This window comes from Oryza sativa, chromosome 8, assembly GCF_034140825.1.
Source record: "Oryza sativa Japonica Group chromosome 8, ASM3414082v1".
Lineage (NCBI taxonomy): Eukaryota > Viridiplantae > Streptophyta > Magnoliopsida > Poales > Poaceae > Oryza > Oryza sativa.
The window spans coordinates 22,271,073-22,332,672 of NC_089042.1; the positions used below are offsets into that span (position 1 = coordinate 22,271,073).

Genomic DNA, 61,600 nt, shown 5'->3' on the forward strand with positions numbered 1-61,600 from the left:
ATCCATGCAGATGCAGGGCGGCGTCGCACTCTTGCATGGAATTCATGTGTTTCAGACATGACATTATACCTGTCAGGATTAAATTGGAGAGAGCACATTGGTTAATTTCATGTTGCTCACTTAATGCAGTAGTACCTAATTGATTTAGCACTTGCCAATTGGAGTATAATTAGCGAGGAATCATCAAAATCATAATGCTAATACTGTCGAACACAATCTTGCGCCACAAGGGCAGATATCTCCGAGCGATTCCCATGCTATCCTCGCTTCGTTCTGCATCAGCTACAGTACAAGCGAGAACGCATCCGGATCAAATCTCCTAGCTCCGGCGGATCAAACAGTGAACACTTACCAACAAAAAGAAGCGATTTGATTAATGGAAACCTAAGTAGCAGAGCATCATATATCTAGATGAATTAACAAGAGCAGGGGCGGAATTAGCCATGGATGGGGACCCTGTCCCAACTTCCAGGCACATGTCTGTCACTTTCAGCAATCTTAATTTCGTATTTGCTGATCTATCTATCTATCAGAAATGGAATATAGATTTATTATATATTTTTCTTGGAATTTTTTGGAGACCTGGCTGCTCTGTTTGTGTGTCTGGTACGCACACGATGCAATATAGAATTGACTAAAGACGTCCTGAATAGTTGATATTCACGTTTTTCGCTTTGGTAGTTTGATGTAGACTTTTGTCTGCATCTGCAGAAGCCACAATTCAACTTGAAAGTGTTGCGCCGCATGCAGCTATATTAAGTTTTTCATATATATTTTTTAATTATTGTCCTCAATGTGTCGTCGATCAGAACCACTCGTTAGAAACTACAAACACTGTTTATAGATTCTTTACGGTTTTTATTTTTTTCGTAGAGTGTAGTTTATTGATTGGAACTACTATTATTATATACTCCATTCAGTATTAAAAACATACTACTACTGTTTTAGATATTCACAATATTTTAAAACAAATTTAAACAGTAGTATATGCATATTGCAGCATATTTATAAAAGGTGTACTTCTACAATGCTCTCTACTCGTGGCATAAACGATTTAACACAACTATCTGTATATACCAACTGTGGAAATGATCTATGAGAAAAGGAAAATGAGAAGATTGAGAAGATACGCAAAAAAGATAATGGAAATGACAAGATTGAGAAGATACGTAAAAAAATGAGCCATTAGCGTATGATTAATTGACTATTAATTATTTAAAACTTGATAAATGAATTGATATGATTTTTTAAATGCAACTTTTCTATATAATATTTTTAAAGGAAAAAGTATGAATTATCCCCCCGAACTATCACGGTCGATCGAATTACCCCCCTGAACCACAAAACCAGACATCCTTCACCCGAACTATGCAAACTGGACAAATAACCCATCTAGCTCAATCCACGGTGGTTTTGGTACTACATGGTAGTCCAGTTAGCAATTTCTTTTTTAAAAAAATCAACAGGCCCCACATGTTAGTTTCACCCTCTACCTCTCTCTATCCTATATCTTTCCCCAATCCGCCCCCCTCTCTTCTCCCTCACCTCAACTGCATCACTCACCGGCGGCGGCGAGCCAAGGACAACAGCGACGAAGCTGGGTGCAGCAAAGGGGGGTCAAGGACCGCGGCAGGCGGGGGTGGAGGCCGCGCGGATCCGGAAGGACGTTGCGGGCGGTTGGCACAGATGACGTGCTCCACCTCCGCCTCCACCGCAACCACCCGACCTCACTTCGTCTCCGCCATCAGCTTGCCAAGCTCGCTCCACGTCCGCCTCCACCATTGGCCACTCGAGCTACCGTTCGTCGAGGTAAGCTCTGCATGGATCCAGCCACCTCGAGGTTAAGCACGGTGCCACGGTGGTTAGGGGCGGAAACGGCAAAAAGAAGGTTGGGGACGGGGATGGAACAAGGGAGATTGGGGGTGTGGATGGTTCAGTAGAGATTGGGGGCAGGTGCGGCAATTTCGCAGAGGACACCGATGGATCTGCGCAGACAACGCGCTCCGCCTCCGCCTCCACCGTTGGTCACACGAGCTCGCCACCTCCACCGCGACCACCCGAGCTCGCTCCGCTACCGTCGGTGGCCTCCCGAGCTCACTCCACCTCTAGCCACTCGAGCTCGCTCTGCCGCCGCCACCGCTCGCCCGAGCGAGGTCCACCTATGCCACCGGCAACCTAAGCGCGCGCTCGCGAGAGAGAGGGGGGGTGTTGAGGGATATGTATGACACGTGGGCCCATGGAATTTTTTTATTTTCTGTGCTGACTAGATTGCAACGTTGACGCTACGTGTACACATTCAAGTCTAAACCACTAAGAATAGTGCTTATGGCGGGGGGGGGGGGGGGTTATTTGTCCGGTATGAATACTTGAGGGTGTCAAATATATGTTTTTGTGGTGGGTGGGGGGGCGGGCTAATTCGATCGACTGTGATAGTTCAGAGGGGTAAATCGTATTTTATCCTTTAAAAAATAATGTTTAACAGTTCAGGAAGCATGTACTCATAAAAACGAGACAAATCTTCTCCCTTTAATTCCATCCTAAACAAACGTTATCATTGATTTATGATTTATGCGATGGGTAGAAAAACTATTTAAAAAAGTTCTATGGTTTGCCTTTGGCATGTGATCCATTACAAGAATCGTCATCTATTAATGTGGATTCAACGAAATGCCATCGAACACGTGCTTCTCTTCTCTTTCTTTTCCATCATTGTCTAGATTCATTAACATCAATATGGATGTGGAAAATGCTAAAATGACTTACATTGTGAAACGAAGGGAGTATATTTTACGAGACAATCATGGCTTACATACCCTTTCCATTCTAAAATATTTTAGCCTAGGACACGAATTAATCCTAGGATATGTTTCATTTGATCTTAAGTAGGACTTTCCTGATCCTCTACATATTCCCAAAACAGAGGAATGGAATTACCCCTACTTAAGCTTCCAAACAGGGCATTGACTGGTCCAGCAATTCCATGACGTTTCATTGTACCACCCCTCCATTTGGATGTAGGCACACAGCTAAGCTGCAAGCCTACATATAGCATGTCCAACTCAGTCATAATTTGTTGCGTTGCTATGACGACCGCGACGAACTTGCCTCGATCAGCTGTTCTGCTCATCTGCATTTCTGCATACAGGCACGCAGCCAGTTGTTTATTTGCAGAAATTCAGGTTTTTGGATTATTTCCAGTGCACGCATGGAAGTATAGCAATTAGGCCAAGCACCAGCCAAGATTTGCATGAGCCTGGCCAGTCTGTTGCACAGTTGCAGACTGCATGAGGATATGCACACCAGCTGTTCCTTGTTTTGGTGCACCAATTCTTACAGTCAAAACTCACCAAAATTTAAGCAGGGAGAAGTCTTCAGAAAGAAATACTGTACTACAACAAAGCTGTAAGCACACAAATTGGAACAGTTAGCAAGTACCACTCCCTCTGTTTTTAAACACCTGGTTATGCTATTACTTTATTATCATGCCGCACATTTCAGAAATTTATTAATTTTTCAACATTTACAAATTTATTAGCAGCTGAAATAATGCCAATGGTTGTCACTGCGTGACTTGTGAGACTAAGGGCATGTTTTGCACAACTTTAGCTCCAATTCTAGATTTCCTTAGCTGGAGCCTAACTAAATAATTTTAGCTCCACATAAAACATGAACAGAGTTGGGTGGAACGCTCCTACAAAATAAACTAGAGAGTTCACAGCTCCACTCTACCCAACTCCTGAAACTAAATTTATAAATTGGAGCTCTACAAGGACCTAAAATTAAGGGTGCCAACTATTAGAGAATGTTTTCGCGAACGCAACTAGTATTGAATGTAACAATCTCGACGATGTTTGGATGAACTAGCTGCTCTAAATTTAGAACTTGAAGCTCTACCAAGGCTCAAAATTACAACTGCTGTAGCCGTGCGACAACCAGGTCAGCCGAACTCCGCCCTCATTTCTCAAGCAGTACGGATCATACCTGAAATTTAAATATATAAAATAAATTCAAAAAACGGAGAATTCGCTACTTGACAGTTCACCCTTCGCTGTAACACCGTGAGTTTACTGCAACCATATTACCAGGAGCCAGCCTTGCAAACGCAAGAGAAAAGAGAGAGAGAAAAAAAAAACAAATTCAGCTCTATTCACCTCCGAACAAAACGCTACAGTTGCCTCTCCACTGTTGCTCGCTCAGCGCCAAACTAATCTCCCCGGTTATACCGCTCGCCGACATGTGGGCCCCACACCCCTCCCCCCCTTCTTCTCTTCTCCCTCCCCCCATATATAGCGAGCCAGCCTTCCTCTCCACCTTCCCAATCATAATCATCATCGCCTACTCCCTCTCTCTCTCTAAAACCTCGCTGTCTTTCTCTATCTAGCGGGTCGCGGTGAGTCGTCGTCGTCGTCGCCGGCGATGGGGAAGGGAGGCGGGCTGAGCAAGCTGAGGTGCATGATCAGGAGGTGGCACTCGTCGAGCCGCATCGCGCGGGCGCCGCCGTCGGCGGGGGAGCTGGAGGAGGGCTCTGCGGCGGCGGCGGGGAGGGCGGCGTCGTTCCACGGCGCGGACGAGGTGCCCAAGGGGCTCCACCCGGTGTACGTCGGCAAGTCGCGGCGGCGGTACCTCATCGCCGAGGAGCTCGTCGGCCACCCGCTGTTCCAGAACCTCGTCGACCGCACCGGCGGCGGCGGCGGCGGCGGCGCCGCGACCGTCGTCGGCTGCGAGGTCGTGCTGTTCGAGCACCTGCTCTGGATGCTGGAGAACGCCGACCCGCAGCCGGAGTCCCTCGACGAGCTCGTCGAGTACTACGCCTGCTGAGAAAGGCCGCCGCGCCGCGCCGCGCGGCTTACCTCCCCCCACCACCACCGGCCGTGACGGCGGCGGCGACGCGCCGGAGTTGGAAGCTTCCAGAAGCTGCGGTAAAATCTTTCGAAAAAAAAAATCTGTGTTTTGGTAGGGGTAGAAGTGAAATTTCGGACGCCGGGGTCGAAGTGAAGAGTACGAAGCGGCAGCTAGCGTTTTTTTTTTACTTAACCCCGGCGTCGGTGCTAATTGGGGAATTTACCATTTGTTACTGTGCTGTTAATTCTCTGATCGTTCATGTATTAGCTATTGGGTTTCTCATTATTTCTTTATTTTGCCCCAAAATAAGATCTATGGGCAAACATGCCCATCGGTCCAATGTACATTCCAGTGTAAAAAATTATCATGTAATTGCCGAGTTAATTTGTCACCTTCTGCTACATTGTGCTTAATAGAAGGCTTTCATTATAGGGTTGAGATTTTTTTTAGATAATGGAAACGGGTAATATCTCCGTCCTTTGCCCATATGCACATAGCCATAGGATTGAGAATGTTCTCTTTTTGTTCAATATAATCTGCCCTGTTTCGGTGCTGATATGCCATCACAAGGTGATAAGAGTTTACGATTTGTGGCATGTTGTCCTATACTACCTTCATGTAATTTCTCACTGAGTAGGAAATCTTAAAGTACTTGGATTTCACGTGGCAAATGATTAATATTAATTTTTTTTTGACCGTATTGCTTAACAAAAGAATTTCAAGGATATCAATCAAGGGCCTATTCACTTTGATATCATTTTCAACCTTACCAAATTTTGATAAAATTTTCAAAAAAAAAAGTGGCTATATTTAGTTTGCTACCAAATTTTAATAACTATATAAGAAATCCTGCTAAAATTTTGATAAGTTATCAAAATTTTGACAATATTTTTTTTAGCATCAAAGTGAACATGTCTCAAGTATTGGTCCATACATATCTTGTAAAGCAGGCATGTTATGTATTCTACTCTTTCCTTATTTCCCTTATAAAATCATATATAGAATTCCACTTCTACAGGTGTAGTTGAGAACTGACCTATACATTGCCGAGGTGATTTATCAGATATTACCTTATTTGTCGTCTTTTCACGTAACATAACTATTCATCTTATTTAAAATATTAGTATAAATATATAAAAATATAAGTTAGTATTGTAATTTCTTTGATGATAAAATAACTCATAAGAAAGTAAATAATATTTATATTTTCAAATAAAATGAATGATTAAATATTATTTAAAAAGTCCATATGGTCATACATGTTTATTGGAGGGACCATTTGGATGACGGCCACCTATACGAGTGTATGCCATTCTGTAGATTCATGATAGTAATCTTGTTTATTCTAACTTGATACTACTATCTTATATACCAGGATAAATCTCCTAAATAAAAAAAAGAGGTCCTTGTATGCTGCGTGCTGGTCATCGTAAGATTGGGTTGAATTGGAACAAAAATGCAAGTGACCTGATTTAGGACCTCTTTAAATCAAAGAATTTATGGAGAAATTTCCTATTTGTCCCTTTGAATCAAGGGTTAATTGGATCAATGCCACTACAAATATGTCAAATTAGAAAAATGTCACTGCTATTCACGATATTGGTTGGGTACCACTGCAATTTTAAGAAATTGGAGCGATGCCACTCCGTCGCGTTTTCTATCCACTCCCCGTTAATGTAGTCAATTAGTGTTATATTATAATCCTCTGATTTTTCCAATTCCTTAATTTTTATCGTTCTTATGATTCAAAGGGGCGTTAACCAAAGAGAGTGAAGACACTATACGCACTATATATCCAAGTGAGATCTAGCGCAGTTGTTATTGTGACTGCACAATAATAACTACTATTCGTTCCGCGGTTCAAGGTCATTGCTACAGTAACATCTGAACATCACTCAAGGTTACAGTGTTTTTGCTAGCTACAGTAGCCAAACGCGTCTTCACCCTTCGTGTCAGATCCTATGACGTGCTACTATACAGTAGCCAAACGCATCTGCGCCCTTCGTTTTAGATCCTATGATGCACGTTTGTCTGCTTAATTTGCAGTTACAGATACTACCAACGAATCACCAAGTTCACAGGAACTGGATCCGGCACTATCACGCTCTTGGTTTCTCCAATGACCACAATGGTACTTGTGCACGTAAGAATCTGATTGACTAAAGATACCATGAATCGCTGGTACATGACATTTTGATGTTGACCTGCGTCTACGAAGAAATTTGTCATTTTTTCCCTGCGTCTACAAAGAAATTTAAGTTTACTTTTTTGTGCTGTGTAAATATTAGGGATACGTCCATTTTACAACCATCCCATAATATAAGACACGCACGCTTTTAAGATTTAACTTTTAAAATATTTGATCAACAATTTATACAGTAGGAATTAAATTTTATTTGATACAAATAATATCATTGGATTGAAATTTAAATTTACTTTCATATGATTATTTTTTTCAACAAGCTTTATAGTATATGTGAAATTATAAGCTAAATAGTATTATTTCAAGAAAACCGTGCCTTATATGAGACAGAGAGAGTATAGGTGAAAATAATATCGGTAATTCAATAATATCGGTAATTCCTGACCGACAGACTATTACATAATATCTTTTACCATCTTTACCATCAAATCATGAAAAAATGGTTACTGACCAAAAAGAAATGAAAATTATCAGTGTTATGGATACCACATACCTGATAGTAGTTGACTAAATCTCGGCAGGACCCACTACATACCATGTCTTATACGGAAACAACCTTCAAATATAGAAGGAGTTCCGGATAAGGAAAGACAACTAGAGTTCTACATGGAAACGACAAGAACTACTCAAATTGTATCCATATTGATTTCCCTAGTTCTATTTAGACAAAGGGACATATATGGGTATAAATACAAGCCCCCCTAGGAGGAGAGGGGACAGGAAACAATAGATCAACATACAAGCCAACATACGCCAAGACAAGCTGCCGGATATCGACATCGGAGATAAGCCTAGTTAGTCCCCATACGGTTCCTACGACCACCGTCAGGAGGGATCTAGCGTTGTCTCTGATCTAACCGGACACGGATTCGAGGAGGAAGACTACTCTGTTGTCGACTACGGGATGGGTTTATGACCGCCAAGTCGACAACAGATAGATAGGTTACCCCAAATATTGTACTGGTGTGATTATGATGAATAAGAGCAACACCGGCTTCGGCCAACAGGATGTAGGGCTATTACCTGTAATAAGGGGCCCGAACCTGTATAAAAATCCTCATCCCCATCTCTTTTACCTCAATCTCGCATATATCCTAGTACCAACTGTCAGGGTTATGGATACCACATACCTAATAGTAGTTGACTAAATCTCGACAGGACCCACCACTTACCATGTCCTATACGAAAACAAACTGCAGATATAGGAGGAGTTCCAGATAAGGAAAGACAACAGAGTTCTACATGGAAACAACAAGTACTACTCGGATTGTATCCATATTGGTTTCCCTAGTTCTACTTGGACAAGGGGACACCTATGAGTATAAATACAAGGCCTTCTACGAGATAGGGGAGACAGACAATCAATACCCACCATAGAAGACACGAACAATAGATCAAGACAGAAGATCAACATACAAGCCAACATACGTCAAGACAAGATGCCAGATATTGACTTTAGAGATAGGCACGGCTAGTCCCCTACGGTGTCCCGGATACTATCAGGAGAGACGAAAGCGCTATCTCTGATCTCGCCGGGTACGAACTCGAGGAGGAAGACTACTCTGTTGTCGACTACGAGTCAGACCTTTAGACCGCCATGTCGACAACAGTTAGATAGGCTACCCCAAATATTGTACTGGTGTGATTATGGTGAATAAGAGCAATACCGGCTTCGGCCAACAGGATGTAGGGTTATTACCTAACAATTCAGGGGCCCGAACCTGTATAAAAATCCTCGTCTCTGTCTCTTTTACCTCAGTCTCGCGTATATCCTAGTACCAACGATCCCCATACTATGCAAATACCGGAATCGCGACATCAAACGTCGACACCAACGATCCCCATACTATGCAAATACCGTAGTCGTGACATCAAACGTCGACAAAAATGATAAAAAGATATGAAACAAAATGGAAATAATTTTGTTATTTTTACTGTCCATTTCCTTTGGTTTGCCGAGTTTTTAATTATTTTGGAAATTACTTTTTCACAGTGTGATAAATTGTCGTATTTATAAATACCCCTAGTAGGCTAGTACATGCGGCTCATGTCTCCATTTCTGATACTAATTTTTCCATCTTACTACTTTTATTATGTTTCAAAGAAAAAGTATGATCAAGGAAATGGTTCAGCTTGTTGTACATGTTCCGACCGATTCATCCCTAATACATTTACTCCTATATGTGAAAACACTCTCTTTTTTTCAAATGTTTTGGAAGACCTTTTTTTTTTTTGCAAATTTCAATGCGTTTTTTTAAATTATACAGTACAACACAAACACTCACAACGCACATACACTCACCCTCTATAAACGCACGTACGCAAACCCTACCCCTATGAGTACTCTTTGAAGATTGGACCGGCAAATCATGGGGATTAACGAAGTCACCACAGACGTCTCGCTGTCGATGGGTACGTTGTCTACCACCGAAAGAACAATACCGCTAAATCCTAAAAAATTAACTTTCATGGAGAGTCGAACCCAGAAATTAAGGTGCTACTGAGGCTATTATAACCACCAAATTACGTGTCCTTTCGTACGTACTATTTTTTAATATCGGGCAGCACGGTGGGACATGAGATTCTCTCCTACCTACGCCAACTTCTCGCCAAAATAAAACTGACGACACACACCAGCGTAGACAGTTGATTAGTTGACCCACATTAATTACTGTGCGAAGCTGGCGTCCGCACAAGAGTCCCACACTCCCATGCGCAGCCGACAAGAGGTACTCCCTCCGTCTCCGTTTCAGGTTAACGTTTTAACTTTGATCAAAGTTAAATTATTTTAAATTTAATTAAATTTATAGAAGAAATAGTAACATTTAATTATTAACTTGATGACACTAATTTAGTAAATATTACTATATTTATATATAAACTCAGTTAAATTTAAAATAGTTTGACTTTGATCAAAGTCAAAACGTCTTATAAGCTAAAAGGAGGAAGTAGTATATATTGGTATTGCTCTTCGCTTACTGCTATTTATGAAATTATCAGGTTTTAACGTTACCGAAATTTGGTAGAGGTAACTAACCAAACATAACTTTATCATTGCTATCGTATCAAATCAAACAAACATTGATAATTCCGAAAGTTCTCTAAAAAAAACTCTATTAAATTTTAGTAAGGCTTCAAACCAATCAAAACCAACGCTAACAAATTTTGGTAAGATTGATTTTAACAGTAAAGTGAACAAGCTCTACTAGTACTTTCTTCTCAATTCACCCCTCCAACAAATGCCTAATTATATGGGCACAGTCTGTTTCTTCCTCAATCTACTCCCCTAGCCGATTCCTAATTATATAGGTCTGGCCTGTCGTAAAACAGGGATACAAATATCTTACTAGCATGAGTAATAATGCAGTGCCCGTGCGTTAAGGATGTTCGTGCATGGCCGCCGACAGACGCTGAGGCAGAGGAGTGGAAAAACACACTGGCTGATGGACTCAAATGAGTGCTAGAGATGCAGGTGCTGCAACAGGGAAGCCGTAGAACAAGTGCAGCAGCCAAGAAAGTTCTCAGCCAGCTCTGCAGTTCATGATGGGGAAGGAGGGAGGCCCATCCATCGATCTAGCTTGTACTACTAAGGCCCTGTTTATATTTTAACTTTTTTTCTTCAGATTTTTAACTTTTCTATCACATTAAACTTTTCTAACACACACAAACTTCTCACTTTTCTGTCACATTATTCCAATTTCTTCAAACTTCTAATTTTGGCGCGGAACTAAACATAGCTTAACTCTGTGTATGTATGTTAGCTGAAACTGCAAAGTGTGTGCAAGCTCATTTCGAAGCTGCCTGCATGCTATCTTCTTTTCTTTATTTTTGTTAACTAAAGACTTATCTGCTTATAATCATCACCCATTGCAATGATAAATCAACCAAAGCAGCGAGCATGCACTCCAACTAATTAACAATTGCTTGACCGGTCCTATACTCCTATTCTCATATGGACCACGGCCAACCAATGACTAGCTCCATTGATCCTCATGTTAGGGGACACAAGATTAATATATCTATCTAAGCTAGCTAAGAACACATTTCATTTCAGTGAGTTCAATATTGACAACTTGGATTGCCTCTTAAAGGATGGCACGCACGATCGGAGACGGCTTTGCTCTGGCCATCATATCCCGGCGATTAAACAAATCAAGTTTTTTTTTATATGTTCAGAACTTTAAACAAATCAAGTGGTGCTATCTAGCTAAGCTAGGACAAACGAAGGCTCTCATGGTCTCATCCTGTTTCAGTGTAGTAGCTTGCTAACCGAAATGGAGGTTTTGAATTTGGTTAAATTAGGTTCGAAGTCGGTTGATTAAGTATGATTTTGGAGCATAATTTGACGGTGATGTTTGATCATCTTCCTGGAGGAGAATATTTTGATGATCGATTCGGTTTTACATTGGCTGCCGGCTGGCCGATCGAGTTAGCTGGCCGCTGCCTGGTGATAGTAGGTGGACTGTCTTAAGTACATGCATGATAGCTAACACATATCCAACCAATCCAAAATTTTGGTTTGAGATCTCTTAAGCTTAGGTGAACACAAACAATCGTCCATGCAATCTTATTTGGAATCTACTGTGCACTGAAGTCCTTTTCCATCAAAAATCAACGTCTAGATCTCAAAGGATTTTGTAGTACAGTGTATACAATACTGACCTGTACAATTGTACTACTATCCAGTGGCTCTGGACATGAACCAGCTTTAAGATTCGTGCGATGCAGAGTACGCTTGTACTAGTACATTCAAAGGAGGAAAACGATGTACATTGGCGGCTAATAACTGGCACTGGCCTAGTCAATATCGTATCTGTGCGTACGATTAACACCTGTAAGCAATTAGAGCAAGCTATAGTGAGTGCCCCTGTTTTGATTCTTTCGTCTTTTCAGCAAGCACAATATATCCTTTGCTGGAATGCAACAGGAGCATTAAATCGTAAGTGATTTAATTAATTTGATCGTGTACAAATCTTGGAATTAATAGGGATCCGTTTGGGGCCGTGACACACTCTAGCTGTACGGTTAATTACCATGTGTAGACTCAGCTTATAGCAAGGTCGATCGATAGTACACCTAGAGTATAGCCAAACCATTGAACCACACTACAGCTATAAAAATTTTCGGCAAAATTTACCACATGACACGCAAAAAACGTGTAATTGGCTAGAAGACACCGCAAAAACGTGACACGGCTGATGGACACTATAAAAAAACGTGTTAATTGGCCGTAGGACACCGGTCTTGTTATTTTATTATTTCTGGGTCAAAAGTGGTGATAAAATTTTCAAAATAGCGAGATTGCCCCTGGCGCCATCTTCCCCCACCTGAAATCACAAAAGTTTTGTTGTTGACGGCGAGGTAGCTGGCGTGGAGGTGGCAGACAGCACGGAGGTGGACGTGGTCGGGGAGGGATGGGAGGTGGAGCAGCACGATCCCTAGCAGTTGGAGGAGCATGAGATCCTGGCACGGTGGCGAAGGCTGCTGCGCTGTCGCCATCCTCCTCCTCATCGTTGGCGGCGGTGTGGAGCGGCAGACGGCGCGGATGCGGACGTGGTCAGGGAGGGATGAGAGGTGGAGGAGCACGAGCCCTCGCAGATCCGCCAAGAAATCCTGCCACGGCAGTGAAGGCTGTTGCGCCGCCGCCATCCTCCTCATTGTCGCCAGTGCCGGCGGCGGCGGCATGGAGCGGCAGATGGCGCGGATACAGACGTGGTCGGGGAGGGACGGGAGGTGGAGGAGCACAAGCCCTCGCAGATCCGCCGAGAGATCCTGCCACAGCGGCGAAGGCTACTGCGCCGCCGCCACCCTCCTCGTCGTCGTCGGTGCCGCCGGCGGCGGTGTGGAGTGCGAGGAGGAGGTGGCTGCCAATGTCGTCATCGTCGGTGCCGGCGGCGGTGGCGTGGAGTGCGAGGAGGAGGTGGCCGCCAGTGTCGTCATCGTCGGTGCCGGTGGCGGTGGTGTGGAGTGCGAGGAGGAGGTGGCCGCCAGTGTCGCCCCACCGTGCCTCCGAGGCCACCATGCTGTTCCCGGCGAAGTCAATGGGAAGGAGAAAAGAAGGAAAGAGAAGGAGAAAAAGAAGGAAAGAAGGGGCAATCCGGGTATTTAGAAAAATATATCATCTCTTTTGACTCGGAAATAATAAAATAATACGACTAGTGTCCTATGGTCAATTAAACGTTTTTTTGTAGTGTCCATTAGCCGTTTCACTTTTTGTGGTATCTCCCAGCAAATTACACTTTTTTGCGTACCCTATGGCAAATTTACCAAAATTTTCATATCATCTTTAGCCCATTTAATTGCTCACTTATATAATATTTAACTATAGATACATGCTATGTTATTAATACTTTAACTATCTCGTTCTCCCACAAAGTTAATTGGTTTTGAGGTTATGGTTCAACTGACCCGTTTCTCTTCTCTCTCCTCCTCGCCCAATTCTATTTTAGCATAAATTTATTGTGGCAAGTCCTGTAGCCTACTTACTTGCTTGTAGGCCACTCCCATTGAAGTGAGAGATACAACGAATTTCATCTAAACGAAAGTATGTCTACACCGTTTCTAATACAGTTTGTCTCTTGCATGTATAATGTATTCACTGCTAAATACAAGTTCTTCTTTTGGTTTGCATTTCAGCAACGCTGCTGGACTGTTGATCTTCTTCAGAAGCGGGGTATCGATAACCACTCTGCTTGCCTCTTTTGCGCTTAGGAGCTTGAGACGGCGAACCACATCCTTCTTGACTATGTGTTCACTCATCAGGTCTATCTCCGTGTGCTATCACCTCCTGGCTGAGATGCCCTCTCTTCCCCGTGACAGCTGGCTATAGAACTGGTGGCCATCCTCCAGGTCCTGTTTACTTGAACACTTCCGCATCGGCTTCGACTCCTTGGTACTCCTGGTCTCTTGGCTGTGGAAGGAACGAAACTCCAGGATTTTCGACTCCGCGCTTGCTTCGATCTCTGTGGTTATGGAGTCCATCCGCTCAGAGGGCCAGCTTTGGTCTTTAGCTAGCATTGCCGCTTTTAGGGATTTTCTGGGAGTGTAGCGTGGTTCTGCCCCTTCCCACACTTCGGAGTTGCATTTTTAGCCGTCGTAGTACTTTCCTAGCTTTGGTTTTTGTTTTGTTTTTTTTCTTCCCTTGGTATAGGCCGGTCTGTCCGATTACGTTGTGTAATAGAACTCTTTTCTTTCTACTATATTGACGTACGATCATTTTACGCGTTTGAAAAGAAAATATTACCTACTATGAAATAACAAAAATGAAACTATGCATTGCATGTGTTATTTCAATCATTAATTAATTAATTAAATGTTTTGTTGCTTATATGGTACCGTTGAAAACATAAAAATGACATCTACTGGGAATGGTATTACGCTCTTAATTTGGTTCAGATCTTGAACCGACCAGCTAAAATTAACCTAATTAGTTATTAGGGCATCGGACGCGCTTTTTTTTTTTTGTAATAATATGCTCACTGTTAGCTTGTACACTGTACCAGTACTACAACAAACCTATGATTGTAATAAGTCTATTTAAAGCACCACAAGACAAAAAAAATATTACTATTGCTAAGTTTTCGTACGACAAGGGGACGGAGAAGACAAGCTAATATGCCATTAGCTATGTAGCTTGAAGAGCTGTTGCAGTCTGCTAGGACATGCTTAATCGGAACACAAGAACTTGATCGGTACATCGTGTGCTAGTTGTGTTTGTAAAAGCAATGAAAACAACACGGGTTAAGCGGTTATTGATGGGTGCAAACCGGTAAAATATGACAGAATTTGTGAGATAAACGCAATAACCAGGAGGTTGTTGGTGATTAGTCGAGGATTGGTATATATTTGAAGCCTGATTGGTTTTGCTAATCCTAGCTGCTAGTATTATGCATAGTTGTTCTCTCTAAATATTTTAGGAAAAATTACGACTTACCTTGCTAAACTATTACGACATTATGAATTATCCCTTAACCATAAAACCGGACATTTAAATCCCTAAACTATCTATAATGGATGAATAACCCCCTCGACCTAATCCGGAGCTGTTTTGTCATAAGTGATGTACGCAACCAACAATTTTCTTTAAAAAAAATTGGTGAGACCCACTTGTCAGACTCTCTCTCCTCTCTCTCTATCCCCTCTTCCCCTCTCTCTCAAGGGCGTTGTCGGGAGTGTCAACCAAGTCGCCGACGATGGGCAGTCGTGAAGGTGCGCAGAGCAAACGGTGGAGGCGGCGGCCTAGAATGGCGGCGCAGGGAGCAGTGTGGTGGTGGTGGAGATTGGTCCATGGCGGCGAGGTGGAGAGGATCCGGTGGCTGGTGACGGAGGCGGGGGTCGATGGCACCATTGACGAGGAGCTCACGTGATCCCAGGTGGAGAGCAGAGGATGGTGTCGGCAGAGGGCAGGCCTGCCCTCCACCTGGGCACGGGAAGGATGGCGCTGGCGATGGGCGGTGACGGCTTGGGCGAGGGAGGCCGACAACAGAGGACCCGGATGAGGGCACAACAGTGGTCTCCTGGCCACCACCCGCCTCTCTGCCACGCCCACCGCTCGCTGCACCACCGCCACACCCGTAGTGGCCCAGCAGCCACCGCCCTCGAGAAAAAGGGGAAGAGGGGAAATAGAGAGAGGAGAGAAAGTCTGACAGGTGAGCCCCATCATTTTTTTAAAATAAAAATGCTGGTTGGATTGCTACATGTATGTCACGTAGAACAAAACCAACCGGATTGGGTTGAGGCGGGTTATTCATCCGGTATAGACAGTTTAGGGTTTAAAATATCCAGTTTTGTGGTTTAGAGGGATAATTCGTACTGTTACAATAGTTCAGCTGGGTAATTCGTACTTTTTTCAATATTTTACTACTTATGTTCCCAAAAAGGATAATATCCAACCTCAAAATTTTAGATCATTAAGAGATTAAACGGTATTAGGATTTAATAGGTCAAAAATGCATTAATAGATTTGTCATGAAACATGGTTTCAGATGGTTATATTGACGAAAACAACACGGGTTCCGCGGTTATTGATCGGTGCAAACAGGTAAAATTGAACAAAATGTTTGAGATAAACGCAATAACTAGGAGGTTGGTGATGATTGGACAAAATTTTATCTTGATCGATCCTTTAGTTTGTATCTAAAACAGAGGATGAAAATTAATAAAAGGTGCCCTACACCAAGGTCGAATGTTTACGATTCCGATCAATTTTCATGAAAACCGCTAGGTTCTGATTTACGAAAGCCGAGCAGTTTTACCTGGTTTTTGAAATTAACCGAAAAAGAGAAATGCTATAGAACAATATCTCGTTGGGACAGGATGATACCTCACTCGTATTATCTTATACCTAGTAGGTGGCTGATATATCCCGTTCGGACGGGATGATACCTATCACTTGATACCTGATAGTTATCGGTTGATACCGAGATATTATATGATACCTCATACCTAGAAGGTACCATTCCGTCCGAACGGAATACCGTCCAATAGTATTGGAGTACCGAAAAATTATCATCGGTTTCTACTAGTTTCCACCGGTTTTGGATAAACAACCGGCGGGCCGGTTTTTGGATCGAAACCGGTGATGTGAACCCTGCCCTACACGAAACAATGGGCTCCTTATCCCTGGCCATAATAATGCTCGCTGCTGTTCGACATAAATAGTGTGGGTGATGGCAAAATATCCATCGACCCGTCCGTGCGAGCCGAGCTGCCGAGGTACGTACAGTTGGCGTAATGATCTCGTTGCCCACTCACAACTTGGAAGGAGCTCCTGTTCTCCATGATGATGATGTTTAAGTTAGTTGCTCGTTCAGTTCACTCCTCCATACTCAATTCTCATGTACTCCTATCGCTTCAAGCATAAGCTGCATGACAACGGAGGGCCTACAGCCGCGTAGGCCACAAAATGCAGGCCCTCCCGTTCTTAGGGCCCGTTTAGTTCCAAAAAGTTTTTTCTCAAAACATCACATCGAATTTTTAGACACATGCATAGAGTATTAAATATAAATAAATAAAAAGAAAAACTAATTACACAGTTATGGGGGAAATAGCGAGACGAATCTTTTAAGCCTAATTAGTCCGTGATTAGCCATAAGTTCTACAGTAACCCACATGTGCTAATGACGGCTTAATTAGACTCAAAAGATTCGTCTCGCGGTTTCCCGGCGAGTTCTGAAATTAGTTTTTTCATTCGTGTCCGAAAACTCCTTCCGACATCCGGTTAAACGTCCGATGTGACACCCAAAAATTTTCTTTTCTCCAACTAAACACGCCCTTAATTCCTTCCCGAAAGTAGCTGCAGTGTTCACTCCTCTTACGGGCCCAACCATCCTGACAAACTGCCGGCCTTCGGCGACACGCTATTGTTAGCTTTTTTTTTTTTAAGAAACACAGTACCAACGCACGCGCTTATAACGCGCGCATACTCACTCCTATGAAGGCTCACACGCACAACTTATCTCTATGAGCACCTTTGAAAGACTGGGTCGACATATTTGAAATTGACGAAGTCACCGTAGGTGCCTCGTTGTCGATGGACCACTGAAAGAATAATTAGTTATAAATACGAGCACCGGTACCAAATCTAGAATTTAAACCCGAACGAGCTGGTTCCACCATAATAAATCTAACCAATTGAATTGAATTATGCTCATTTTCGTGTGAACTTGTTTAGTATCGAACCCAGTGGCGGATCTGTTATTGGACGACAGGGGCACATTTAAAGGGCTCAGTTTGAGTTAGGGTTTACAATTTCGAAATTGGATTTTTTTGCCGGGTGGACCGAAATTTCGGAAATTCCAAATTTTTTTGGACGAAATTATTTGAAATTTTGACTGATTTTGAATGAATTTAAATAAAAGCTGACCAAATTCACAAAAAATTGCAAAACCCTGAAAATTTCGGGTGAGATGTGAGCTTGCTGGTGGGGGACGAAATTACCGAAATTTCAGAAATTTAGAAACGAAACCCTGGTTTGAGTATGACACGAATCAACTAGGTAAAAAAATGAGTAATAATCCAGAACCTTTAATTTGCATGTTGAAAGAAATGAAAGAAATTTGCGTGGGGCCAACGTGGAAGCTTATTTACCCTATAATTCACCAACTGTGTCTTATATCCTCATTCCTCATTGATCGGTCAGGATCACCCAAATCAAATCCAACGGCCCACGTTACTCCCACCTTCCCCATACTCTCTCTCTCTCTCCGCAAACTCTGCCCCATACAGATCGCCTCACGCACAATCGCGCAATCTCCGCTCCCGCTCTCGCATCGCTCCCTCTCTGCGCCATCGCTAGCGCTAGCCGTCGCCTCAACTCGCCGCCGCCGCCAATCGATCATCGCCATCGCTCCCTCTTTCCCATCGCTAGCGCAGCCGTCGCCTCAACTCGCCGCCGCCGCCAACGACGACCAACGACGTCCACGTCGTCGATCTCCTCCGCACCTCCGCCGGAACTCCCTCACCGATCTGCTCCCCCCGCACCGATTTCTCCCGTCCGCATCGCCACCGACGGTCGCCTTTGCCGATCTACTCCGCGCCCCTGCCTGGACACCCACGCGACCATGCCCAAGGTGTCATAGGCCGATTCCGAACAGGTACAATATCCATTCAATAAATTTGTGCTCACAAGAATTTGACTACGTTAAGATCTGAATTCCTGCTTTTTTGAGTTCTAAATTTTGTAATGCAGATAAAATAGTGTTACAGAGAATTTGGTAATGCAGATAAAATAATGTTACAGAGCCCTTCTTTTACAACTGGACCCCCTCCATCCCTTTGTGTCATCAAATGGGTTATTTGTATACTACAAATTCTGGGAATCAATTGAGTTCCGTTGTACTATTGCAACTGGTAATAGGATTTTATTACCGTACTCCATTTTACTACAAGTTGCAAAATAGGACGGTGATACAGGTAATCAAATTGAAGCGACAAATCTATAGTTTTCCCTCGTATATCCTATTTTGTACAATGACAAAGTATTTGTCCGAAAATTCTTTTTCACCTTTGTTTATTTGAGATTGACCTCGGGATATAATTTGTCTCCTATGTTTCAGCAGTAATTCACTAGGTTTATCCCTTGATGAACACAATTTCTATATATTATGAATATCGGGAGGGGTTTTGATTTTGGACCAGACATTTCGAGTTGCTTGCTCCTTTGAAGAATCATGCTACAAGGCCTGGTAATCAGGAGTTCCAAAAAACATACTCGAACTGGCTTTTTTAAAAAACTTGTTTTAAGATCACTTATGAACTTAGTATAATACTCACTTTCAAGTTTATGTGAGGCCTTGTCAATACGTATATCTAAAGTCTGAACATGCTAGAAAATATAATTATTGCATTCTTTTCTTATTATATGTTTGTTTTTAAGCTACAGTGAAAGTATTGACTGTTGTATACTTGTGTGAACTAATCTATATTAACAGTTTATATTGGCCATGTAGTTACAGAGTGCTAGGCTATGGCAGCGGCATGGCAAATACCTGGCTGCATCTTCACTGGCTTTTTTCGCTCGGCAAATGTATTTCTGATTTTTCCAAGTCGTAGTTTTTTCCATACATAGAAGTAAACTGTGCTCCCAATGTTTTCTGTCTCATTTATTGCTTTCAAAACAGAAATGAGGCCAATTGTAGAAAATGTATTGTGCTGGAAGTTGTGGCTAGGAAAAATGGCTGCTGGGCTAATTGTACTGAGTTACCTATTAATGTTAGTTGGATAAACCAATTAGTACTTCTTTTATCAAAAAATGATGTTTTTAATTTATGTATAGTAGTAACTCTGATCATGTTTTTTTATGTCATCATGATCAATGAATATTTTCATTTGTTGAGGTTAGCCTTGTAGGTTTATACCCATTTTTCATGATTACATATCCATATGCCATGTTTGGTGTTGATAATTCACCAGTTCCTTATATAGTTTTACATGAAAATCTTTAGGAAGGTCGGAAACAACAGTGCAAGCATGACTTCCTATCGATTGTTGTGCAACGTTGATGATGTTTTGTAGCTCATGATGTGATTTATGGCTGATTAGTACTTTTGCTGCTACATATTTTGTCAAAATACATGCCATTAGATTGGTGTCCAGTGAATTTATTAGGTTGTGTGACCAGTGCAGATAAATTTGAAGTGTGTACTCTTTTCTAAAGTGAACAGCGCATGTTGCAGCCTTCAGTGATCCAAACATCTAAATCAGTGAGTTTCAGCTGTCTCTTTTACTTCTGAGCATGATGAAGGGCTTTAATTATATTACCCTCTTATTATCCAGATATAGTAATATGATATGTCTAAGCCATCTATCTTCCTTCTTTGTATGAAGGGCATGCGGTACATTCATGTGTTCTTGAAAAAGTGTAAACATATCAATTCTGAAATTTCAGGGAAACCTCCATAGATTTGATTTTGGTCAGTTTGTAAATAGCGGTAATGCTCAATCTCTGATTTAGACTTTAGAACAGGAACTATTTCCTAATCAATAATGCTCAACTCCCTACGTACATCTAATATTTTACTTTACAAGGCTCAACTATTTTTTCTGTTTTATGGGAAGACGAAATACCCTGGTACGGTTTTAAATTAGACATGTAATTTTACACTGAACATCTCTGCTCTACCAACATAGTTAAAATTTTGTCAAATTACTTTCACCTCACTGCAAAAGTGGAGGAAAAGGCTACAAGACATGTGTGGCCTACCAGTAGAAGCAGTACCAAAAAGGCCATTGAGTTGAAGGTATTATAAATTTTTCAGTCTTCTTCACATCAATTATCCGAATGGCATTATTTCATAGATCATGATATATGGTATGAGATTAGGAGCAGAAGTTGACTCTGGTGATGCAGCAGCTACTGGGTCCCAACGGGGATGCTTAACAATTGAATATCTTATAATGAATCATGTAATTTTTAATGTCTGCAGTTTTACAAGAACCTCTCTAACACCTTAAAGGATGTTGTTTAGAAATCAGACAATCCTCAAAGTCAACCTTCCTAGAGTAACTTGGGAGAATAGGGATGGGTGAACTACCATCTTATTCTTTTGAATCAATGTTCCTGTTTTTAGAGGCTAGAAAAGGAGAAAGGATGTTTATTGCACTTGTAACTAGATGTGAATGGCCCTGTAAACTATGTTTGGTCTCCACTATTGTTGTATGTGCTCTTATTTATAAGAGAATCCTTATCCTTGTGACAGCTCAAGCGAAGTTGATCATGCAATGGGTTTTATGTATCATGAAGTTTTGTATTAAATTAGTATATTGTGAGCAACAAGTATGATTTGTTGGCCACTATGAAATTGTTTGATTCTCAACATTAATCTATTTTTCTATCTATCACCGTTGTGTTATGAAAAATCGCCGTAGCGTTAGCAGGGGAATATTACTAGTTAGACAAGGTCGTCCCCAACGTGGAGGGCTGGAAAGCGCAGGCCCATCACCCATCAAGCAGGAAGCAGCTGAACAAACTTGGAGCATAATTGAGGGATGTCAGGTGAACATATTCCACAAATCTTTGGAGAAAATAGCAAATTCAAAGCCCGTTAGGAAACAGCCTGTTTGTAGCCCAATTTAATACTACAAATTGCTATACAATGTAGGAATAAGTTCACCAGAGTTCCCTCAACTTAGCTGCAAGATTTTTTGAGGTCCCTTAACCACAAAACCAGAAATGTGTACCCCTGAACTTATACAACCGTACACATAAGGTTGTATGGCAGTATATATGGGTGGTTTCGCTGATGTAGCATCCTAGTCAGCAAAATAATTTAAAAAGGTACGTGAGGCCCACATATCATCTGCACATACTCCCTCCGTTTAAAATTGTTTGACACCGTTGACTTTTTAGTAACTGTTTGACCATTCATCTTATTAAAAAATTTGTGAAATATGTAAAACTATATGTGTACATAAAAGTATATTTAACAATATATCAAATGATATGAAAAGAATAAATAATTACTTAAATTTTTTTAATAAGATGAATGGTCAAACGCGTACTAAAAAGTCAACGGTGTCAAACATTTTGAAATGGAGGGAGTATTTTTTTTTCTTCTCTTTTCTTCTCCTTCTCTTCTCTTCTCTTTTCTCTCCTCTCTCTTCCCTTCTTCGGGCCGGCGTCCAGCAGAGTTCAGCCAAGCCGACCTGGCAGCGCCGGCATGCGCAGCGACGACGGTGCACGTTGTCATCGACGCACGGGCAGCCGATGCTGGGGAGGCGAATGTTGTTGTTGGTGGTGGCGGTGAAGATGCCGGAGAGGAGGAAGAGGAAGAGCAGGAAGGAAGCAGCCATCATGGTGCTCTTCACCTTCATGGTCATCTTAATTAATTACTTTGTTTGGAGCTTATTTAGCTAGGTTTAGGCGTGGTTCGGTCGTGGTGAAATGCATGCATGGGGGTGTTATTTATCGAGCAATTAAGCCTATCCAGTATAAGAACACATGGCGACCGGATTCCATTGTTGCCACATTGTCGCAGCCGCTCCGCTGCCTCCCCTCCGCCGCCCGCTCCACCCGCAGCCCGCCGCCGCTCTGCTGCCTCCGCTCCGCTGCCGTGCTCACCCGCTATCTGCTCCGCCCGTAGCCCGCCGTCGCTCTGCTGCCGTGCTCGCCCACTGCCGCGCTTGCCGATTCCACCCGGTGCCAGCCAGAAGAAGGGAAGAGAGAAGAGAGAAAAGAGAAGAGAAGAGAAGGAGAAAAGAGAAGGAAAAAAAAAGACAGCTGACAGGTGATTTCCACGTACTTTTTTTAATTTTTTTTTGCTGACTAGGATGCCACATCAGCGAAACCACCAATATATACTGTCATAGGACCTTGTGTGCACGGTTTGCGTAAGTTTAGGGGTATACATTTCTGGTCTAGTGGTTAAGGGACCTCAAAAAATCTCTTTGTTAAGTTGAGGGACCTCCGGTGAACTTATTCCTACAATTTACGACTTGCGTCCAACCAACACTTAGCTACTGCTAACCCTAACCCACATGTATAGAAACTCTGGCTCATATGGATTCAATGGTTGGTAGATGAGGCAGGGTCGGATGTATAGGACAGGATTCTTAATACTACTGGCCCAATAAGAAGAAGCCTCACACTGTTTTTTCAGGCTTGCATTCTAATGCAGTTACGCTGCTGCTCCCTGTTTCGACCTGACCATGAGAAGCTAACTGTTGCTTCAGACCTTCAGTATCCTGATTATAAAATAAACAAAAAAGGATGATAAGATGACGAGAATCTCTTCCAGTTCGAGAGGACGAACTAGATGCATATAAATAAATATTACTCCCTCCATCTATTTTTGATAGTCATATTTCCAAATCTGAAAATTTTATTTTTGATAAGCATATTTCAATCCAACGACCTATCATCTTAATGATTTTCTCGAATTTAATGCGTGACTCTCCATTCTTCCATACATGATTGGCTACATAGGCATTGAGAAATGTAAATATTAATTAATCGCTTGTTTACGAGGAATGACTAGTAGCATATTTAAATGGATGATAAGTACAATTACTTATCCTTGGTCTGTGTGTCAAGATAAAATATGACTATTAAAAGTAGATGGAGGGAGTATAAATCAATAATTCAACATGGAAGAGAAAAAGTTAATACTAGTGACCATCTTGAGGGATCCGGCTGATGCTACCGATCAAGCAAGTTGGTACCGCACGATTCACTCCTCAGTTTGCCATGAACAACTTGCACGTAAAAGGTTGCTTTCGATCGAGCACAAGTGAAAAGGATTAACGAATATATGATCTATAATTCTGTATCCTGCCTAAGTAGCTAGGTTAGGTCTGTGGTTAATTTCCTTTCTTCAATAATACTAGCCACTTAAAGTCATGCAAACGCGCTGACATGAGATGTCATCTTTATTAAAAATCCTAAAATTGTTTTGTCTTTATAATTATAGTGGTCTTTTCACTAAATGTTACTTATTGCGAAGTAGTCCATATGTTACATATAGTACTACTACGCGATATTATTCCTTTTTTTTTTGGCACAACAATCATTCTTATTTCATGTCTCAAAATTAATCAGCAATAGACTACTTAGTGCAGCCCATTAAGTGCCCAATTAGTAAATGGGATCTAAATAGCAAGAATTTGTAGTATTTTGGCTTGATTTTTCAATCAAATGCCCTTTGACACATCCAGATAGAATAAAAATAGAGAGAGCTGGCATTCCCCTCTCCACAGAACTTTAAATCGAAATATAAAAATGGCCAAACTGCGCTAAAAAAAATTCCAAAATACAACAGAGAAAACATCACTAAAATTTATCCTTACCCATTTTTAACGAATTGGTACAGAGTGTGTCAATTTGATTGACAAAAGCAGGAGAAAATCGAGTTGTACAGGTATAAAAGGGAAACTTCACACAACGAAAAAGGTTAAGCTATAAGCTCTGAAAGATGTTTTGCTCCCTCAAGGCCTATATTTTGGCCTGAAAGATGTTTTGCTCCCTCAAGGTCTAGATTTTGGCCTGCTCCTTGATCTTTGTGCTCACCGCTATTGCTGAGAGTTCTTTATGTTAGAATATTCTTCGGTTTTCCTCTTTAGAGATTTCCCACGCCGTAAGAAGGATGAGAGTGTGCACCCTTTTTTTAAGGCCTCAGCCCGTGGCCAGCATCACCCACCATTCATAGATTGCCGTGGTTGCGCTCCATATTTTCAGGTTGATTTGCTCACGTGATGTCCAAGTGAAATCTTGTTTGAGATTTTCCTCATATACATACACTCTGTAAGTATGTGGAAGGATGTTTCTTTGGTGTATTGGCAGAGTGTGCAATAAATATTATTTGGCCAACCACATATTGTTAATTTATCAAACATCTATACTCTGTTTTGCACCATTAACATATGAAAACACACTATATCTTTTGTTCGATATTCTCTATAAATTTTCTTATAATCATTTGCATGCATTACTAGAACTAACTATATTCCATACCGCTTCTTCTACTAGGGAATAGCCTGAAACTAGTAGGGAAACTAGTTCCCTATGTTTTTTCATAGGGAACCCTTTCATGGGGAAAGATTTCTGGGGTAATAGAAGTGCCCTACCGTTATAGCTCTAAAAGCGTAGGAAAATTTCATAGGGTTTGAAATGGTACGGAACTTTGCTTACATAGCATTGTATCCAGTATGTATAGTAACTTTCCTTAGGTTTCTAAAACTGCAAGGATATTTTTATTTAATATATTTTCCTGCTCATGATACCTCAATTATTTCCCTTCAAAACGTTAAAATAGTAGGTTCACACTTACATCAGGGTTTACACTTCCATGCTATTAGTTCAAACATTCTAAAATCAAAATGGGATAAGATCTTTCAAAGGAGGGGAGTAGTTTCCACCAGCATGGCTAGATGCATTAACATACCTAGAGAAATTCTGGCCAAAGTACTTTCTGAATTCTCTTTTTTCTAATAGTGGATGGGCGGGGATGATGGTGAAGAAATAATTTGAGCTACAAAGCATGATTTTTTGGTGAAAAGTTTAGGGATTATATGGAGGGCGGCCATGGGAACCAGGGATAACCAGAAGTGATGGCATGTGTGAAGCATGTCCCCTAATTTCACCTGACTAGGGAGAGATTTGTTAGAGGCAGCTAGAGTTTTTCTCTATGGAATAGGCTTTGTTCGGAAGTCCCCTTTCTCAACTTTTTCTTTTTTTTTGCGCGCACGATTTTAAACTGCTAGATAAAGTGTTTTTTTATAAAAAAAAAGTTGCTTTAAAAATCATATCAATCTATTTTAAAGTATTTTTTAACTAATATACTTAATTAATCATGCATTAAAATATCGCTCCGTTATAAGTGCAAGTGATGGAGCCATGGAAGTTGCTAACCCATGCAAACGAAAGCAGCCTTAGGCAGGAGCTTGTATGGAGAGGAGAGAGATATATCAACGGAAATATGCTATTGGAAAATAATTGGATTGACCTATGACATGGAGGAAAATGAAAAAAGAACTAGTGAGAACACTAATATTTTGGACACTAATACGGTAAGTTTGGTGGGCCGTTTGTTCCTTACGAATATTGTAAAACTGGGAGAGAAGAAAAATCTCCCTACATTCCTAGAATGGTTTGAGGGCTGCTACAAAACGGGATCCCGTTGCAACGGGATAGACATATTAACTATTTTCTTGCACAGGTATCGTGTACCATGTAGCTGGTATCATAACAGGTATCAGGTACTGTCTCATAAAAGGATATCTCGTTCCAACGGAATACCGTTGTCTAGGTTTTCTGAATGGTTTAGTACGTGAATTTCTATTTCCCTTTACCTACACACACTCTAATAGGCAAATAATTAATCGGTAAGGAACACGGCGATTTTTACCACCGTTGTGGCGGAAAATGTGGGTTACCCGAAGTAAAAAGCGGAGTGCCCGGAGGCCGGAGCACCCTATTCTGTTGCTCCCGGGAGCCACTTAAATGCCCCCTCTCGGAGCATGCTGGCCCATATCCTCTGGCAAAAGAAAGTCGGTTGGCGAGAATCGCGACCACGCGTACGTACGTACGTACACGGAACACGCCCCTGTTCACTGTCGCCAACAGCTAAACAGCTAGCACCGCGCGCGCGATACGGCGATACCCACACCACCACACCTCGAACGACGAAATCCACTGAACTGGTGCACTGCTGCACACTCCGCCACACTACCCTACCCCTTTCTAACTCCCCGCTTTCGCCGTACACCGAACCTTTCGAACCCGGCCCATATACCACGCATCCACACGAATATACCCCAACCGTCCAACACATTAACACAACACGGTCAGTCGCGCACTACCACCACAGGCAAAGGCAACCGCGGGGTGGGTGGTCGTCGACTTGGTGCCTTTTCAGGCCACGGCAGCGACGCACGCCGTCGTCCCCGCCCTTTACCCTGACGCAACGGCCTCCACTGCGCGCGGTTGACGCCGCGCGGAAACGGGAGTACGTAGAAACGAGTAGAAATATCGCTGCCTCCAAGTTGCCGCGGCCAACCAGCCCGTGGCCTTGGTGCAGGTGCAGCGAACGGTGAAATGCAATCCCCCTGGCCCCGCGCGGCTATAAGTAGCCGCCTCATGCACCCGCGGCCTTAGCTAGCAAACCAGCGTGCTCCTCCTCTCCTCCACACACAATCCGATCGGTAGCCGCGGGCTCGTTGTTGCGATGGCCGGCAAGAACGGGAGCCTCTACGCGGTGCTCGGCGTCGCCAGCGACTGCTCCGACGCCGACCTGCGCACCGCCTACCGCAAGCTCGCCATGGTACGGTGCTGATTCCTCTGCTTTGCTCTGTTTTTTTTTTTTTTGCCGATTTAACCGTCTCCCAGTGGCTGTTTGTCTCCGGGCAGAAATGGCACCCGGACAAGTGCGGCGCCGCCGGGAGCTCAGCCGGCGGCGGTGCAGAGGCGGCCAAGGTGAGGTTCCAGAAGATCCAGGGAGCCTACGCCGGTAATTAAATCTCAGCCACCTTCTTCGTCTTCCTCTGCTTCTGACCAGTGCTCAGAGCACAAGCTGCCATTGATTTCGGACGCTGAGATTTTTTTTTAGCTTCTCGTTGATCGGTCTTCGCTGCTGTTACGGTCTGTCCGTTCCCGTTGTTTCACCATTCTGACAGCGACGTGGTTTTAACTGAACAGTGCTCTCCGATCCCAACAAGAGGATCCTCTATGACGTCGGAGCCTACGACAGCGACGGCGATGATGATGTAACAGCATTTTCCGGCCTTTTTTATCTCTTTTTTTTTGCACCAATCAATGATAAAGATATTTTGTGGCCGGCTTGTGTGCTGACTTGGTCGTGCCAATTCACGTGCAGGGCGCCGGTGAAATTCTCGGCGACATTCTCGAGGCCATGAACAAAACCGGCCCTACGGTAACAAACCTATCTGAATTCGAATTTCGACGTGAACTTTAAAAATTCGATGTAAATTCACACCCTGTTCATGCATGTTGGTGTGGTGAACGCGTGCGCAGGAGAATGGCAAGAACGAGAGCTTCGAAGACCTGCAGAGGCAGTTCGAGGAGCTGTTCCTCCGGCCGCCGGCGCCGGCGCCGCCGACGTCGTCGTCGTTCCGGTCGGCGGTACGTGACTGTCGTGTCGTACACCACTGATTCCTCTGACTGATACGACGAGACACAGCAGTTACCTAGCTGTATGTCCTTTCTGATTAGTGACTAAACAGGCCATCTTTTTCTTCAGAAATTAACTTTCCCATTTTTTTTAGAGTGTGCGTCGCTTTCTCTGACAACTGTTTGCACACAAGCATGTCGGGAGAAGAGCACGAGCTGTCGTTTTATACGGCATGCAAATTACAGTAATGGTTAGGTGCATTGCATCCTCTTGCCTGCCCAAGCTTAGAGAAGATTATCCATAAACAGTTTGGTCGCTTAATTAATTATAAGCACAGAATAGGTTTTCTTGCGCTACATGGACACTGATTACGTACACAAGATTTAATAACCCTTGACTAACTCTGTATTTCTATCTGTGCCTGATAATCTGCAGCAAGAGGACGCTGGGAAGTCTTCAAAGAGAAGGGCCGGAAGAACGTAGAAGTACGTACTTTTGGCCGAAGATTTTTGTACTGCAACATTTTTGAATCTATTTCGTACGTGCAGTGCTCAAGACGACCGTCATTTGTGCTAATAATTAAGCTGATTGATCAAGAAGAAAACGATTCAGATAATGATATGACGCACTGATGATCTAGGGCAGTAACCTGTAATCTCAATAACACCTTTGGCAGACGTCATTCGGTTTGCATGTATGCGGGTGGCTATTAATTTGCCTAGCTAGAAATTGGCCAATTTAAAGTTTGGCCACACGTCAATTCTTATATGAATATGTGCAATATTGTCAAATCTGGGTACTTCTCCCTGATGAATTAAATGAAGAAAAATGAGGGCTAATGATCAACAGATTATCCAGATTCATACCCAAAATTTATTATATTTTGGGATCGGTGGAGGCAGTATTATTGATTGGAATGTTCAGTTGTCCATCCATGTGCAGTATAAGAAATATTGAGGTGGGGGCAGTAAAAGATTATTTTAAATTTCCATGCAATTTTGCATAGAACAAAAAAAAAAGAATTGAGTTTGATATAATACTCTTTAGCTTCCATTTCCAAAGATACACTATTTTAAAAATAGAATTGGATTTATATGCAACTCTTAATTTCAACCTCAATAGATAAAATTTCCTCCCAACGTTTTTTAGATAATAAAATTGGTTCACATCTCTGATCTCTATCAATAGGCAAGAAACCAATCAGTTCTAAAACATAAATAAAATAACTCGAGAATATGGGACATTCACATCTCCCTCCTAATAAGATCCAGTTGAAAAATACTAGGCCGTTTCTATGAATTTGAGGCCACAGTGTGAAATACAAAAGGCACCGTATTTATATATAAAGTCACATCTCCAAATTTATTCTACATATGGAGCATCAAAAAAGAAAACATTATGAAATATTTATACACTTGATGCTGTCAGAAATTTTATCTATTTTATGGATAAAATATAATGAATTGAGTATATTTCACAAAACTATATGTATTTTGGCCGAATTATCGCAAAACTATAAATTTAAGACGTTGTACCACAAAACTACAGATTTAAGACCAAACATAAAAAAACACTATAGATTTAATACTTAAATATCACAAAACTACTGTTTAAATTTCTACCACTACTATTTTGTAAGAGTCATAAGTGTTGTAGTTTTGTATTTCATTTGGTGCAAAACATGTAGTTTTGAGATAATTTTGTTTCTAAACATGTAGTTTCATGAAACTTCATCTTAAATATGTAGTTCTTCGATAATTTTGATTCTAAACCTGTAGTTTTGTGATACATCACCTTAAATATGTAGTTTTGTGATAGATTGAGAAAAGTACATGTAGTTTTATGAAATTTACTCTAGTGAATTTGAGGGTAAGATTTTACACATAATGCTTTTGAAAGTACATGACAATTCTTTTCTCGATTTTTTTTAAATATTTATTAGTTGGTGTGTACGGTGTTTACACAGAAAACTTTTGTGCACATGATACGATACGTTCTCCAGTAACTGAACTCAAAATATAAACGATATTTGAATTAAGGAAAGATTTGCTACAGGACATCCAAAAAAACGTATAATTAGCTAAGGGACATTGCAAAAACACGTATTTGATGTGAGGCACCGCAAAAAAAATTGGTAATTAGTTGCTAGACACCCGCACCACTATTTTATTATATCTAGAGTAAATGGAGAGAGAGAAACAACCACAAAAGTATGATTTTGCTCCAGCCGGCCATGTAGCTCGCATATAGCTCCGATACCGCGGTGGCCACGAGATGTCCGGAACCGACGCAGCCCTCATACTGCAGCGATGATGAGTGCAGGAATGACGCTAAGCCACGGGCCCACTCAAGTGGGCCCCCTCGAACCCCCTAGAGAGCCGCCTCCCTGGTGACGACGGCGCGTGTCGCGGCGCTGCGGTGAGACCAACTGCGACCGCCTGCACTCCATGGTGTCCTGCTCGAGATGAACCAGGAGGTGGTCACACATTGTGCTTGCCTGCAAGGGTAGTATGTGGCGAAGCACCATCGTCGGTGTGGCCCTCGCACTGCAGCGGCAACGAGTTCAGGAACGACGCGAAGCTATAGGCCCAGGGAGGTCCTCTCAAACCCCCCCAAGAGAGCCAGCGACAACGGCGGGTGGGACGACAGCGTCGTAGCTGTATGCAAGGTGGACTTGGCATGCAGGGCAAAATTGTACTTTTGTGACTATTTCTCTCACTATTTTCTTTGGATATTATAAAATAATACCGCAGGCATCTAACATATAATTATCAGTTTTTTTATGTCCCATAGCATAACATGTTTTTCGATGTTTCCTAACTAATTATATTCCTTTTAATTTCTTATAGTAAATTTTACCAAAAAGAAATTAAATTCGCAGATAACGACGATAGCAATCACGTCGCCCTTTTCGCTACAATTAATAATAAGGGTCGCACGCATAGACGTACTACATCTACGTCTACGTGTTAGTACATGACAGAAGGCAAAGGAAGACCCTCGAAGAACATGGGCATCTCAACTGGACAGGGCAGCTTTTGGCATTGATGATACCGGGGACCCATTTTATGTGTGTGTGGATGGATCAGTGCTGAGAAACCTGTGATGGTCATCGATCAGAGACCAGCAGTTGCAGGAACACAACGCCGCGCACCTTCTAGCTACCTACACATGCCAAAATTTAACTTGGCCGGCCGTCCGCGAGCTTAATTTCTAGCCAATCTCTTATAGCTGATTGGTTGGCCTGTTGCTGGCACAAGCACTGACCACACATGTTTTTCTGCATACACCAGATCAAACCTATCATGATAGTTCATCGCTGGATTTTTCACAATTTGATCTTTTTGAAAACTTTATTTTACAAATAGACTCTTAAAATACTTATCTTAGAAATGATCCTTTTTTGGACGCCAGAGTCGCGCCGTGGTCCAATTGGATGGCGCCAGCAACTCTGGCACAGTTCTCCTACCACCGTGATGACTGGTCGGCGCCGACGTGGCAGGGGAAACGCGCCAATGAGGTTGGCGCCGCCCCCTCCCGCACCCACGCCATTTTTTTCCTCCTCCCTAGTGTAGAGGAGAGATGTGCAACTTTTTTTATTTTTCTTTTATTTTTTGATATTTTTTCATACTTAGGAGCACACAGAAACCAACCATAGAAAAGTTAAACTCAAATGGATGAAATATGTGACCTGTAAAATTTTCCAAAACTCTACCAAAAAGCTTCTCGCCTCGAAAACACAATCTTGCAACCGAAATTTGAAGGTTCTAATTTTTCCAAACCTAGCAGAGCAAGGGAAAAACGGATATAACTTCTTTTCTGCAGATATCCGTGGATATATAATTTACCTGATTCCGAGTCCGTATGAGAAAGTTATACCTGTTTTAAGGAAGGACACACGAATATAAAAGGAAAAAACTCAACAAACCCTAATTCTTTTTATAGGATGTAAAAAAACAATGTACTATTTTTTTACTAAGGAAAAAACAAAAAAAAAGAACAGGAAAGCTCTTACTGATATAATCTTGAGTGAATTTGAGAAGAGTGGAGAGATAGCAAGAGCAAGCAAGAGTGGCATTCGGACTCAAGCGCTAGGGGGGTGGGGGGATGGGGGCAGAGATGCTGGCGTGCTCCCCCTACCATGTCAGTTTCTGGTTGCCATGGTGGCAAGGGGGCAGCGCCAGAGAGGTTGACGCCGTCCCGTTGGACGACGACGCCAGCAACTCTAGCGCCCCAAAATAGACTATTTCTGGATAAGTTTTTTTAGGGGTCTATTTGTGAAATAAGCTTTTCAAAAGAATCAAGTTGTGAAAAATCCAGAATTCATCACCGCTTATTTGAAAATAACGCCCGCACGCGCGCGCTCTCTCTCTCTCTCTCAGTGTCTTAATTTATGAGGTCTCTTAAATTTTATAGGGTAGCAACCACACCAAACACACTTAAAATTTTGGTATGCCTATGCAATTGTCACAAAATTTATCTCTAAACCCATCCAATTCTCTTCAAACTGGTATGATAGCAATTTAAATATGCCCAAAATCTAAACTTTTTTATCATAGTACTCGAGGCATACACCATCGACCCTCCATGCTAGGGCAATAATGAATCTGGTCATCTCAAGCGTGTAGCAGCTGGATCCGCCACGCCAAGGAGGGGGGAGGGAGCTGCTTTGCTAGGGAGAGGTGGAGAAACCGTTGCACCGGTCGGGGAAAGGTGGCAATTGCTCGGTCATGTGAGGTGGGGAGGAGTCTTGGGACTTAGGCCTTGTTTAGTTGGGGGAAAATTTTGGGATTGGTTTTCACATTGGATATGCGGACATACATTTAAAGTATTAAGCGTAGTCTAATAACAAAAAAATACAGATTCCGGCAAGAAACTGTGAGACGAATTTATTAAGACTAATTAATCCATCATTAGTAAATATTTACTGTAGCACCACATTGTCAAATCATGGCGCAATTAGGCTTAAAAGATTCGTCTCGCAATTTACACGTAATCTGTGTAATTGGTTTTTTTCTTACATTTAATACTCCATGCATGTGTGCAAGCATTCGATATGACAGCGTGAAAATTTTTGTTTTGGAAACTAAACAGGCCTTAAAATACCAGAGTGCTTGGGCAGCTCGGCTCAACTAGTTTTTTTTTTTTAAGTTCAGCAGGAAGATGTTGGAATTAATGAATGGGCCTTAGCCCACTCGAAGATTAATTCTTTGGAAAATCACAAAAGCCCACCTCATGGGATGGCATGCATGTGGAGTTTAGTACCACCTTGCTTATTCTAGGAGAGGGGGACCTCCTTAAAAGGGAGGATGCCCTCCTAGCCACTTGAAGCATGTGTGGTGGAGAGAAGAGGGGAAACACACGCGCGCGCTCGCTCGCCTCGCCTGGCCTGGCAGGGCAGGGCAGGGCAGGCGGCGCGCGTGCACGACGTACGCGTTGAATGGTCCGAAAAATTGGCTCCTCACCCTTGCGCAGATGCAGCCTCCTTTTGTAACCGACCCGCCGTCTTCACGCAATATATGCGAAAATCAGTCTAGGGTTTGCCTCCTACTCTGTACTGCGCCGTCGCTCGTAGACTACTCCATCCCGCTCGCCAGCGTGCACCAGCGATCGGGAGAGCAGGTCTCCGGAACCTCTGCCTTTGACGTCCTGCACCGGGAGAAGGCGGCAATAAGGTTTTTGGGAAGCGCTTCGCGCGACTGCTCCCTGTTCGTTCGCGACGGCTCGCCTTCCTCTTCGCTCGCGTGTTTCGTGCCTTCGTAGACACCTGCGAAAAGTTTCGACCAAGCAGCCGGTCTTTTCGTCACCTCGGTACGTGTTCAATATGCTGCGCATATTTGATCTGTTCATGTTATTCTGCGTAGTTTACATGTGTAGAACTAATGATGCGTTCATGCTAGTTTTCATCTGTAATGTCATGATTTATTTATGGAATAAATTAAATCATTATATGCTGCCCATAATCTCAACAATCCAAAAACCTTATTATAGGCATTGTGATTTTACTATGGCTGGTTTTGCCGATGCACTGAGGCCGGATAAATTCACCGGTGTGCATTTTAAGAGATGGCAGATCAGGGTCACTCTGTGGCTGACAGCTATGAAATGCTTCTGGGTGAGTACTGGCAAACCTGAAGGAGTTCTTACTGCTGAACAGCAGAAGCAATTCGAGGAAGCCACTACTCTCTTTGTGGGATGCATTCTTAGCGTTCTTGGCGATCGTCTGGTCGAGGTGTATATGCATATGACCGACGCTAAGGAGTTGTGGGATGCACTGAATACTAAATTCGGTGCTACTGATGCTAGCAATGATCTGTATATCATGGAGCAGTTTCATGACTACAAAATGGCTGACAACCGTTCTGTAGTCGAACAGGCTCATGAGATACAAACCATGGCTAAGGAACTCGAACTCCTTAAGTGTGTCTTACCCGACAAATTTGTGGCCGGGTGCATTATTGCAAAACTACCTCCATCTTGGTACTGCACTCAAACACAAGAGACAGGAATACTCCGTTGAGGGGTTGATTGCGTCTCTTGATGTTGAGGAGAAAGCTCGGGAAAAAAGATGCCGCGTCTAAGGGCGATGGTGGGCAGTCCAGTGCCAATGTTGTGCACAAGGCCCAGAACAAGAGCAAGGGGAAATACAAAGCTCAGCAGACCACCAACTTCAAGAAGCAGAAGAAGAACAACAACAATCCTAATCAGGATGAGAGGACTTGCTTTGTGTGTGGCCAAGTTGGTCATCTGGCTAGGAAGTGTCCACAGCGCAAGGGGATGAAGGCACCTGCAGGGCAGACTTCTAAGTCTGCTAATGTGACCATTGGCAACACTGGAGATGGAAGCGGGTATGGTAATTTACCTACTGTTTTTTCAGTTAATCAATCTACTAATTGGTGGGTTGATACTGGGGCCAATCTACATGTTTGTGCTGACATCTCATTGTTTTCTTCTTATCAGGTCGCACGGGGTTCCACCGTCCTAATGGGGAATGGGTCACATGCTTCTGTTCATGGTGTTGGCACGGTAGATCTGAAGTTTACTTCGGGAAAGATCGTGCAGCTGAAGAACGTGCAGCATGTCCCTTCTATCGACAGGAATCTTGTTAGTGGCTCCCGTCTGACTAGAGACGGATTTAAGTTGGTTTTTGAGTCTAATAAAGTAGTCGTGTCTAAACATGGATATTTTATTGGTAAAGGTTATGAGTGCGGAGGCCTGTTCCGCTTTTCCCTTTCTGATTTCTGCAATAAGTCTGTGAACCATATTTGTGGCAGTGTGGATGATGAGGCTAATGTTTGGCATTCACGTTTATGTCATATTAATTTTGGCTTGATGTCTCGGCTTTCCAGCATGTGTTTAATTCCTAAGTTTTCCATTGTCAAAGGTTCTAAGTGCCATAGTTGTGTGCAATCGAAGCAACCTCGCAAGCCTCACAAGGCTGCCGAGGAGAGAAACTTGGCACCACTAGAACTCCTACATTCAGATCTTTGTGAAATGAATGGGGTGTTGACGAAGGGTGGAAAACGATATTTCATGACATTGATTGATGATGCTACTAGATTTTGCTATGTGTACTTGTTGAAAACGAAAGACGAGGCTCTAGACTATTTTAAAATTTATAAGGCAGAAGTTGAAAATCAACTTGACAGAAAGATAAAAAGGCTTAGGTCTGATCGTGGTGGAGAGTTTTTCTCGAACGAGTTTGACTTATTCTGTGAGGAACATGGCATCATACATGAGAGGACGCCTCCCTATTCTCCCGAGTCTAATGGGATTGCTGAAAGGAAGAACCGCACACTGACTGACTTGGTGAATGCCATGTTGGACACCGCGGGACTGCCTAAGGCATGGTGGGGGGAGGCATTGTTGACCTCAAATCATGTGTTAAACAGAGTTCCTAACAGAAATAAGGACAAAACACCATATGAGATATGGATTGGTAGAAAACCATCACTTTCTTATTTGCGCACATGGGGGTGCTTGGCGAAAGTCAATGTACCAATAACGAAGAAGCGCAAACTTGGACCTAAGACTGTGGACTGTGTTTTTCTGGGATATGCTCATCATAGCATTGCCTATAGATTTTTAATAGTTAAATCCGAGGTACCGGACATGCATGTTGGTACAATTATGGAGTCTCGTGATGCTACCTTCTTTGAGAGCTTTTTCCCAATGAAGGATACACATAGTGGTTCGAACCAACCCTCTGAAATAATTCCCAGTTCAATCACACCAACAGAACAAACTGAACATACACATGAACTTGTCTCTGAGGAGGATGTCAGTGAAGCTCCTCGAAGGAGTAAGAGACAAAGGACGGCTAAGTCTTTTGGTGATGATTTCACTGTGTACCTCGTGGATGACACTCCTAAGTCAATTTCAGAAGCATATGCATCTCCTGATGCAGACTACTGGAAGGAGGCTGTCCGTAGTGAAATGGATTCCATTATCGCTAACGGGACTTGGGAGGTGACAGAGCGACCCTATGGGTGTAAACCTGTGGGGTGCAAGTGGGTGTTCAAGAAGAAGCTTAGGCCTGACGGTACTATTGAAAAGTACAAGGCTCGGCTTGTTGCTAAGGGCTATACTCAGAAAGAAGGCGAAGATTTCTTTGACACTTACTCACCTGTTGCTAGATTGACCACAATTCGTGTGCTACTTTCCCTAGCAGCCTCACATGGTCTTCTCGTTCATCAAATGGATGTTAAGACAGCTTTTCTTAATGGAGAGCTGGATGAGGAGATCTATATGGATCAACCTGATGGGTTTGTACTTGAAGGTCAAGAAGGCAAAGTGTGCAAATTGTTGAAGTCTTTGTATGGTCTGAAACAAGCTCCTAAGCAATGGCATGAGAAATTTGACAAAACATTGACATCTGCAGGCTTTGCAGTCAATGAGGCAAATAAATGTGTATACTATCGCCATGGTGGGGGTGAGGGAGTTATTTTGTGCTTGTATGTTGACGACATACTGATATTTGGGACAAACCTTGAGGTGATAAATGAGGTTAAATCATTCTTGTCTCAAAATTTTGATATGAAAGATTTGGGAGTAGCTGATGTTATCTTAAACATTAAGCTAATTAGAGGTGAGAATGGGATTACACTCTTGCAGTCCCATTATGTGGAGAAGATCTTGAATCGCTTTGGCTACATTGATAGTAAGCCTTCTCCAACACCTTATGATCCTAGCTTGTTGCTTCGCAAGAACAAGAGAATTGCTAGGAATCAACTGGAATACTCCCAAATCATTGGCTCGTTGATGTACCTGGCTAGTGCAACTAGGCCTGATATCTCCTTTGCTGTGAGCAAGTTGAGCCGATTTACCTCTAATCCGGGAGATGATCACTGGCGTGCGCTTGAGCGAGTAATGCGCTATCTGAAAGGTACTGTGGAATTGGGGCTTCACTATACTGGGTATCCTGCGGTACTGGAGGGTTATAGTGATTCTAACTGGATCTCTGATGTGGATGAGATCAAAGCCACTAGTGGATATGTTTTCACACTGGGTGGTGGTGCTGTTTCATGGAGGTCTTGCAAACAGACAATTTTGACGAGGTCAACCATGGAAGCAGAGCTAACGGCACTGGATATTGCTACTGTTGAGGCAGAATGGTTGCGTGATCTATTAATGGATCTGCCTGTTGTTGAAAAACCAGTGCCGGCTATCCTTATGAACTGTGACAATCAAACGGTAATTGTCAAAGTGAATAGTTCTAAGGATAATATGAAATCGTCTAGACATGTGAAAAGACGATTGAAGTCTGTCAGGAAATTAAGAAACTCCGGAGTTATAACGTTGGATTACATCCAAACAGCGAGAAACCTGGCAGATCCCTTCACGAAGGGACTATCACGAAATGTGATAGACAATGCATCGAAGGAGATGGGTTTGAGACCCATGTGAGTTATACTATGGTGGTAACCCAGTCTATGTGATCGGAGATCCTGTGAATTAGATCCTGGGAAGAACAAACCATTAATAAACTAGAGGAGAGTACCAATATATATACCCTCTCCAAGTGAAGATGCATATACTCTCGTGAGCTGCAAGGCAGGTTGGCTATGCCTTAATGAGTTCTGTTGGCTTTAATTAGCAAAGATGTTGTCCTGCAGAGCATTCTTGAAGGAACTCACCTTTGTGAGCTTGACTGTTGGTCGCAGTCCATGAAGATTTTGGGTGAATCTTCTAGGAAGCTTACTAAAGACCTAGGAGTATGACTTATACGCTCCACCCGAGGGGTAGTCTACAAACGGTCTAGTACCAGATAAGACTTTGAGTGAAACTTGCTTGCACAAGACTTGCAATTCAAGGCGTAGTCCATTGTTCAAGTTGTGAGTAAGTGTAGCTTGGAGTTCTAGGTGGATGTTCAACCTTAATTGGTCTCCATCGAACCGCTGGTATATAAACAGTACATTGGAAAAGGCAAATCTCAGTGGGATTTTGAGATTTGGTGGGGGATTGTTGGAATTAATGAATGGGCCTTAGCCCACTCGAAGATTAATTCTTTGGAAAATCACAAAAGCCCACCTCATGGGATGGCATGCATGTGGAGTTTAGTACCACCTTGCTTATTCTAGGAGAGGGGGACCTCCTTAAAAGGGAGGATGCCCTCCTAGCCACTTGAAGCATGTGTGGTGGAGAGAAGAGGGGAAACACACGCGCGCGCTCGCTCGCCTCGCCTCGCCTGGCAGGGCAGGGCAGGGTAGGCGCGCGTGCACGACGTACGCGTCGAATGGTCCGAAAAATTGGCTCCTCACCCTTGCGCAGATGCAGCCTCCTTTTGCAGTTTTGTTTTGCTGCAAATTCGGATTCGTTTTTGTTTTGGAAACGTTCCGAAAAATCCGATGCATGCAAACGGCGTGGAGTCCGGATAAGTTACGCGCGACTTATCCGGTTCGGTTACGCGCAGTAGAGATCGTGCGGGCGCCCTGATCAAGCGACCCTTCTCTATATAAACCGACCCGCCGTCTTCACGCAATATATGCGAAAATCAATCTAGGGTTTGCCTCCTACTCTGTACTGCGCCGTCGCTCGTAGACTACTCCATCCCGATCGCCAGCGTGCACCAGCGATCGGGAGAGCAGGTCTCCGGAACCTCTGCCTTTGACGTCCTGCACCGGGAGAAGGCGGCAATAAGGTTTTTGGGAAGTGCTTCGCGCGACTGCTCCCTGTTCGTTCGCGACGGCTCGCCTTCCTCTTCGCTCGCGTGTTTCGTGCCTTCGTAGACACCTGCGAAAAGTTTCGACCAAGCAGCCGGTCTTTTCGTCACCTCGGTACGTGTTCAATATGCTGCGCATATTTGATCTGTTCATGTTATTCTGCGTAGTTTACATGTGTAGATCTAATGATGCGTTCATGCTAGTTTTCATCTGTAATGTCATGATTTATTTATGGAATAAATTAAATCATTATATGCTGCCCATAATCTCAACAGAAGACAAGCACGAGTAATAGATTTTCTAGGCCGGTTCATTAAAAAACCAATACTGATAAGATATTATTACTGGTTTTTTTTCAGTCTAAAGCGTACTCCCAGCAAAAAGCATCAACGATGCAGAAATCAATGTACCGATTGTGGTATAATAGAGTTGTAATTCACTAATTATTCCGGATGCTCGCCAAATCTGAAAAAACCTGGCGAAAAACAACAATCTAGATATGTATTTTGAATGATTTGCATGGTTTGGTTACACATAGAAGTACGGTTGATTGGTCTGTCAAGAAATTTTCATTTTTCTAAATAATGTGTGTTTCTTTATATACCTTCTCTAATTTTTCCTCCATTGTACTTATAATCAGTAGACTTTTCCTCCCAACTAATAGTGGATATAACGTTAAGATAATACCTTTTCAAGCACTCCTGGCAAAAATCCAAGCATATATGCATCTTTGTCTGCGGGCATCTCCCACGAGTGGAGTTGCACAAGTTGCTGAACGCAGTGGATGTGATATGCGGTGACTCCCAGCAAGCAGTATCTCTATCTCTGAAATGGACCCAGAGATCTCTATCTAGATACACTTGTAAAACCAAACAATCACTCAAGCAGTTGCCTGGTAGCAACGGCCAAAAGCTATTCTTAACAGTATCTTCTACTACTAGCGATAAATAAAACCTATTCGTCATTTTAGCAAGTGTAATTTTAACCATAATTTCAACAGTAGTACTGCATAAATATAACCTCTGGTTTAAAGAGAATAAAAAATTATTCATCATTTTATTAAGTGTAATTTTAACCATTTATTTGATGTAACATATGCCATATTACATGTGAATTTTACTATACCATTATATATCTTAATCCCATTTTTTTATTAATATCTCTTTTCTTTGATATTTTTTTACTAACATTTTTTTCCACACACTATGATATGCAATATAATAGAATGATTCAAATCCATTGAATGCGAAGTAGTGCGGCTATAATAAATCCGTTGCATTATGAAATTACCCGCCATATCATTTATTTGTCCTAGAGCTTATATATGTCGTAAACTGTTTACCAATAATATTAAGGTAAAACTTTTATATTTATTCTTAGTGATTTTAAAATGTATGTCGAAAAATAAACTATGAAATCCCAAAATTATTTTTAGCTGTTGTCGGCACATAGAAAAAATTATGCGCATGCATACATGCGGCAACTTTTCGGGAGCAACTTGGGCGCAGGACCAGTTTCAGGGCAGATAGTACAAACAAATACTTCTCCATCTGACCGTACCGAAGTCTCTCGACCTGAACAATTTTAATTCCGATCGCACGCAGGTGGTGGTGGTGGTGGTGGTGGTGGTGGTGGCGCCGGCCTGCGTCGCCGGCGACGGCGACGGCGACGGATGAGGCGCAACTTGCAGCTCGCCGGCCTAATCCGAATCGACAGCAACAGTAGAACAAACCGGAAAAAGGCACATACTACTTGCATTTGCATGGGCAACTTGGATGAAATAATTTTTGTTATCTCTGTAGCTGCTGCTGATTCTCTCTTAGCTTGATCGATCGATGGAAAAGTTTGGAAACGTCTTTGGTCAAGGGGAGAATAACTCTTTGCATTTGCCTTTTTGGGGCAAGTTGGACTGCCAGTTGGGAGGAGCTATTTCGGGAAAGGTGCGTGGTTTTGGGTTGGATCGAATTGCCGACCATATGCCTGCGTGCCAGTGGATCTTGAAACTACTAATCAGGTTTTCTATGTGCCAGCAAGCTGAAGTGACTGGCATGCATGCGTGTGCACAGCAAGCGCATCCAGCCTGTACCTAAAAGTGGATGTACGTCCCCTGTGAGGGTTTAATCCTGTCCACCGCGAGTGCACCCTCCATCCCGAAAATTGAATCATGTTTATGAAACGGAGGGAGGGAGTACACACAAGATATTGAATCATGTTTAGGCAGCTATAACCATGAGGAGTATATTACAACAACGTAACATGTCATCGAAAAACATTAGTATCTCAAATGATACCTTCTCGTATACTGTTAGATGTATGATATCTCCGTATATCGTGAACTTATTGTAGGATACTAAAGTATATTTCCTACCCTAAAAGCTTGCCCTTCCACAACCAATGTGAGACTATTTAATAATTTATTATTCACATTCCACAACCAATGTGAGACTATTTAACAATCTACCAATTCACATACATTGGTGTCCCTCAGCCGTTCATCGCCCCTTCATCGTTTCCTCACGGTCCCTTACCCTTTCACAACCAATATGAGTCTATTCGACAATCTCTCCCTTCACATATATATTGGTGTCCCTCAGCTGTTCATCGCCCCTTCATCGTTTCCCCACAGTCCCTCAAGTATACGGCCCCGCAGGCACCCATGGTCCATCAGGCCTTCACACACTTTGTCTCTCGGGCTAGAGATGATGAAATAGCCAGGCTCTAATACCAATTATAGGATCGTAAAGGGTTTTTCCCACCCCAAAAGCTAGTCATTGAGGTGAGGGGCTCCCCCACTTATATATTAAATCTCTTACCCTTCCACAACCAATGTGTTACTATTCAACACTCATATGTAGGAGATATGTCTTATTAGTAACACTGAAAATTCTCTTCTTTTGTTTTTCTCTCGTAGTTTTATTGGATTTTTTTGGAAAAAAAAACTTAAAAATAGATTAATATGATTTTTTAAAGCAACTTTCCTATAGAAACTTTTTTGCAAAACACGCACCGTTTAGTATTTTGAAAAGCATGTACATGAAAAACAAAGAGATGAGTTGGGAACTTAAGGGAAAGACTCGGCCTTAGCAGTTTTTATGGGATGTGGGATAAGATGAGAATAGGAGGAGGACTACGGTGCTTTTATAATCTATACTACTTTAAATGATCCTATTGATAGTGTCCGTGTCTGTCTTAACGTTACAAGCTGACATGTGGAACCATAAAGATCCCCACATATGGACGTTCTTTTTTTATATGACATTATATGCCTACTCAATTAACTATACTATATATATAAACTTGTACCTTTTACTTTTGTTTTTATCTTTTATAATATCCATTGTAATGCATGGGACTTTAGAGATGACCAAACATGCCCCAACTACAACTAGAGCTGCCTTCCCTAGCCCAGCTGATTTTTACTACTAAGCCTATGGGCTTGTTGGGCCCATCTTTATGGGCTTTTGGACCAAATTGTCTTGCAAGATTAGGCCTAGCAGAATGGCTGACCAAATCAGATATAACACGGGCTTCTTGTAAATTGTCTCGATTTTGCTAGAAATTTGCTAGAAAATTGTCTAACCACTTGAAAAGGCCTGAACAAAGATCATCTAACAGTGAAAGCTTTCTGGAGTACATACCTACATCAATAGAAACTTTTTTAAGCTTCATGTTCCTACATGATCAGTCACTACAAAGCTCAATTAATTGCTCTGGAGCATGACCTGTGAAGGTCAATTCACTCGGAGAATTAACACCGAAGCAAATAGAGTAACATGCGTATACTAACTGTTACTACTACGGAGTACTCCTACCATTTAGAACAAGTTAATTGGATTTGCGAAAACTCCAAATGCAATTAATTAAGCAGCTCAAACCCATTCAATTAACCTAATTAATTAGCCTCTCCCGCTGTAATTACCCAGCCCCTATATAAAACCGAGCGCTTACATGCATCCACCACACAAACGCAGAAAGCCATCGTTTTCATAGCGCAAGAAAACTTCTCCTACGAAGCAGACTAGCTGAGCAAAAGCTCAACAATGGCCGCCAAGACCACCACGCTCGCCGCCGTCTCCTCCTGCCTCCTCCTAGCCCAGCAGCTTCTCCTCCTCGCGCCCGCCACGACGGCCACGTCGATCCCCGTCGGCGGCGGCGGCGGTGGCTCCACGGCCTCATCGACCGTCCCGGTGTCCTCGCACAGGGACAGCGACGACGCCGACGCCGACGTGCCGCCCTTCTTCCCCTTCCCCGGCGGCTCGGGCGCGGCGGCGGGGTGCTGGAACGCGGTGCTCCGCGCTGAGGTCTGCGCCGGGGACGTCCTCCGCTCGGTGGCGTCGCTCCTGCTGCACGACGGCGAGCGCCACCCGTGGGGCGTCCACGTCGGCGCGCCCTGCTGCGGCGTGCTCCAAACCGTCGGCGACCGGTGCTTCCGCGACCTGCTCACCGACTCGCCGTTCCGCCCGCTCTACGCTCCCCTCGTCAACCACGTGTGCAGCGCCCTCCCCGTCGGCGGCGGCGTCACCCCCATCCACCGCCACTGAGCTAGATCGCCGGCCGGCCGCCGGCCGTCGTCAGAGAAGACGCATCCAATAAGTGAGAATATAATAGACGATATGATCAGTAAAATCGATGCTACAGTGCTACTCCGTACTAGAGATGATCAATTCATTAAGGTTTTATACGCACTTTGCTAGCGCTAATTTTCTTCTCTGACATGTAATAACACGACAGGAATTTGTTCCTCCTATTTACACATTTTCTTTTTGGAAATAATGAATACAAATGGTTTTTTTTTTTGGATAATATAAGTTCTCTGTGAAAATTAATGGGCTGCATGGTGGGCATAATTCGGGACTTCGGGTAGGCCTAAATCTCGGCCTATTCGCATGGGCGAGCCAGGATTTGCTACGTAGGTTCGAGCGAATACCTACGTTCTTTTGATATCCTTTAACATCGAGTTCGATTTTCGTACTTGAACAGTTGAACTGGTGCAATTGGTCTCTTAATTATAAAAACTGGTGCAATATAGGTTTTAAGGCGGTTTGGATAGGGTTTCAGCTAACGTCTACATGGCTAATTTGACTCAATATTCATTTGACGTGACACATGATGGAGAATTAAAAACTAAAACAAAATGTATGGGCCCATATATCAGTCAAACTATAAAAATTTAAGAATAGTGGGACCCACGAGTCTCTTCTCTATCTTCTACCCTTCACTTTTGCTTTGTTCCCATTTCCTCTCTCGTCGGATCCCTCCCCAATTCACCATCACGCCAGAGTGCCACCCACAGCCTCGACTACTCGGAAGGTATCCTCTCTAGACTCTACCCTTGCCACCACCTCCTCCTTTATCGCCGCAGCAGTCGGATTGCTCATCTGTGGTGGCTCAGATTTGTTTTCTTTTGTTCTTTTATTGTTGTGATTTGGCTCCAACTTTCTTGGACCGTGTCGAGAGCTTTGCTTAGTATGATCTTTTGAGTTGGTTTGGGCAATCTACCGCAGATTGTTCTCCATATCCATCCGCGGATTCATTTGCTTCGTGCCAGCATCGTGGCTAATTGTTTCCACGAAATTTGGTTCGTGCCGCCACTGCTCAGAATGAGATCGATTGATCGATCCACGCCGCCACCGTGCAGAATGAGCTCGGCCACCACCGATGCCGCCCGAGAGGAGCTCTCGATCCACGCCCGCAGACGTCGTGATAGATAATACCACGTTAGATGAAGATCGAATCAAATTAGTCACGTATGTGCCACGTTAGCTGAAATCACTATCTAAACCGTCTTGGTACCTATATTGCACCGATTTTAGGGACCTATTGTATCTGGTATTGCGGTTTAAGAATAGAATCGAACTCGCTGTCAAGTTAAGGAATCTAAATTAAACTTGTTCCTAGGTTCGAATAAAGGTCCATTGGAAAGAGGAATTCAAGGTGGGTTAGTTATGGGCCTTCCCTCTGCAGGCTAAATCCAAGCTGACAATAGCAGCCCACACTGCAAATCTCACCTCATGGCAAACAAAAAACGGGAGAGAAAAAAAAAGGCTTGTTTCGCATGGATATAGATAAGTTCCAACTCTCCTGAAGTTAGTGACTAACCAAACCGTTTTAGTTTTAACTAAAAAGAAAGTTGAGCGAATAGACTAGAGTGGTCTAGAAAATTTGAACTACATGAGTGGAACGGGATTTGGGCGACTCCACAGCACCGCTTCATACTCTGTTTATGAATTAAATTTAGAAGTTGGAATCTTACGAAACAGAAAAAAAAACAGTTATTTCCATTGAACGGTGTGCCCGCGTTCATGTATGGAGCATTGCTATACGCACGATCAGAGTACGATATGTCGTAGTCTCTGGTGTATGCTGTAAATATGGGTCCAACATGTTTCCACCTAATCAATAATCATGCATGGTAGGATCGTCCCAAAATCGTACAAATTTCATCATAATAAGAAAAGGAATTTCGGCCAAGTTTAGTTCCAAAATTTTTCTTCGAACTTCCAACTTTTCCATTACATCAAAGCTTTCCTACACACACAAACTTTCAACTTTTTTGTCACATTGTTTCAATTTCAACCAAACTTTTAATTTTAACGTGAACTAAACCCACCCGAATCCTTCGTGTATGTGCACGGAAAGATTCCACGCACGGACCACGATTCCATCTCTCATGTCAGAGCGAGCGGCTACTGTTCCTTCGCCATCCTCTCCCAGAGCCACAGTGCCAGTGCTCCTGCTACACGTGTACTCCCTCCGTCTAAAAAAAGACAAACTGTGGGTTCCCGTGCCAACATTTAACTGTCTGTCTTATATGATTTTTTTTATAATTATTATTTTCGTTGTTGTTAGATGATAAAACATGATTAATACTTTATGCGTGGCTTATATTTTTAATTTTTTTTTATAATTTTTTTAAATAAGACGGACGATTAAATGTTAGACACGGAAACCAGGGTTTTTTTTTTTTTTTTGACCGAGGGAGTAGATGCTGTCACTGCTGCCGTGAACCGATCGTATATTCGTCTCCTGGGCTCCTGGCGGGCCAGGCAAACACTGCAAAGAGCTACTACTAGAACTTGGAAGACACAGCGAGCACTGTGCAGTGGTGCAGAAATAGGCGTCTCAATCTCCCAATTTTGGCCAGGCATGTGGTTGTGGTAGCCATCCTGCAATAATAATTGCCAAAAGAGAAACCAAATTGCTTGCCAACCATCACCTGCCTACTATCACGGAGACGGGAAACGTCCATAAGAGCAAGTTTAATAGTATAGCCAACTACTAGCTCCAATTTATCTATAGCCAATTTAATAGCTTATTCATATAACAGTTACATACTACCTCCGCTTTTTAATAGATGAAGCCGTTGATTTTTCTCACATATTTGACCATTCGTCTTATTTAAAAATTTTATGCAAATGTATAAGATATAAATCACTCTTAAAGTACTATGAGTAATAAAACAACTCATAACAAAATAAATTATAATTACGTAAATTTTTTGAATAAGACGAATGGTCAAACATGTGAGAAAAAGTCAACGGCGTCATCTATTAGAAAACGGAGGTAATACTACACTATTAATACCTAGTCTCACTTATCATACACATGCTGTCTTAGATCCGTGCTACAGCTGGCTATAAATCTGTAGCCCGCTGCTCTTCTCTCTCCTCATTTATCTTCTTAAAATATGTTTGCAGCTGACTTATAGCCTGCTATTGTACTTGCTCTCAGTGGTGGCTGCAACGCAGACAGACGGGCTAATTTTCGCCGCGAAATTGTACTGCTACTACTGCTATCTTTGTGGTGGTTGATCTATGCAGATCTTGATTTTGATGGAGTTAATTTCTAGTGTTTTTGTCAAATCGCGTATTAGAAGGGGAGGCAGAAACACACTGAGTATCTGTAGTTAATTTTGATGGGGATGGTAGTTGTAATCTGTGGCCGTGCCGGCGTCGATCGGTGGCAGCGGCGACACGCAAATGCGAGAGCCGGCCGCACGTACGCAGCGCGCGTGTGGCGTTTGCGTCTTCTACGTGCCGGGCCCGCGCTCACACCAGGCACCGGCTCTGCCTATCTACCGGCGAATCTGTGTGATCTCCCAACTCTTTCAAGCTAGCACTAACGAGTTGATCTTAACGCGACCGCGTAAAAGGATTATGCGTCAATATGTTAATAGAGTTTTAGTTACGAGTTGATCCTGGTGAACCGTTTGAAAATATATAATATTTTGTAGCTCTATATCTGAATAAGGGTATATGTTTATATATATAGCTAAAAATTATTATATTTTTAAATGAAGGTAATATATATACTTAAGTAGAGTAAAAGTTTAGAGGAACTCGCGTCAGCACGAGCGTTTTAGATAAATGCACCATTGTATTCACCGGCCGATACCTTTAATTCAACCAATATGCAAAATTGCAAATACGGCTTACCGTGTGCCATCAGCGTAGAGCCGTGGACATAATAGATGGCACCAATGAGAAAATGACACTAGGGGCTGTTTGGTTTATATACTAACATTGCCTAGGGTTGCCATAGTTTTCTTGCTAAGCTTGTCTAAGGTTAGGCGAACAAATTTGGCATAACATTTTGGCTAGCAATCTATAACATTGCCACACTTTTACGAGACAATGACACGTGAGACCAAAGTGCTAGAAAAAAAATCTTGCCACAAGTGTGACAATGAACCAAACGCATGGCTAACTTAGTCAAATCTACCTAACTTGAGGTGTGGCAAAGTGTGGCAACATGCGGTCACGAACCAAACAACCCCTACGTCACCGCCTTGTTATGAGTGCCGACCGTAATCTCACCTACTCCCACGAAAGGCACAGTCAATTGCTGTGCCATTAGTCATAATTAACCACAGCCACAGGATCTTCATCTTAACCTCATCTAGCCTATTGTTGTAGCGTCCTGTCCACAAAAACACACACACACAGCTCGATGGAATCATACAAATGTTTCTAAAAAAAACAAACGCAGTAAACAATTACAAGCAACAGATCGATCAGTCGATATCGCTTTTGGCATGGTGTAAACATGCATTGCATCGATTTTGCGCGTACATAATTTGTCTTCCCTACTGTCTTCTTCAATCTTCTCATATCTCTCCTATTATAAAACCATGATCGATCGAGCAAGCGAATCCTTACTCTCGCTCTGAATAAATATAACATTACGTACAGTAGCGAAATTTTAATTGTGTTGCCGAGATACCGACGCGATAAATAAAACGAATTAACAATGCACTCTTACCCACGGTCGGTGACGTCATTGTAATTAAGTAAAGCTCCTCGCATGCATGATATCACGCTGGCTAATCAACAGCCGAGCTTGCCCTCATTGACCCACAAATATCCCAATCATCGACGCCTTTACCAAATTTTCCAACCGCTACTGTTTCAGCTGCTTGTCTCCACGCACACACCAGTTAGTACATCACTTAATTATAATATTACTTATCGGAAACAGATGGAGAGACAAATGTAAATAGTTAGAATTAATTATAGCATAATTAAGCATGCATATATATAAGGCATTGTTCTTTCAGATTATCCATCGGATCATTGAAATAGGTTATTTGTTCCATTGTTTAAAAAACTAAGCTTTCTAAAAACCCTTTTCTTCTACTGCATGAATTAGACCATTTATTTTAAACAATTTGTTAAGTTTATTGTTTTAAAATATTTAATATACCATATATTCCAGTAGATAATCCTAACAGTAATATTCTTGATAATAATCTAATGGTTAATAATATTCAATTATTTTAAAAAAAACCATTATTACTGCTCCACAATGAGTAGTACTCTCTCCATCCCATTTTAAGTGCAACCATGAATTTTCGCGTCCAACTTTGATCGTCGGTTTTATTTAAAAACTTTTTATAATTAATATTTTTGTTGTTATGAGATCATAAAACATGAATAGTACTTTACTCATGACTTATGTTTTTAAATTTTTTTAAAAAAATTAAATAAGACAGACGATCAAAGTTGGATGTGGAAAACCATGCTGTATTTAAAATGAGACAGAGGGAGTATATTTTTGTTCTTGAGAACTGAATGAGTAGTATTTTGAAAAGCTATAGCTGATCGATCTGGTCCAGAATTCCAGATGTTGACTGGACACTGCCCGGACACTGACGCTTATGTGGTGTGTGGAGGATGCTGTGGATAGATGCTGCTGCTTGCTTTGCTATGCCCGGCAAGCCCTCAGCCTCAATAATTGCCGCTTACGGGTGGCTGGGGCCCTCACATGACAGAGATCTCCATACAACGCCTCTGGAGATTGCATGATTCCTTACGCATGTCAGGCTATATAGAAGTAAACGACACGATGTAGTAGTAGTCTACTAACTATTTTACATTCTCTGGAGATTCATGCTTTGCTCATCACCACTTTTCTTTTACAGCACTCTTTGTTAGTGTTGAGATCAGATAGGAGTTGAGAAAGGAGGAAGAGGGTAATTCTAGTTTTGAGTGAGATTACTAAGATTGATAAGCGGCGCTACTAGAGGTAGGGGTGGGCATTCGGTCTACCCGAGAAATTCGGTTCGATTCTTTGGTCTTTTGGAAAATTCGGTCTTCAAAATCACGAGACCGATCGATCTTCAAGAAAACACAAGACCGAGCGCTTCGGTCTTCGGTTAGTTCGGTTCGGTCTCAGTCATTGACCGAACTAACCGTAACAATGGTTTCAACAACAGAAAAAATAATCGCAACTCAGATGAAAGACTATAAGTCTACAATATGAGGATGCCCCTAGCAAGTACTAGCAAGTAGAGCACTGATTCAGGAAAAAAAAAGCAAATCAAGCAGCCAAGCAGCAAGTAGAGCACGATTTAGGAAAAAAAAGAGAAGCAAATCAAGCAAATCGATCATGCCATGTATTGGATCTCGTCAATCTTCACTCCACCAGAAGCTCCAGATCCCATCAATCTCATCTCCCATCGTCATTGTTCCCCCGCTCCATCGCTTTCATCAAGGGCTGGCCGACCTCTTCCGCCATCGATGCCTCTTTCGCCACGGGGTGCGGCTGGCCGGCAGGCGGCAGGGGCGCTACAGGGCGCACGGCCTTCTTCCGCCATGAGAGGCAAACGAGCAGCTCGGCGCAGGTTGCCGCTAGCAACGCCTCCGCGCAGTGGGGACTGGGGAGTTGCCAATTCTTTTTTTTTTCTGAAACTCGATCGTGGCCTCGTGGGTAGGAGGATAAAGTCGTGACGTAGTTGTTTTGTAGCTGGATGGGGCGATGATTTTGCTCAGGTGATGAGGTATTGGGCCTAGTGGGCTGAGATTTCACATATGTTATTGGGCCACTGATATATTTTGGTTTTTTTGGTCAATTCTGTTAACTGAGTCCTAAGACCTTTTGACCGAACTAATTTAGTTAAAAGTGCTGACCGAATTTCTTGGTCACTTTGGTTCGGTTTTTCGGTTCGGTCTTTTTCTGCCCACCCCCTAACTGGAGGAAGGGCGCAACAACATTAAGGCTATTTACAGTGTGTCGACCTGGAGTTCCGCCCTAAGGTGCCAGCAACGAATTTGTCTACCACGTTCAGCGCGACTACGTCCTCCTTGAAGATTGATAAACCCTGAGCTCCACTCAAGACACTCAAGGCTGTTGTTGGCCCGATCTTTCGGTGAATTGATGAGAACTACAATTTGGAAGAAATGTTGACGACCCAACTACAACCGTATGAGACGTTGTTATGTTGCGCCTTAGCGATCGATACACCACTCCGTAGGTTGTTGATCTTGCCGGTGCAGATCAACCTTATTCCTGCAAGCAAACCGAAGAAATAAGTAAGAACAAGATAAAAGCAATGTGAATTGCAAATAAGAATTGCATACAAATGATAAGTTGGGGTTCCGTAACGAGCAAACCGACAATCTAACCGATCACGGGATTACACGGCAAAGCAACAAAGCTAAACTTTAATCTAACGAAAACCCAAGAAACCCTGAACGGGTACCTAGCTATTTAAAGAGGTGGGAGGACGACCTAGGGGTCCCTAGGGTCGTGCTACACCTGTTTGGGGCGCACCCCACATGGGCCCCACTTGGGCTGGGGTCCCAAACGAAGTTACAAGGCCCATTGGCCCAATATAGGTGACGTAGCACCTTGTTTCTGCGATTGCCGTTGACTGATATGGAATTTGGGAACAAGGCTGGATTCTTTGGAAAGTGGACTCTGAGAATTTTTCATCAAGTACTCATGGAGCCAAAACGGAGTTCGTATGCAAATTTAGCGGCTGTTTGAAGTCAGCAATGTAGTGGGTGGCCGAATCAGATTCCAGCACTTGGACATCTTGATCTTGATGTGAGCGACGGTTGTATCAATGGTATCCTTGGACACATCAAAGATTGTCGTCTCCCGGCGAAGCCGCGTGAGCCTGATGTATCAGGATGAGTCTACGTGACTAGCATAGCAATGGGTTGATGCTATATTGGGGAGATCGTGCCCTCACGACATGGTGTAGCCCCCGTACCCCCTCTCCCCCTCACACGCACACCCTAGCGTCTTCCCAAGCTACGGTGGGTAGAGAACCAGCGTGGAGAGACGAAAAGAGGGGCCTACCTTTCCAGTGCCACTCCTGGCGCTTTGACCTCACCGATGCCGCCAAGGTGGGTGGAGAACACGGTAGTGATGACCTCAAGGAAAACTCCAAATCTAGCCCCTAAGAGGTCCTCCTAATCGTCATCGATCACTATCCGGCTCACCCGAGCCTACTGTTGCTGCTCACCGCCATCAACCTCGTTCTTGATCCGCCGCCCATTGCTCCTACTGCTACCAAATCCATTGGGAGAGAGGCGCCCCGCTGTCACAGAGCTTGTCGTTGGGGGAGAGAAGTCACTGGAGAGGAGGGAGACGGATAGAAGCGGTGACACGAGAGAGGAGATAGGAAGAAGAAATTTTAGGGCATCTTCGCCGAGGTGGAGCAACCGAGGGGGGGGGGGGAGGGGGAGGGTCGGGAATTAGAGAGGGGGGAGGAAGAAAAAGGATAGGAAAGGGACTGACATATGGTTCTAGCAAATGGATAAGGGTTATTTGTGGTCAATTTTATTGTCACAGGGTATAAAATATAAATAGTTTTAATTGATTTGAAAAAATAAAATATCATTAGGAATAACTAGGGATCTGAGTGCAAAAAGGTACTAGTACTCAATATTTAGATATTTAATTAGATGATATTTTGTAAGAGAACTTATACTAGTAGGAGATTTGCTATACATGTATAAAAATGAACTAGTTGTCTCTCTTTTTTTTGGAAGAAATGGTAGTATCAAAATATTGTGCTGTTACAATCCAGATTTCACAGGGATATGCTATCAGGGATAGCTTGTCCAGATGTCTTGAGACCATGTCAACATCCAAAATTGACACTTTGTTTGTCCTGGAGCACAAGTAGAAGTACTAATTTTGTTAGGAGGAGCTAAGGAATACAGAGTATCTAACAAACGATACGTTTTGTTTTGTCAGGTCAGATGCTTCTTTCACTGATGATGCAACAATGCTTCCACTGTGCTTAGCCATACTTTGAATGAGAAAGCCACAATAAATTCATTAGCTAAGGGCATGTACAATGGTTGTCAATAGTGGTTTCTTAGCGTTGCTAATTAGGAATACTTGTTGACATGAAAGAAAGAGAAAGAGGAGAGACAAAACATCGTTATCATGCATAACAACGGCTTAACAACGACTCTTAATCACTACAATATGGAAATATGGTTGCATGAGGGTAAAAAAATAGAAAGAATATTAATAAAAGGAATATTTTTTAGTTAATGATTAGAGTCTTTATCGTCTCAACTATTGTAAAGATATGGTCTCTAAATAATCTTATATTGTTTAAGAAACCATACTTGTCTCTACCATTGAACATACCCTAATTCTTTGTGTTTGGACGTCCTTAATTTCAGAAACAAATCTTTGATTGGTAATTGGTTCTAAATCTTTGATTGGTAATTGGTTCTCCAACGAGCAAGCAATAACATTAATTTTATATGATTATTTTTTTTATTTTTTTTATTAATAGTCAAAGTTAAAAATATTTGACTTGTCACTATGCTAAAAATGTTCATATTTAGAGACGGAGTGAGTACAATTCACGAATCTGCCCCACTAGACCAAAAGAGAACGAAAGCTGTCTGCTTCAGCACTTCGATCTCTACTACAGCAAAATAGAGCTTTTGACTAATTAATTGCTGACTCGAAAGCAGTTTTTCAGGGGAGAAAAAACTGTTTTTGGCTAGGTTCGCTTTTGGAAAATGCTAAGCTGTTCTGTGTATACTTTAATTTGGAGTACTAGCTGATCTAGATATTTTTGTTCCTTTTCCCCATTCTGCTAGCCCCACCTCCTTTGGCAGATAACTTTGAGTGGTGTGAGTATGACTTATCTCTACTATTATAAAAATTGAAAATATTTTCGCTAATATTTTGATATGTCATCCGTGTATGACTCGGTTTTTAAATTTGTTTGATTTTGAAAATAGATATCTGTATTTGAGTTGGTTTCTAAGATCGTTCACTTTTGGTAATACATAAGGAATCATATAAGAAATTTGTTTAAAAAAACTCGCATGCTAACTTGATATGATTGGACTCCTAACTACAGCTCATGATTTTCTAAAAATATATATATCCAAGTGAACTCCTACAGTGAATTTCATCTTAACTAAACCATATAACAATAATAAGATTAAAATAGACTTCACCCGTTGCAACACACGGATATTTTTTCTAGTGTATATCTAGTGTGTATGTTTTTTATAGCTCCAACTCTTAGGGCCTGTTCGGCACAGCTCCAGCTCTAGCTCCACCTCTCATAGAGCTGGAGTTCTGCCAAACAGTTTCAGCTCCACCTAAAATGGGAGTGAAGCTGAGTGGAGCTCTCTCACAAAATGAATTAGAAATGTGGAGCTGGGTTTAGGCAGCTCCACAACTCCACTCCAGACCCAACTCCTGGAGCTAAAATTAGGAGTTGGAGCTCTACCAAACAGGTCCAAATTTTACTTCAGGAGTTGGGTCTGAAGTGGAGTTATGGAGCTGCCTAAACCCAACTCCACCTCTCTAGTTCATTTTATGAGAGAGCTCCACCCAGATCTACTCCTATTTTAGGTGGAGCTAAAATTGTTTGGCTGAGCTCTAGCTCTAGAAGAGGTAGAGCTGAAGTTAAAGCTGTGCCAATTAGACACTACATTCAAATAATTAACATCGGCTATATGCATGCACAAAAAGTTGAATGACTATTGCTAACTCTATTTTTTAATCCGTTTTTCTTCTAAAAGTATTTACGCAAATGGACAAACATACCTAGATATTCTGAATGTTACTTCTAATGCTAGATCTATTGGTGCATTTTTCACTTTAAGAATTAATTCATTATATTTTTGGTCAACATTTGAGAAAAAAGTCAATTACATCTTATATTAAAGAAAGGAGATATACAGTACACATCTATATCAACATTTTATCTCGTACTTGGGTAAATATTTGGAAGATAAGCATATATCTAACGTTAATAAATATCTAGCCAACTCACATACTCATTTCTCATTTGCTCTAACGCAAAAAAGGGAAGCATTTAGGCTCAAGTTTAGTCCTAAAAAAAATAGTTTCATATCATCCTCACTTCAGTTCATTCTGCAGATCATTTTTTTAGAAGGCAATTACTATTTCTATTAACTAATATAATACCGAGTAGAAGGAAAAGACCTAATATAGGGGTGGTCGTGACACGTGATCAGTCTGATCGACGCAAATGCGCCTCCCCTAGCTCTTGGCTCCCCTTTCCACATGCACTTTTAAAAATTCAAATCAATTCAAAAAATAAGTTTCAAGAAAAAGAGAAACAAAATAGAAAAATATCTACAGCACGTAAAAAAATCCGTGTATATAAATTTTACATATAGAAATATATGCATTGCAAACTTTATACATATAAACTTTATGTATAACCCCAAAAAAAAACTTTATGTATAGAAACATTCTCAGTAAAAAGTATTTTAATTTAAATTCAAATTTAAATTTAAATCAGGTATATGAACTTTTGAATATAAACTTTATGTGTATAATTGTGTGGCATATATTGACTAATACAATATGTATATAATGAATTAATTCCTATTAAAATGAAACATTGAAACGATAGCTCCCAGCGGTTAGATCTCCCTCATTAGCGATTCCTAGAAGTAGAGCATGCAGATAGCTCGCTTGTCATCATTATCCACAGCATGCGATTAACGTGACCTAGTGGCTAATTATGGGTAGTTTAGTGGCTAATTAAGTGATGAAGGTGGGGGCCCCACTACGTGGCGTGTTACAGTTGTCCTGAGAGGTGTGGATCTTATCCGTTACGTGGACGCTGCTTCCGTGGGTCAAACACCCCTCCGCTTCTCCTGCCCCGGGGAGCCCAGCTCGCTCCTCCGATCGGCTCGCCCCAGCTCAGCTCATGTCTCGGCTCAGTTTCAATCTGGTACTCCATCCGTCCTAAAACGTTGTACTAGATGTAAGATGTCCAGATTTACCGTATTGAAATATTACATTCTGAATTGCAACATTTTAGAAAGGAGGAGGTAACTCGTAGGGGTGAAAATGGAACGAGTATTCATAAGCCGTCCGACTGATCTAAGGCTCACAGTCTCACACGGAGGATATAGGAGAGAGAAAAGAATACTCGGTACAATGCAAGTTTAAATTTGAATTCACTACAAATTATGTGATAGGATATAAAATAAGTGTATCTTTGCTTATGTTCCGTATTATCAAACGTGTAGTAAATATATTATAAAGTTAAAATATTGACTAATCACTATTTTAATTATGAGCTCACATGTATACTGCATATTATCTTTTTTTTTCTTGGTGTATCGTTTTACTCCCTCCGTTTCACTATATAAGTCATTCTAACATTTTTCATATTCATATTGATGTTAATAAATCTAGATAGATATATATGTCTAATATTTATTTGTGAAACGGAGGAAGTAACACCTAGGTTTAATATTTATTTGTTAATTAGAGATACAAATATATATATATATATATATATATATATATATATATATATATATATATATATATATATATATATATATATATATATATATATATATATATATATATATATATATATATATATATATATATATATATATATATATATATATATATATTTTTTTTCTGAATTTGATTCAAAGGGGGAAAATATAGGATATGATACATGATAAGTAATAAGTTATCAAATACTATCTCCGTCGTAAAATAACTTTATTTTTCACCCATTCCGCACGTACCAATGTAAAAGCAAAATGATAAGAACACCCTCCACTATTAAATCCCAATACAATTGTTTTTCACTTAATTCAGTTCTAGTATTTGTTCCATTCTTTCACAAACTTCAATACAATGATTGCTCAAAGATAAATTTAGTATGGGATAAAGATTACCTTATTTTGAGATGGGGGAGTACTATATATTCTCTATTCCAACTCCGAGCAAGTGAGCAACAAATATGGGAGAGGATACATAATAAGTAATTATTTCACGGGTACTATTCGTTTATGAGAAATGACAGAGTCAGTGTTACAGAAAAGTATACTTCTTATACCTATATTTATGACTACCGGGAATAACGTATACCTGGTCCTTTATGGAAGAGTATGTTCAAAAATAGATGTCAGACTCTGATCCGTATGCTACAAAGTCTTATCTGTTCATAGCCTATTTGAATCACGAGTTCTATTTAGACAAGAGGTTGTTTGTCCGTATAAATACAAAGCCCCTAGGGAGGAGAGTGCATTGGATCATAAACCGTAACCACAAGCCATATCCCATATCGAATATCAATCGGGAGGAAACCCTAAATCTAGTCTTTGATTACAAGTTGCTAGTTTAGTCCTCACCGAAGGTAAGCTGGTAGGCCAAATTAGCTAGCTTGCTCTTCCTTTATAATCGGTGTAACACATCTCATAGCAGCTGTACATATAAACTAGATTATGGCTATTACCCCATTTCGGATGCTTGACCGCTTGAACCAACCAGTATAAAATTCATTATCTTCCGTTTTCTTTTTTCCAATATTAGATATACCCTCATACGCCTTTTAAAATATCGTCATTGAGCTTAACCTTTCTTAATTTTTAGGGGCAATTGTAAATTCACCACTATTTTGAATCGTTATTGTAAGACTGCTACTAAAAAATTGCAAAAATGCTATTAGAACTGCCATTAAAATGGCATCCTTGCAAAATTTTTATGGATAAAAAAAAATGACGTACGTGATCCGACAGTATCCATCCTGTACCGCTCGAAAAAAATTATTGAGCTTGCCGAGCCGAGCCGAGCCGAGCCGTGGAGCCAGGAAAGAGGTGAAAATCCACACAACCACCTGTTATTATCTCCCCTATCCAAAATTACACCAAGCCCCCTAATATCTCGGCGGAATCCTCTCCAACTCCCCTCCCCTCACCTCTCTCCTCTATAAAAACCCTCCCCTCCCCATCCACCCATCCTCCTCCAACTCCAACGGATCACTCACCTTGCCTCGCCCTCGCCCTCGCCACCATCCAACGACGTCGACTCGTCGCCGGCGACGACTCCGGCCGCGCACATACGCCTGGTAATACGTACTACGCGGGAACCAAATCTTACGCACGCGCGCACGAACGCCCATGGGGCTCCTTGACCAGCTCTGGGACGAGACGGTGGCCGGCCCGCGCCCGGACTCCGGCCTCGGCAAGCTCCGCAAGTACTCCTCCTTCTCGCCCTCCTCCTCCTCCGCCGCCGCCGCCGCCCCCGGGACGGCGCCGCCGGATGCGCCGGCCGCGACGGTGACGCGCAGCATCACCATCGTCCGGCCGCCGTCGCTGTCCGTCCCGTCGCCGCGCGGCGGCGGCGGCGAGTACAGCTCGTCCGTGCCGTCCTCCCCAGCCAGCGCGCCGGACTCCCCGTTCGCGTCAGGTGGGGGTCTCCTCTGTTTTTTTTTTCTTTCTCTCTCTTGGATTCTGGATTGGCGTGTAGTAGAGCCGCCCTCGCATCGATGCACTGTAGAACTCTAGATCTGCGTTCGTGGTTGGTTGGTTGGGGGATTGGATCCCGATGCGACGAGAGACCATGGTTGCGTGTCAATCTGGTGAGCTTTTTCCATGGAAATGGGAGAGAGACAAAAAAATCATCAAAATTGTTTGTTGCTTTTTATGCTTTATGCCTTGAGTGCGGCTGATGCAGTCAACAGAATACAGATCTACGGAGTTCATTCATCTGTTCTTGATTGATGCTATCTGTGGAGTTCATCTAATCAAGAAATGGTGGATCGTAGTAGTCTGATAGTACAGGGTTAATATTGAATTCAGAAATTAAGAAAGTAATGGGAACTGATGCATGTGCCTGACGTGTTTGTGAAATTTGATTCGGTGGTGCAGCTACTACGCCCAAGGGGGACAGCTGGAGGAGGCTTCGCCGGAAACCCAAGACGGCCACCGACGCCGCGCCGGAGGCCGCCGCCGCCGTCGGGCCGAGAAGCCCCACCGTCTACGACTGGTTCGCACTCTTCCCTTCTCTCTCTGCAAGGTTACAGTTCCGCCATGGTTGGTTGGCTCTGATCTGAAACTCTTGGTTCTTCTTGCTGTGCTTGCAGGGTGGTCATCAGTTCGTTGGACCGATGAACTATAGCGCGATCCAGCGTGGTGAAAAAGTTCTGAAAAATCTGAAAAAACAAAATAACCAATCGAGCAGAGGAATATCTATGACAAAGGAAGCTAGCTAGCTGACGTGCCTGAGGCTTCACGCATCCGTTGTGTCTCATGAATCTGTGTCTGTGTCTTGAATCCGTGTGTCTGTGTGTGAGGTGGTCGCTGGCGATGCGTGCAGTGTTTTTTTTTTCCTATGTAACTATGCGCCTACGCCGATAGATCACTGAAATATCAAATACTAGTAGTGATAGTGTTAGTGGAGTCATAGGCGATCTAGCTAGAGAGATGTCTGAAATGGTATGAGGATGTAATGAGAGTGTTCGCTCTGTATCCTCCTCTGTAATTAAGCACTATGGAAGTAAGAAAAAAAATGGAAAGCCATGCCTTTGCTGCTTTCTTTCAGCTCGTGTATAAATCTTGCTTCAACATGCAAGGCGACTGTATGTAAATTTTCCTGAACTGAATTGCTCAAGAAACATGATAACTGGTGATACTAGCTGGAGGAACAAGATTCTTCAATCTAGAGAGGGGTTCCATTTTGTCTTCATCAGTCTGAACTCTGAACAATCTCTGGTCATTTTTTTTGCTTTCTCTGTAGACCTGAATCTAGTGATTCCCAGCAGGAAATAGCTCTCGCTCGGTTCTATATGGCTGCAAACTCTTTATGCTTGTCAACTTGCAAGTATATGGATTTGCTTTTCTAGAGAAAACAAATATACCAAGATCCCAATTGGATGGATCCCTTTGTGTGGACAAATAAATGATGCTCTACGATCTTATTCTATATTCCTATCTGTCCCGTCAGAACCCTGAACCCATCGGTCTAAAAAAATATAGGAAAGGAAATAGAGATAGCTTTATTCATTAATCATATTCATGAGGTCAAAATCAAATCGATAGGTTCTTAGGAAAAAGAAAAAAAATACTGAAGACGACATCTGATCTGAAAGGCTCTAGCTTATTATGTTACTCGTTCTTGAGAAGTAGCCATGGTAGGATCAGAGGAAACAGATTAGCCACTGGACCAACCAGGTCAAAAAACGAGAAGTGATGGTACCCTCCATCCAATCATCCATGGCAAACCGGATGAGTTTAACCAAAGCAAGACACTGAGGAATTGAAAACAGAACAAAAGTTGGTGCTGCAACCTGATGAACCTCTCGATGAGCTGGAAACATGATCTTCCAACTAGTTTGGTATTATCTGCTCGAGAGAGGCAGAGAGTACTGAATCCACTCTCGAATCTCGATTAGTTCCATGTGGGCGCTAGTTTTCTCTGCATCAAATTGGCTCTTGGAACATTCCATGTGAGAGGTAGTAGGTTCTTGCCTGGGAAAGGTTGGTGCCGGATACCTGTAGGCAAACCTGGTGTACCTTCCTGTCTCACCCTCTCGCCTCTCGTGCCGTCTCTGTCCGTGTCGCCAAGAACCTGTTTCTTGACCTACGTACTCTCATCTAGTCATCTGTACCTACCGGCAGATCATTTGTTTCAGGCCAAGGTCGCTTCAATTCTTGATCAATCGAAATGTTTGCAGTAACAACAGCATGCGTGTTGCTTGCAGATTGTTCCATTCAGATTTTCAGACTTGCAGAGGGAAAAAGGAGGCAGTGCTATACTGTCATTAAGCCTGCTAATGGACTGAGATCCAGACCAAAACCGCCCCAGTTCACTTGTCTCTATAGTACACTTCTAAACCAATCCAATTCAATTCATAGTTTGCAGAAACCAAACCAATCCAATCCACTCACAGAGCAAGCCCAAACAAATCCAAACCAAGTGCAGACAAATGGATTCAACCCATTCTCAACCCATTTCCAACCCAAAGGAAATGCACAATATTACTCTGAACACCAACAGGCATCGTCATCTTCTTCCTCCTCCCTCCTTTGGTCAGCTCCGGGAGGATGAGCAGCTTGCAGAGGGCATCAATGGAGGATGAGCAGCTTGCAGAGCTCGTACAGGGTCGTGGGAGCATCTGGCGCTCCCGTGCGCCACGTCGTCGCCGCCGCCGCAGCGAAGGAGCCTCACCAGCGCTGGGATGCCGCGACCACCGCGAGCGCGTTCACCGACTCACCGTCGCGAGGCTCGTGAGCACTACAGCCGTGACCACCGCGGCTGCACCGCCGTAGGACTTCTCCCCCAAGTCCGCACCACCGCACCACCATTGTCCGCCACAAGCCCCACGTTGCCCCGCCCTTCTCCCCCATGATGGCGGCCGCGGCCACGGCCTTCGATGCCGTCGCTGTTGCCGCGGGCAGCCAGAAGATCCGGAGCCATGGTTGATTTTTTGGGGACTTTGTGAAGGGAGAAGGTTTGCCGGAGGAGGGAGAGGAAGGTAGCAAGCCACCGGCGACGAAGTCGAGCTAGCGATGGCGGCGATGTGGTTGTCGACTTCTCAGGGAGACGATGGGATTGGGGCCAATCCAGTGGATACCCATGGGTTGAATCCAATCTGGGACCAAACTTTTGCAGCCAAAACTAAACCAATCCAAACCATTTCCCATCTCCATCCAAACCAGTCCAGTCCATCAGGTGCAGCAACCCATTTCCACCCGCCCAAAGCTAACCCACACTGAAATCCAACCCACTATATCCACTTAAACCCAGTCCATTAGCAGGCTTAACTGTCA

The 61,600-nt window shown here is 42.6% G+C and overlaps 3 protein-coding genes across 7 annotated transcripts; all 3 read left to right on the forward strand.

Moving 5' to 3' along the window:
- The first annotated feature begins 4,317 nt into the window (after positions 1-4,317).
- LOC4345736 (auxin-responsive protein SAUR76) lies at positions 4,318-5,243 on the forward strand. Its single transcript, XM_015793499.3, has one exon. The coding sequence runs from the start codon at positions 4,417-4,419 to the stop codon at positions 4,816-4,818; it is 402 nt and encodes a 133-aa protein (XP_015648985.1). The 5' UTR covers positions 4,318-4,416; the 3' UTR covers positions 4,819-5,243.
- A 21,776-nt stretch (positions 5,244-27,019) lies between these two features.
- On the forward strand, positions 27,020-28,955 carry LOC107278748 (uncharacterized). 5 transcript variants are annotated; one of them, XM_026027338.2, is made up of 7 exons: positions 27,020-27,300; positions 27,366-27,486; positions 27,675-27,742; positions 27,853-27,909; positions 28,011-28,118; positions 28,543-28,592; positions 28,656-28,955. In XM_026027338.2, the coding sequence occupies exons 1-6, from the start codon at positions 27,205-27,207 to the stop codon at positions 28,588-28,590; spliced, it is 498 nt and encodes a 165-aa protein (XP_025883123.1). In that variant the 5' UTR covers positions 27,020-27,204; the 3' UTR covers positions 28,591-28,592; positions 28,656-28,955. The 5 variants fall into 5 exon arrangements, with proteins under 5 accessions (XP_025883123.1, XP_066159901.1, XP_066159902.1 ...); XM_066303804.1 differs by having other exon boundaries at positions 27,038-27,300; positions 27,387-27,486; XM_066303805.1 differs by having other exon boundaries at positions 27,038-27,300; positions 27,387-27,486; positions 28,011-28,189; positions 28,543-28,955.
- Positions 28,956-57,792: 28,837 nt separating this feature from the next.
- On the forward strand, positions 57,793-59,384 carry LOC4345738 (dormancy-associated protein homolog 3). Its single transcript, XM_015795557.3, has 3 exons — positions 57,793-58,238; positions 58,700-58,817; positions 58,915-59,384. The coding sequence occupies exons 1-3, from the start codon at positions 57,950-57,952 to the stop codon at positions 58,940-58,942; spliced, it is 435 nt and encodes a 144-aa protein (XP_015651043.1). The 5' UTR covers positions 57,793-57,949; the 3' UTR covers positions 58,943-59,384.
- Positions 59,385-61,600: the final 2,216 nt, after the last annotated feature.

Bases quoted from the DNA above. Each gene is read 5' to 3' on its own strand.
- LOC4345736 (XM_015793499.3), top strand. From the start codon at position 4,417: ATGGGGAAGGGAGGCGGGCTGAGCAAGCTGAGGTGCATGATCAGGAGG.
- LOC107278748 (XM_026027338.2), top strand. From the start codon at position 27,205: ATGGCCGGCAAGAACGGGAGCCTCTACGCGGTGCTCGGCGTCGCCAGC. The intron at 27,743-27,852 runs GTAACAGCATTT...ATTCACGTGCAG, and splicing joins ACAGCGACGGCGATGATGAT to GGCGCCGGTGAAATTCTCGG. The intron at 27,910-28,010 runs GTAACAAACCTA...ACGCGTGCGCAG, and splicing joins TGAACAAAACCGGCCCTACG to GAGAATGGCAAGAACGAGAG.
- LOC4345738 (XM_015795557.3), top strand. From the start codon at position 57,950: ATGGGGCTCCTTGACCAGCTCTGGGACGAGACGGTGGCCGGCCCGCGC. The intron at 58,239-58,699 runs GTGGGGGTCTCC...TCGGTGGTGCAG, and splicing joins GGACTCCCCGTTCGCGTCAG to CTACTACGCCCAAGGGGGAC. The intron at 58,818-58,914 runs GTTCGCACTCTT...CTGTGCTTGCAG, and splicing joins AGCCCCACCGTCTACGACTG to GGTGGTCATCAGTTCGTTGG.